This window comes from Lucilia sericata, unplaced genomic scaffold, assembly GCF_015586225.1.
Source record: "Lucilia sericata isolate MDLA Ls3-8-SP2 unplaced genomic scaffold, ASM1558622v1 Contig000774F_arrow, whole genome shotgun sequence".
NCBI classification, from domain to species: domain Eukaryota; kingdom Metazoa; phylum Arthropoda; class Insecta; order Diptera; family Calliphoridae; genus Lucilia; species Lucilia sericata.
The window spans coordinates 122795-194883 of NW_023994769.1; the positions used below are offsets into that span (position 1 = coordinate 122795).

Genomic DNA, 72089 nt, shown 5'->3' on the forward strand with positions numbered 1-72089 from the left:
GAACTGAACTAGAACTGAACTAGAACTGAACTGAACTGAACTGAAACTAGAACTGAACTAGAACTGAACTAGAACTGAACTAGAACTGAACGAACTGAACTAGAAACTGAACTAGAACTGAACTAGAACTGAACTAGAACTGAATTAGAACTGAACTAGAACTGAACTAGAACTGAACTAGAACTGAACTAGAACTGAACTAGAACTGAACTAGAACTGAACTAGAACTGAACTAGAACTGAACTAGAACTGAACTAGAACTGAACTAGAACTGAACTAGAACTGAACTAGAACTGAACTAGAACTGAACTAGAACTGAACTAGAACTGAACTAGAACTGAACTAGAACTGAACTAGAACTGAACTAGAACTGAACTAGAACTGAACTAGAACTGAACTAGAACTGAACTAGAACTGAACTAGAACTGAACTAGAACTGAACTTGAAACTGAACTAGAACTAAACTTGAACTGAACTAGAACTGAACTCGTTCAAAACTAGAATGGAAAATTCACAATTTTCCATCAAAGACATTGATTAGCATTGAAAGCATTGTGTTTGCAATTCCAAGGGTTTTTTATTCACAATGGACTATAAATAAGTTAATTGGAAATACAATTTAAAATAAGTTATATATTACAGACACAGAGACTACATTTAAATCGAACAAAAAACTATACTGTGTTAATAAATACAATTTGTAACTTAATTATGTCCGATCAGGACCACCCATGTTGAATCAATTGCGGCTGCTGATGATTATTTTTCATAATGTATGGGAAATATTCAAGTCAAACTTTTTATACACAAAAAAAAAAAAATAAAAAACAAATGATTGCCTTCCCACCTCTTTGCTGCCAACTGAAGATCAGTAGTAAAAGCTTTGATCGTCTCTATTCATCTACAAAACACTTCGACTCTAGTAAAGCTAAAATTACAAGTACTTGCTGAACAATGTGATGATGGCAGGCAGTTGTAGTAACTCAGTTTTGTGTAAATTACATTGTATTACCAAAAATGGCAATAAAACCTTAAAATACGATTTTTTGTTGCTGCTGTTGTTGGGACTTTTTTAAAGTTTAAAAATCATATTAATGATACAATACAACTTTTTGCGTGTTGTTAATTACATTCACATTACTATACAAAAAACACAACAACATTTGAGAGCGTAAAAAAAGGGCCACACACGTACCAACATTACAAGGCAACACCATCGCACAATGAAGCAACACGTAAATACTTCTACAACATATTACACACATAACTTCAGGTAATGTCGCAAGTGTTGTTTAGCTTGTTAAAAGCTTTTTTCTTATTGCTCCTGCTGTTGTTTTGTCATTGTTCTGTTTTGTACGATTTACAACAATCCGTAACTATAACAGTATCGGCAACAGAGCAACACAGCCATCAATCCAATGAACAGTAAAAGTGTTGTGTTGGAATGATGATTGATTACTTGAAAATCGTTAAGGAATGATTTTTTTATTGAGTTTCATTGTTTTCATATCCCCAAGCTGCACGATTGAACATGTCGTTTTCGGTTACAATTTGATGAAATTAAAAACTAAATTTAGCTTGAAGAGATAAAACTGTAATAAATGCTTTTCGTACGACTGGGAGCTTTTGCTTTTAAATTAGAACATCACTAGATCTGAATTAAAACTAAACTAGAACTGAACTAGAACTGAACTGGAACTGAACTAGAACTGAACTAGAACTGAACTAGAACTGAACTAGAACTGAACTAGAACTGAACTAGAACTGAACTAGAACGAACTAGAACTAAACTAGAACTGAACTAGAACTGACTAGAACTGAATTGAACTAGAACTGAATTGAACTAGAACTGAATTGAACTAGAACTGAATTGAACTAGAACTGAATTGAACTAGAATGAATGAACTAGAACTGAATTGAACTGAACTGAACTAGAACTGAACTAGAACTGAACTAGAACTGAACTAGAACTGAACTAGAACTGAACTAGAACTGAACTAGAACTGAACTAGAACTGAACTAGAACTGAACTAGAACTGAACTAGAACTGAACTAGAACTGAACTAGAACTGAACTAGAACTGAACTAGAACTGAACTAGAACTGAACTAGAACTGAACTAGAACTGAACTAGACAACTGAACTAGAACTGAACTAGAACTGAACTAGAACTGAACTAGAAACTGAACTAGAACTGAACTAGAACTGAACTAGAACTGAACTAGAACTGAACTAGAACTGAACTAGAACTGAACTAGAACTGAACTAGAACTGAACTAGAACTGAACTAGAACTGAACTAGAACTGAACTAGAACTGAACTAGAACTGAACTAGAACTGAACTAGAACTGAACTAGAACTGAACTAGAAACTGAACTAGAACTGAACTAGAACTGAACTAGAACTGAACTAGAACTGAACTAGAACTGAACTAGAACTGAACTAGAACTGAACTAGAACTGAACTAGAACTGAACTAGAACTGAACTAGAACAGAACTAGAACTGAACTAGAACTGAACTAGAACTGAACTAGAACTGAACTAGAACTGAACTAGAACTGAACTAGAACTGAACTAGAACTGAACTAGAACTGAACTAGAACTGAACTAGAACTGAACTAGAACTGAACTAGAACTGAACTAGAACTGAACTAGAACTGAACTAGAACTGAACTAGAAACTAGAACTGAACTAGAACTGAACTAGAACTAACTAGAACTGAAGTAGAACTGAACTAGAACTGATCTAGAACTGATCTAGAACTGAACTAGAACTGAACTAGAACTGAACTAGAACTGAACTAGAACTGAACTAGAACTGAACTAGAACTGAACTGAACTAGAACTTAACTAGAACTTAACTAGAACTTAACTAGAACTTAACTAGAACTGAACTAGAACTGAACTAGAACTGAACTAGAACTGAACTAGAACTGATCTAGAACTGAACTAGAACTGAACTAGAACTGAACTAGAACTGAACTAGAACTGAACTAGAACTTAACTAGAACTTAACTAGAACTTAACTAGAACTGAACTAGAACTGAACTAGAACTGAACTAGAACTGAACTAGAACTGAACTAGAACTGAACTAGAACTGAACTAGAACTGAACTAGAACTGAACTAGAACTGAGCTAGAACTTAACTAGAACTGATCTAGACTGAACTTGAACTTAACTGGAAAATAATGTTACTCAAGTGCTTGATCTCTAAGGCTTTCAGAAGTTGCGACGATCCCGCTTGTATCTTTGCAGCACATTATTACATTTGTGTGATGTTTATCCAAATTTTCAAAAATTTCTAAAAATTTTAATCCATTGAAAGTTTTTTCCTCTCTGTTTTTAAACAGCCACAACACGAAAAAGGATTTCACTTTGTAAACAATCAATACAACAAATGGTCACTTGTATAAGACAAAAGATTGTAAGAATGATTGTGAGCAGTCACCAAGTGATCCTTAGCAAAAAAAAAACACTAAACACAGCTACTCTTAAGAGAACAATGTGCACCATGTAAGCGCAAAATACATGCCATTATTTCGCAACCAACCTCAACTGCTGCAACAGTGGCAGTGCAACCAAGATTCACAAGTATTTGGCGTTCTACAGCCGCAGGAAAGAGCAACCAGGTAAAAACCAAATAAATAAAAAAATATGTTACAAGGTATTGCAGTAATTAGTGCTCAGCTAATTGATATAAAGCATTTCCTTTCATTTGCAAAGAAATGAGCAACAACAAACTGAGATTTCCGTAACAAATAAACAGACAAACGTATGGATGGATGCCTAAAAACCAGAGTCAACCAAACAAACAGATGTTTAATATCGTACAAGTTTGAGAGGGAGCTGGTGGTACAAATGTTCGTCCGACTGACTGACTAAATGGCTGCTTGGATAAATGGTAAAATGTTGAATGTAGAATGTATGTTTAGTTGAATTTGCCACAATCATTTTATGAGATTTTTAAACGTTTTACTTTGACATTTGAGGTATTTGCAATACAAAAAAAAAAAAAACTTATTTAGTTTTTGTTGCTTGATCTTGCTTTCTCACTCTTTCTTTCTGGCTATAAACGATTATAATGTGTGGCTGCTGAAAAGATAATGCCACTTCCAAATACAAACATACAATGTGCAACGTGAAATGCGCAAAAAGCTCAACACTACACCACAAACAACACGGTGACTAAAAAAAAGCACATCTGTTGCAAATACGTTTGTTGTTGCCATTCAGACGTTGTTGTTATTGTTGTACTGATAATACAAATACCGCTGTTTGTGGCTGGATGCTGCTGCTGCTGCCGTTGCTCACAGTGCGGTGTACAAAAGCGGTGCATTTTTAAAATGCCATTCCAAATGAATGATTAAACAAGCGATTGTATGCCCATAATATGTTCCCGTACGTTGGAGACTTGGAAACAGCTCATGCGTGTGTTTTTGTTAGTGTGTGTCTTTATGTGAGTATTTGTTGCAAGTTATTTGTGATCATACTGAGATCTTTAGATCGAACAACATGGTCAGCAATTAAAAAATCCTTTAGCCACTACGTTACATGCCAGTTTAGTTAGCTCAACAATCTACCATCCTTCAATGAGTAAATGTGTGTGTATGTGTGTGTGTATGAGAGTCAATCTTACATCTCAGCCAGCCATCCACAGCTAGTGTCAGGTTTAAAACGATCTTTAAGAGCCATAGTACAAACAAACAAGCAATAACCAACACAATCTCTTAAACACGATCTCTGCAAAATGCAGCAGCATCAGTATTGGCATCAGCCAGGAACTTCCTTTTCATTTATTTAAGTCTTGGCTTATGATCTTCAGCTTCAGTTTTTTTTTCTGTTCTTTTTACAGATTTTCCTATATTTATCTGTGTCTGTCTGTGTGTCTTCCCTCCCTTCCGCTAGTGCATAGCAAGAAGCTGGTGGGGTTTATCATCATCAGGATGTGCAGGCATAACTTTGACTCAAGTATTTAGTTTCAATTTGTTGACCTCACTTTGTTATTGTTTTAATCTTTATAGGAACAACATCAACTTCTATAAAATCAATTGATTTTGCTGTTAAATTCATTTCTTTATTTCATTGTTGGTATCTTCAGCATTTTTTCCACACATTTATGGTCTTCTTCAACATGATTCTGGTATTAGTCACGCGATTTTCTCGTAGATCACCAAAGTTGTTTGCTACATGTAGCTGCTAGAAAGATGCTGTAGCATTAACAGCCGTATGTATGTATTTCTATTAAAGTTGACAAATGATTTTATTAAAGTTGAGTTTATTAACTCAAAACTATTTCTGCTGCCATGTTCTTTCTCCCAGTATGGTAGTAGTTTTATTGTATCTTCTGGCTATGATTACAACGACAACAACAGCATATGCAACATATGATGCACTCAACATCATCGTCGTCAGCAGCAGCCACAACAACAGTGTTGTTTATTAATTATGTTGTAAACGAAAGGATATTAAATATCATGACGTTAACAGGCCAACAACATTAACAACATTCAGGATTGTTGTAGTCAATAAATAAATATTTTTTTTTATTATTATTTATTTATTTAGTAAATGTGTCTTAAGAGGGTTATGTGTGTGGCACAAGAACTGCAACCATATCAAGATAACATAAAGCTGAAAAAAAATGTTGCGTGCAAATTATGAAATTGTTTTTATTTTATTTTTAAATAAATGTTTCATGTTCCTAGGACTTGTTCAATCATGTACTGGTCTAGTACTAGATTTCTGATTAATTTTTTTAAAAAAGCTTTTAGTTTTGTATAATTTCTCGTAATGATTAAGTGCTTTTAGTGTCAAGTCATTACCATATGTCTTACTTAGTAATGAGCTGTAATTATCAGATTAATAGGTACTTCCAAATGTCTATATTATAACTTATTAAGATCGATCTCTCAATTAACTAGATTTTTGTTTTTTAACTACTAAGGATTTATATACTTTCGATTATATATACGTTCACTGTCGTCCATTCTAATCTATTTAGTGATCTTAGAGCTTTCGGGAGTAAAGCTTTCAGTTAATAATTGCTTATATTCAGTTAGTTCATATACTATTTAATAGAATCAATGGATTGGTCCACAAACTACACAATAGACTAGACCATTGATTAGTCTAGCTAGTCTTAGCTAGACTATATATAATAAAGCTTTCATTTTACTCCTCAACTGTTCTCTCTCTCTCAAAGTTTTGCTGTGTTGATTAGTTATCGTTAACATTAATTACGAATGAGCAATCTTACAGCTTTTGTATCTATTTTATACATGAATGATATTACTTACGAGAGAAAACAAGAGTTCATTAGAAAGCTCTTCACCGATCACTGATCTTGTTTGTTAGGATAATAATTTTTAAAACCGATTAGAATCTAATAACTTTTACTATTATCAACGAAATTTTGAGCTTTTTATACAATATTTCAAAAAAGCTCCTTAACCATGATCAAAGATCATTTCAAATAATAAACTCAACATTAAAATTCTTTCACGCAAAATCAAACACTGCTAATTACTATGACATTATATGAATCTAATTGGATATCGATTGACAACTCAGACAAAAATTCTAACAACTTAAAATGATTTTTGTAACGTTGTGCTGGTGACCCAATATTTTTTTTAATCGAGAAAACTTTTATTTCTTTATAATTGTATTAATCGCTTCTTCCGCATAACAAGCAACAACTACAACAACAACACCAATAAATGTTAAATAACAACAACCTTCAGACATGTCAGTGGAAGTATCGCATCATGATCATCAGCAACAGCAGCCGCATCATCAACAGCAACAACAACGAAAAAAAAACAAAAGTGGAAGAGACTTCATGGGAAATTGTCTCACCGATATGGTGTGATGACAAAAGTTTACAAAGTTTTGTGATTCTTGAAATGCACGTGTACTGCATAATTAATGTTGTTTGTTTGTTGTTGGATTGTGTTTGTTTTTGGACAACAAAATTAAAAAAAAAAAACTGAAAAGTTAACAGTAACAGAAGTAATGTCACACTCTTTAATACACAATACTAATAATGTAAGTTAAACCAAAAAACAGAAGACTTAAGTAAAAAGACATCATTAACAACAAACCACCCAGCAAAAACTTATATTACTTAGTTTAGCTCAGTGATGACATTTGAACCAAGTACTTAAGTATCACGCTCGCTTAAAAATAGGGAGTTAAGTTATAATTTACTTAGATCGCCTACAATGACAGAGACCTTCTAAATAATGCAGACGTTCTGTAGTACACATTGAAAAGTAAGTTGTTGGGTAACTACTAATCATTACCATGTTTTTGCTGGGTACATAACAACAGCATCATCTTCATCATTGTGGCTAAATGAATGTGGCTTGTTGTATTTCAAACAATTTTATTTTATTTGTTGTTATTTTAAAATAAACTAACAACAACAACAAAATAAAACGTGTGGCGTCTGCAATTATCTAACCTTTATTGGATTTTTGCTGTTCATTTGTAATTGAAGCAACTATGGAAGATGGTCAAGAGGGAAATGAAGAAGAATGTTAGAGAACTGGAAACATCTAAAAGCAACCAAGCGTCACTAACAGAACATGCTAAAACATGACATGTTACAACAATTGTCTTTTAGCACATCACACAAAACCAACAACATCATAGATAGATCAATTCGGAGATGGAAAATTAAGTATTATTGTATTTTTTGATCTCCCGAATACAAAACGACCTTCGCGAAAAAGTTATTCTTTAATGAAAAATAAAAAAAAAATTAAAAGCTCTTTTGTGTAAAAAGCTCTTTTTTGTGAAACAAACTCTTATGTTGGAATAAGTTTAATTTTTTGACAAATACTTTTTGGTAAAAAGGGTCTTTTTGTTGACAAGCTCTCGAATACAATAAAAGCTTCGCGAAAAAGTTCTTCTTTGATGAAAAAAAATTAAAAAGCTCTTTTGTGTAAAAAGCTCTTTTTTGTGAAACAAACTCTTCTGTTGCAATAAGTTAAATTTTTTGACAAATACTTTTTGCTAAAAAAGCTCTTTTTGCTCAAAAAGTTCTTTTTGCTAAAAAAGCTCTTTTTGCTAAAAAAAAGCTCTTTTTGTTGAAAAAGTTCTTCTTTTATAAAAAAATAAATCTGTTTGCCAAAAGACTCTTTTTGAAATAATTTTTTTTGGAAAAAGCTCTTTTACGTAAAAGTTGTTTCTAGTAAAAAGCTCCTTTTTAAAGCTTATTTATGTAAAAAGGTTTTTTTTTTGTAAAAAGCTCTTTTTGTGAAAAAGCTGTATCTGCCAAAGGTCTTTTTTGTAAAACAAACTCATCTGTTGTAATAAGTTCCATTTTTTGAAAATACTTTTTGGTAGAAAGCTATTTTTGCTGAAAAAGCCCTTTTTGTTAAAAAAGTTCTTCTTTTATGAAAAAACTATTTTGTTTGCCAAAAGACAATTTTTGAAATAACTTTTTTTTTGGAAAAAGCTCTTTTATGTAAAAGTTGTTTCGAGTACAAGGCTCTTTTTTTTAAAGCTCTTTTATGTAAAAATGTTTTTTTGTGTAAAAAGCTCGTTTTTGTGAAAAAGCTGTATCTGCTAAAATCAGTTTTTGTGAATTAATTTTTTCACATTATAAAGTTTTGCTAATAATTCTAGTTAATTGACTAATCAATAGTCCACTCCCTAGACTAGTGTATTTATTGGTCAACAGGTCCCAGACTAATCTAAGGTCAGCTCTATAGACTAGTCCTTAGACAAAGTCCATAGAATAATCCAAACTGTTTATCCTTGAACTATTCAGAGTATAGAACTATAGAAGACCAGTTCATAGAATAGGAGTAAGACATTTCCTTAGACTAATCTTTGGACTAGTTTATTAACTAGTCATTTTACTAGGGCTAATCTTATCCAAAACTGGTCTTAGGATTTGTAAAGGTCTATAGGCTAGCACTGGGATATAGACTAGTCAACATAATAGTCATCATAGGCAGTCCAAACTAGACCAAAGTCTTAGATTAGTCCATGGACTAGTTGACAGATACAACAGTCACAAGTCCATGGAATAGATAATAGAAAAAATTCGAAAATTAATTCCAAAAAAAGTACAATTAAAACAAAAAATTTAAACTTAAATTTTCCATGCCTGAACCAAATAACACACATCAATAAACAAACTGAAATCATTACCACACCAAAGCTCCAAACTACTCTACTCCACTCTAGCATTACCGCCACCGGTGGACAATAAAAATACCAAAAAGTCCAATAAGAATCGATGGACCAGAACAAGCGAACGAACGTACAAATGACTGACTGACTCAGTAAGCGTGTGTTAATGTAAAGAAATATGAGGAAACATGAAGTTTTTCCAAATGACAAAACACTTCCACACACTACACAATGATTTGTTGTTGTTGTTTTTTTTTATTTTTTATAAAAGAATTCATTTGGTTTTGACCATAAAAAGCTACTCTGGTTGTATTTTATTTTTGTTCAGAATGCGCTTGTACGCGTGCGCATCATTCTTGTCCCAAATATGGCAACATTGTTTAAAGTCCAACTAACAATAAATGTTAAACACTAGACACTTCAAGTATGCAACAAACACATGAAAACACACGTACACACACACACACAAATGTTCTATTGCTGCTAAAATTGTTAATCCACATTTCTTCCAAGATTTCGCGTAAGTCTTCCTTTAGGGAGAACACTTTATTTTATGGCTGTTTGTATATTAAGTACATACGCACGTCTAAATTCTAAAACACTGTTAAGATCAATTGAACGATCTATCGTTCGATCGATTGATCCACAACCAACCAACGAACGTACGAGAGATCGTTCTTCATTCTCTTCTGATGCCACTGACGCGACCAAAGTTACAGACGATTATTTTTTGACGCCGTCTATTGTCTACAAAGACAACAATTGTCGCCTTGGTGTGCCATATTTGTTGTAACTGGCATTTGTGTCACATGCTTTTCTTTTCCACCTCAACTGATCTCTCTCTCTGAAATTGCTTCTGTGTGGATGGATAGTTGGTTGGTTACTTGGTTGGTGGTTGGTTGGTGGCATTGTTTTCTTAGGCCCCTCCACTGAATGAATGTTTAGTATGAATGACTGGCGGACCAAAGTGTTGATTTCGTTTTTCCTTGTTTTAGTTTTATTATGAAATCCCCAATGTACAACTCTAGGAAAACTTTATATTGAGCATTTGTTGCTGTTGCTGTTACTGCTGCTGCTGTAGCTTTTACTGTCGTTGTGGTCCATTGTCTGTGGTGGTTTGACAATTTTCAATACTTTCAACACTTATTATGGCATATTGATTATTATGGCTTATTATGGTTTCCCATTCTTTATTTTCTATCCATCTAGCCATTGTCCCCACTCTATGGATTCCTTTGTAAGTTAGTAACTAAGAATGTATGTATGTAAGTGCGTGTGTTTTCTTCCAATTAATTGTTAAAAGTTGTCATAGGTTTGAGAGTATGTTCTTGTATCGGTGTATTGTGTGTGTTAATTAGATTTAAGCTAAACATGAGTGGCCTCATGTTTTATGGCATGTTTTCTATTGATTCTATTGTATCTGGGGAGAAATTAAAAACGGTTTTGTTAATTTATTTAAGCCAACCTTTTCCGGGATGAATAACACCATAATATAATAGAAAAAATAGTAATAATAAAGAATACAATGTTTTAATTATTAATTCCTGATGGTATCTTCATTGATTCATCAGTTTCAAGAACATGATGCTGTATGATCTAATCTACTTTAAGGATGTATATTTGTCTCTAAGGATTTTTGAGTGCTAATGTATAGAAAACAAGTACATACATATCTGCTTTATCTTATCAGTTGAGGAAAACAAACCGTTGTAACAGCAATTTAAAAAAAAATGTAATTATGATTTGTTATAAATTACTTTTTGTTGTTTGTTTTCAAGATTGATTGTATTATATGATTAGTAAGTAATAGTAAAAGCTTTAGAAATATGTTCATCATTGTGCAGTAGGATGCTTTTCTTTTGCAATTCTTAATTTCAAGTTTTTGTAAAAAAATCTATTTTTGATGAAAAAGCTCTCTTTTGGTGAAAAAGCTTTTTATGGTGAAAAAGCTCTTTATGGTGAAAAAACTGTTTTGTTAATATATGTGCTTTTTCATTAATACAATTTTTTCGAATAAAAAAAGCTTTTGGTGAAAAAGCTCTATTTTGTTAAAAAAAGCTCCTTTTGTTAAAATGGTTTTTATGTTGAAAAAACTGTTTTTTTAATATACGTATGTAGCTTTTTCATTAATACAATATTTTCAAATAAAAAAAGCTTTTGGCGAAAAGAGGTTTTTTAATTTTTATGTTAAAAAGCTTTATTGGGCATTTTCGTTTGAAAGCTCTTTTGGAAAAAGTAGCTTTTTAGTGAAAACCTCTTGTTAAAACATTTTTGGGCAAAAGCTCTTTTTGCGAAAAAGCTTTCTTTGCCAACAATCAAAAACAAATTTTACTAAAAATAATTTCTTTGAAAACCTTGTTTTCTTTCATAAAAATTTTTTAGAAAGCTGTTCAGTGAAGAAAGCTCTTTTTCGAAAAAAAGTTTTAGTGAAAGGATCATGTCTGTAAAGCTATGGAAAACTTTTTGTATTAAGTTTTATCAAAACGCCAGAATTTTTTTTTTTAAAAGAGTTCTTCAAAATTTATGTTTTCTTATTATAAAGAAAACTTTCTGTTTTAGTCCTCCAGTATTCAAATTCTACAAAATAAAAGTTTTTTTTTTTAATTCTTCGCTAAAAGATTACAAAAAACCAACAGCTTTGCAATAAATGAAATCTCATAAATTTTTAAATGACTTCTTTGTACAGAGTTAAGAATCTTGAGAATCTAAGTAACATTTTCACTGGTATTTTTCGCCACAATTATCATCAATCATTTTAACTTTCATTATACTAGATCGTTTACAATGATGGCAACTACATACATTCATATTTCTATCTCTACTACTGACACAAAAGCATTTTCCTTTTCAGTATTCTGTAATGCTTCTTTGTAGCACCATCATTGTTGTCTTCTTCTTCTACTACTTCTATTCTGTTGTTTCTTTACGCATTCCACCATTAATTTAACATCACTTCAACATAAGTGACTGTCTTGTACGAATGTCATTTGTATGGTAACGCTTGACAGGACAACGACAAAATGATACTCATTGTCAACACAGACATTTACACAAAAGACTGCAAAAGACACAGAAAATAAAAGCTAAAAATAAGTGTAGAAAAACGCTGAAAAGGAAGAAGAAAAAAAAAAGCTCCAAGAAAAAGGAGCAGGAATTCAATAAAATTAACAAAAAGCTTTAAAACACAACAAATACATGGCACTTTTAAGCAGAAGAATTGTAACAATATCGAACTAAAAATAACAACAACCAGCAAGTTTCACCACCAACAGATCGTGCAACAAACGCAACAACCACTCAGTCACTGCATACCATTGTGCGAGTACTCAACGTCGTCATATTGTAGTTGCTGTCTTAGGACTGTGACGGTGTTGTTGCTGGTAAATCGCAGGAAGAAACAGAAAATTAATTTAACTTAAAGATAGTTTAATCAAAAGCATATTAAACGAGTCATACATTATTATATTTGACAATAACGAAAGGAGCAGACAACAACAGCAGCAGCACAACAACATACATATATATTCATCTTTAAATGTTGTTGTTGTAACAACACACAGCAACATTGAAAGAGCAACAATATTATTTTAAACATGAATATGAGTATGACATGGTATGGAATGGTATAAGTGACAGGACATAAACAGAAGTAAGGGAATACTACATACAAAGTTCGATAAAGGGATCTTGATGATCATGCTGCTGTTGTAGTTGTTGTTGAAAATGATTACCTTCGCAAAACATAAGCGCGATCATCCGCAATGTCAAACAGATTTCAAGTGACATTGTTGACATTTATAGCAGAGCATACAATGATCAAAACTATTCGTACAACTTCTACTGCCAGCAGGAGTAAGGTATGCAGATAACCCTTTACTGGAGAGTTTTGCTCTGTGAGAGCTGCACACTGTTCGTTCGTTCATTCATTTACTTTTCTTTATGGTGATCAGTATTCATTGATCACCACCAAACAAAACTGTCATCATCTTAAGTTGGAATGGTTGTAGTTGTTGTCTTTCTTTCTTTCTTGCCCAGCAGATCATCATTATAATTATCATTATAATTTTATTTTAAAATGATCATTAAGTTTGTTAAGATTTTTAAAGTATTACTTAAAACCTTTAATACTTCTCATACCAACAACGACTGCAATTGTGGACAGTATTTATTGCCTGAAACTTCTTTTTAGTTTTTTTTTTCTCCTTTACAATATTATTGATCATGAGAAAAATATTCAGCAATTGGGAGATCATCACACATACATACACGCCACAATGTTGGAGAAAAGAAACCAAAAGTCATCAGAGGAGTTGAAGAAGAAGATGATGAAAAAAAAAAATACCCAACAATAACGATGCAAAAACTACAGAAAAAATTTTGTCTTCTAGATCAGCTGCTGTCAACATTGTTGAATGCGACTGGAATCTGTAGCAATTGTTGACAGTTTGAATTGTGAATTGTCCATATGAACAATGCAAACACAAACAACGACAGCAAATACAACAACAAAAACTTCCAAAGATTACAGTGACATTAAAAAGGAGATGATTTAACTGACAACCAAATACTTCAATTCAATGAATGAAGAAAAAAAAAAAAAACAACGACTTAAACAGCACTACAGCAAATATCACCACAACACTTTGACAATTTCAAATTGTTGCAAACATTATAATTTCTCAGATTTGGAAGAAGATATTTTTAAAAGGTTTCATTTACTTAAGCCGAGTTTAGAGATTTTATGGCATTTGAACAGAAATATTCTAATCGATTCTAATTGGAATCTTCAAATTGAGTCAATAATCGATATCAAATCAACTTAATTCTAGTTGCTACAAATCGATTCTATTTTGGTCGATCCCCATTCTACTTGATTACAATGGAATCTTTTTAAGTTATTCTTAGGGAATCATTCTCTTCTTCTCTTTTCTGTTCTAGTCGACTCCAATCGTCTTAATACGAATCGATTCAAATCGAGTCTATGCTACATGATGTCAAACAATTGCAATATGTTCGTCCGATTTCAATTGGCATTTAACTAGTCGTTTCCAATCGAATATATTCTAATCGATTACAATCAATTATTGATTCCAATCGATCCATTTATACTGGTAGATTCCAATAGACTATATGCTAATCGATTACAATCAAATGTTCATTCCATCGATTATCTTTGATTCTATTCTAATTGATTTTAATTAGCTCTATTCTAGTCGACTCCATTTCTAGTCGATTCGAATCGACTCTATTCTATGTGATTCCAAACAATTCCTATATGTCAATTACTTACTCCAATCGATCCATTTGAACTGGCCGATTCTAATCAACCATGTTCTAATAGATAACAATTAATTGTTATATTCGATTATATTCGATTACAATTGACTCTATTCTAATCGATTCTAATTGGCTCTGTTCTAGTCGACTCGAATAGATTCTATTCCAACCCTAGTTTACTCTATTGTAATCGAATCCAAGCGGTTTTATTAATGTATATTCTAGTTGATTCCAATCGATTTCAATTCACACTATTTCCAATTAAATCCCATCGGATATATTCCAGTTTCCAATCGTTTATATTCTCGTTTCTTCCAGTCGATTACATTCTCGTCGATTTCTTGAAACAGTGCTCACAAAGACAAAATTCTAAAACCAAAGTAAAGCCGGATTAAGCTTGAATTGAAATGTCAGAAGTATCTATTTATTTAATTTATTTATTTAGCCAACGGTTTCAGTTACAAATCAGCAGCCAGTTTTCAGAAGTAGTAATTTACTTTAAGCTTAAGATTATAATTATTTGTAATTGAACTATTAATATGCCACACACCGATGTAGAAACACACGATTTTATATTTACTTTAATGGTACACAGACAACAGACATGAATTGAAATCAACATTTATTCTTAAATACATTTCTAAATTGTCACTCGAATTGATTTGGTTTTACAGTCATTTATTCAATCATTTCTTCTCATGCAGGTGATGACGGCTGACTGATCTTTTGGCCAACTTCTTTATCATCATTAGTAATTTACGTCTAATGACAATTGGTAACACGACTAAATCATTAATATATTTATATGTATATACATATGTGAGAGGCAACAATACTTGCAAGTAAGTAATAGATTTAATTAAAATTATGCTGTGATGGTTTGAATGCTTAAGGAGCTGTTTTTGTTTGTTTGCAAATGAAATGGAAATTGCTTTCTATAAATGCTGTGTTTAATATATTTGAAATTTACAATTACTCAATGTGCAATCGTCATGAAAATGTTAATTTGAGAATTTTAAAATACAAATGTGTTTTTCTTGTAGTTTTCCTAAGGGAATCATGAAATTGAAAGGAATTATATTAAGAAATGTATTGAACAAAAGTGAAAATAAAGCTATTTTAAATTTCAAATTATTTTATTGATTTTATACTGTTATGCAACAAAAATTTTTCTTAGAAATTGCGTCTATTGAACTCTATTATCGTTGATTTCAGACAACTTTTCTTTATTCGTTTACATTGCATCTAAGGTTTTGATTCCAAAACTGTTCTACTAAAGATTCAATATGAATGAATATAATCAAGTCGGTTTCAATTCGTTTACATCGATTCTATTCGAGTCTATTCGGTCGATCGATATTGATTACAATCGATCCTATTTTTATCGATTGAGTTTTACCCATTGAGTTTATTCTTGCGGATACCATTAGACTCTATTCTGATCTATTGTAAATGACCCTATTTTAGTCCATTTGTCTGTTTCCTAGCCGATTCTGTTCTACTCCTATTTTCCTACTATTTTCTGGTCGATTCCATCGACTATTTTCTAATCTACTCCAATCAACTCTGTTGTAATTAACTAAAATCGACTCTATTCTATTCAATTCCATTCAACTCTAATCTATTCGATTTCAATAGACTCTACATTAGTCGATTCAAGTCGACTCTGTTCTAGTCAATTCCATTCTAATCGATTCGTCTGTATTCGATAGACTCTCTTCTAATCGATTTCAATCGACTTTATACTCGACTTTATTACACTACTGTAATCGATTCCACTCGACTCTATTCTAGTCGATTCCACTCGACTCTATTGTAATCGATTTCAATCAACTCTATATTCGACTCTATTCTACTCGGTTCCAATCGTCTCTACTGTAATCGATTCCAATTAACTCTATTCTGGTCGATTCCATTATTCGATTCCAATCGACTGTGTTCTTGTCTATTGTAATCGACTCTATTCTAGTCGATTCCATTCAACTCTATTCTTCGAATCCAATCAGTTATTCTTGTGGAGTCAATTGACTTATTTTAATCGATTCACATAGACTCTATTCTAGTCGAGACCAATCGACTCTATTCGATTCTATTCAACTCTATTCTTCGACTCTATTTAAAAATTCCATTCGCTATTCTTGTGGATTCTATTTACACTGTTTTAATCGATTCCAATCGACTCTATTCTTGCCTATCCCAATCGACTCTATTGTAGTCGAGTCCAATCGACTCAATTCTATTCGATTCCATTCTAATCTATTCTTCGACTCTATTTTAATAGTCTCCAATCGATTATTCTAGTGGATTCTATTGACTCTACTTTAAACGATTCCAATCGACTCAATTCTAGTTGTTTCCAATTGACTCTTTTCTATTCGATTCCAATCGAAGCTATTCTAGTTGAGTCCAATCGGCTCTATTCTATTTGATTCCATTCGACTGTTTTCTTGTAGCGTCCAATCGATTCTATTCCATTCGACTTATAGTCGATTCCAATCGATTCTACTATAAGCGATCGACCATTCTTGTGGATGCATTTGACTCTATTGACTTTGTTCTAGTCTATTCCAATCGATTCTATTCTTGTCAATACTACTCATCGAATCTATTGTTATCGATTTCATTCAAGTCGATACCAATTGTGCCCTATTCCAGTCGATTCCAACTATTCTTATCGATTATAATAGGTTATATTCTAATTGATTACAATCGACTCGATTTCTAATCGATTACAGTCGACTCTCATGAATGCAATTGGTTCTATTCTAATTGAATTCAATTGACTCGATTTCATTTGAAATACCAGTGATCTTAATCTAATAGATGCTAAACACTCATTCATGTGGATTTCAATAGACTTTAGTCCAGACATTTCCACTTAGCTCAATTGCTGTCAGTTCCATCGACTCCATTTAATCGATTTTGAATTCACCACTCTTTTCTAATGCAGTCAGTCGAATTTTCCTTCGATTCCAATTGCCTCTATTCTAGTTCGATTCCGTTGAATGGCAATCGAACATCTTTTCTGTTACGGTTCATCATTGCCCCCAGCTTTTAGAAGCTTTCTAAAGTTTTTTTATTCTAACCCTAAAAGAAAAACAATTTACTTTTTTTATGTTTTTAATACAAAATTTTATTTTCCATTTTATGTTTTTTTTATGCAATTCTTTTTTAAGTTTTTTATGAGTTTGTTTGTATTTTTGTAAAGATTTCATTTCAAAATTCAACCAATTCAGAAATTCTCTATATATATATATATAAATCGACATGATATTTATGTAAATAAATTAATTATAAATATAAAAAAAAAATTCATCAATAATAATACAAAAAAATAAAAATAAAGATTATTTATATATAAAAATAATAATATTTTAAATGTATATATAATTAACTTAGACATTTACTTAAGTACAATAATTACGTATTAAATTAAGTATTTTAACTTACAAAAAAAATATAAGAACTAAACTAATTATTAAGTAATTACAGCTAATAATTACAAATTAAATTAAATTTTTAGTACATAATAATTATGAATAATATTTACAAAAGTTTTTATGTATATAAAAAAATATATAATTAAACTTAAAAATACTTTTTAACTTCTTACAAACATTTTTCAAAATTCAATACAAAATTAATTTTGCATCCAACCAACAAAATTCAGTCTTTAAAAACAAATTAATTCGTTTAATTAATTTTCGTTTTTTTTTATTATTATTGTGGGAAATGCATTTTGTTTTAGTTTTAATTAAAAATTTTAAACAATTTGTTGCAAAATTGCTTTAAATTTATTTTACTTAATTAGCTAATAAACTGGGCTTTAAGGTTTCTCATGTTAAGATCTCTAGTTTTTAAGGGAGTTATAATGAGAGAGAGAGAGTTAGAGATTTAGCAAGAGTTATAGAGAGCAAATTACTCAGGCTTTTAGGTTTAAATTTAATACTGCTAGAAAAGTTTTTTTGTTTAAACTTTGTTTTTTTTTTTTTAAATTAATTAGTAATTTTGTTTTTTTTATGTTTTTTTATAATTTTTTTTTTTTTTTGTGTAAAGATTTCGAGTTATTTTTTTACAAATGAGAGTTATTTATAGAGAATAGGACGGTTTGCTTGTTTATAAATGTAAATTTTATGTGTTTTTTTTTTCAAAATAAATTATTTAAATCCAGCGCTTAAGTAAAGTCTAAAGCGTTTTTAATTTTTTTTTTTTTTTTTGTATTTTTAAATTTTTTTGTTGTTTTAATAAATTAGACCACACAATTTGCATTTTTTTTTAAATTTTTTTGTTTTGCTTTAAAAATAAATTCTTATTGACATTTACAAAGTATGGCAAATTAATTTTTTGTCAAAATCATTCATTGATTTCATTGTACTCGTGTGGTTGGCAAATTATTAATTTTTTTTCATTATTTACGGCAAGCCAAGGGATTTTTTTTATAAATACATTGTACAAGAAAAATTGTTTATAAAATTAAAAAATTAAAAAAAATATATATATATTCAAACAAATAACAAGCCTTGTTCTAGGACAAGGTCTACTTTTATACTCTGAATACGCTTAAAGAAACGTATATGCTGTGTGTAAATGTGTGTGTGTAAGATGATAATGATGATCATGCAGATGATGATAATGTTGTTGTTGTAGATGATATTATTGCCAGCGCCAGCTGTGCTGTTGCTTTACAGACACGTGTGTATCGTTTTCTTCGTTCGACACAATTTACACTTGACTTCACAACACCAGTGGAATGTGCAGGCACAACGTTCGACTACCACCACTTCTTGGGTACGATAGCCACGGCCACAGCACATCAGATCACAACCATCTACACCAATCGAGGTATCATTACACTGGCGTCCATGTGTACCCTGGATGCCTAGGCGCAAGTTTTTCTCACAGAATGAGGGTGAGGGTTCCAAGTAGACAATGTCTTTGGTGCCTGGTGGCTTATGATCGGGATTGTGGGGTTTCAATTGGAAGGAATATCTAAAAAGATAATAAAATAAAGAGAAGTAACCGTTTAGTAAAGAAGTTTATCAAGGATTTTAGTCAGACATATTTTTTTTCAATAAAATTAACAGTTTTGCTAAACTTACCTATTATTTTTTTTGCCCTGTCTTTGTCTGCCACGCACTGAATTGCGCGATACAGCATTCGAGGAGGTGGGTAAACTATTGGGTGACGGCATATTTGGATGATGTTTCACTACATGTTCATCATTTAACATTCTATCCTCATCGTAAGCATTAGGACTGGCCGCATTTGGGGATATAACCGATGATGAAGAACCCACTGCATTGGGACTGTTGGCAGTACCCACAGCATTAGCACTACCGCTGGGTCTTAAACTATTGCTCATCATGACACGAGAGGCGCCATCGAAACGATCCTTAAGATTATCGCCAATAACACGGAAATTGGCCAAACGCATCCAGCAGGTTTTCACCGTACAGGAACCAGACATACCATGACATTTACATTCTTGACGCATTTCAGCTTGTACATGCTAAAATAAAAGTACAGAAAAGAAATAAAGGAAAATTAGTATTTTTTTAAATTTATTTATTTTCTTAAGCTTAAAATGACTTCATTAGTAAATCTTTTTGCTTTTTCGTTGCCGTGTAAGCTCAAAATATAATTTATGTGCTGCTCATTTTTGACATTTTATGGCGTATTAAGAGCCACCCTTCTGTGCATTAATATGTTTTCCACTTAATTATTTTGGCTTTAAAAGCTATAGGTTTTCTTTCTTGCTGCAGTTTTGTGGCAGCAACTAAGAAAACCACGATCAGGTAGGTTTTTTTTTCAAAAAAAAAAAAAAAAAAGCTTTTACGGATTTGTTATACAAGACGCGTGCAACAGTCTCTGGGGAGTAGAAAGAAGTTTGTAGAAAAAAAACCAAAACATGAGCATGATCTGCACATTTGCAACATTATTAAAAACCAATAAATGTTGTTGTTGTTGTTGTTGCAGTTGCTGTAAAAGAACAATAATCACCAAACTACTTGGTGGGGGGGTCTATGTTGCTGTTTTAACTTCAACAACAAAAAATTGCATATGGCCAAAAAGTATTTACCCAGCATGAGGTCAATTTTTATTATAACTTGCTGTTGTTGTTGATATTATTACAACGCACCATACAACATATTTTAAGCTTTAGTTTAAAACCTTAAGAGGAGGTCGTTTGTATGTTCATGTTGTTGGCTACAACTTAAAAAAAAAAACAAAACGACTTAATTTTTTTTTATTTTTTTCATTTTTTTGGTTTGGTTTAGTTGCCGTGGTTTTCAGGCAATTGCCAATGCAATTTTCTGTAACACAAACTACAAGCTCAATGGCATATTAATTGCTAAACAACAGCAACAGCTTTAACAGGCAGCGAACATAAACGATAACAGCAACAAAATAAAGTCATCGTTGTTGTTAAAGCTTAAAGTTAATGAAACGTTTTAATATGGGGAAAGAGATAACAAAGTTGCTATGTAACAATTAACGGCGTTGAAAAGAAGCTAGAAAAAAGCTTTTGCTCTTTACTAAACTATATAAACAAGTAGTTTTAAACAAAAGCTTTAATATTTAAAAGAAAATTTTACTAAACGCCGTTAACAGATTTTGAAAATGCCAAAGCTTTCATGTTTTAAAGAGAGCTTGAAAGAAGCAACTTCAAAGCAAAAGCTTACATAATGTTTTGAAACTTTTGTTTAATGAAACTAGTTGAAAAGGCTTTATAGCAGAAGTTGATCAAGGACTTCAACTTTAATTTAAACCGGCGGCCTTTAAACGTTAAACTATTTGCTAACTCTGAAGTTTCTTGCCTTAACAACAACTGAGAATGAATATTGCATGCGCCTGATCATGTAATAAAAATTGAAATTTGTGTTTTTTTTAGAGCACAGAGGATTAGTAGAAAAATTTATAGCAATATTAAGGATTTTTTTGTTTGTTTGGCATTATATAGCTTTAAAATTAAAAGCATAAATGTATATTAATTGTAATAAACTCTAGCAACTGTTGAAATGTTGAGAGACAAACACAAAAAAAAGCTGTCAACATTTTTAATATATGATCCTCTCAACAGTAACAACTCCCAATACTTAAACAGCATGTTATATAAAAATTTATCTTAAAACTCAAATAGTAACAACAGTACTTGTTGGTGTTTTTGTTGTAGTTATTGTATTACCCAAAGTACTTAAAGAAGTGTAAGAGGAGTAACTCTTCTACTAGTTTAAAGGGGCGTTTGGTAATATATCGTCAAGTAGTTTAAGAGTTTTTAATGATTAGACGATCACTACTACTACTAGTTCAAATAGTTTAGCAATAGTTTTTTAGTCAGCATGTGGTCTACAGGAGTCTAAGGAAGCTTTTTTTTGTTGGTTAAACATTAAAGTTATGTAGTTGTTGGCACAATTAATGAGCATCACACACACACACGCACGCACACAGTAAGTTGTATAAACAACAATTTGCCAATATATTAGATAGTTTGTTTTATGTTTAAACTTAAAGGGGGTCTCTGGCTTTATTATAAACATAAAATAAATACTTATATATATAGAATACTTACCGCTCTGCCAGCTTCGTTGTTGTGTAAATTCATTTTTTCTCTCAAATTACGGCCACGTTCACCAGTATCAACGAATTCGCGGGAGAATTTGAAACCGAAACCAATATTATCAGAACAGCCACCCCATTCCCAATCTCTAACACCAGCCACACTGCCAGCTTGAGCATTAGCTTGAGGAGATCTCGATTGATGACTGTAGTCACAGGTGCAGGATTCTATGGAACCCTCACTGCAGGCTCTGGCAATGGAGTGTGTAACAGCAGCACTAGTGATGGCATAAATAAAACCAGTCTCACGGCAACCTAAAAAAAGACCAAGAAAATGTTTAATTAATTTGAGGAGTTACTTTAAGGTGGTCGGTCGGTCAGTCGGCTCTTAACCATTTTAAAGCTTTTCTTGTCAAATTTATTTTCAAAATTAAATTTTGACAAGATAACTACTTTTGCCACCCAGCTAGTGGATTTTTCAAAATTTATGAGTTTTATTTCATTTCAGACAAAACAAAAAAAAAAAAAAAAATAATCTTTATCATGTTTATGAATAATAGCACTTGTCTTTAAAATGTTTCTTGTTGTTGTTTTTTTCTTAATTTTATATTTATGATTTACATTGTTGGTCAATTATGACACTTCAAGTAATCACTGCCACCAAATAATGTTTATTCATATTTATTTTTTATGACAATGAATAAGAGAAGATGAGATTGAGATGATCTTGATCATCAAGTGCCTAGCTAGATGTAGTGGTAGTAGTTGTTTATAGTTTGTCTGTCTGTGATGCTGCTGGTCTCTTTAGGTCCCCTAAAGGATTTGTTTCGAACAATGGAAATTGAATTTTTATGTTCATTTCAAGTGTTTTTGTTTTTTTTTTTTGTTTTCTTTATGTTTTTAGTCAGCTACTGCTAGTTTTTGTTAATGTTTATCAGATGTGCTAAACAATATATTTAAAGAAACCAGGAGACACACTAGACATTTATGACAAATGTTGTGTTTTTTTCATTTTTCAGGAATGTAATAAATTTCTTAAAAAGGAAAGAATTATTTGAAAATTTTAAGTAAAATTTTTTGAAATATTGGGTATTATGATAGAATTTTTTTGGAAAATCAATAAAACCACTCAAGGAACTGAAATTTTTTTGAGCTAATAACAAGTTTAGTTAAAAATTTGTAGTTTTGTTAAGCGCTGGTTATGTGGGAATCTAATTTGTTGAACTTAGCTTTGTTTAACTTAAACTTAGTTGAACTAAAGCTTTGTTTAACTTAAACTTCGTTAAACTTAAGCTTTGTTTAACTTAAGCTTTATTAAACTTAGGCTTGGTTAAACTTAAGCTTTGTTAAACTTAAGCTTTGTTAAACTGAAGCTTTGTTAAACTTAAGCTTTGTTAAACCTAAGCTTTATTAAACTTAAGCTTTTTTCAACTTAAGCTTTATTAAATTTAAGCTTTGTTAAACCTAAGCTTTATTAAACTTAAGCTTTGTTAAACTTAAGCTTTATTAAATTTAAGCTTTGTTTAACTTAAGCTTTGTTAAACTTAAGCTTTGTTGAACATAAGCTTTGTTGAACTTAAGCTCTCTTTAACTTAAACTTAGTTAAACTTAAGCTTTGTTTAACTTAAACTTTGTTAAACTTAAGCTTTTTTAAACTTAAGCTTAGTGAAACCTAAGCTTTATTAAACTTAAGCTTTAATTTAGCTTTATTAAACTTTAATTTTATAAAATTCTGCTTTGTGAAAGTCAAGTTTTGTTTAAAACTCTAGTTTTATTGAACTTCGATTTGTTAAAACTCTGCTTATGTTAAAACCTACTTTACTTAAGCTGCTTGCAGACCTACTTAAAGGTTTCTTTTTAAAACTTTAAACCTAATTTTTGTTCAATTTAATACTCATATTGAATATAAAGTCCTTTTTTATACAAATATCATATGCATATATGGTTTTGGATTTATATTATATAAATCCCTGAGAACTAAAACACAAAAACACTCACAACTTAAGTCTTTGTCGAAACCCAAAAAAGGGTCACTTTAAAACACACACACAAACTACAAATGTTTTGTTTAAAACTCAACAGATCAGCAGTCTGTGCAAAGAATTTAAACAAAAAATCAACATGCTTAAAACTCAAGGGTGCTCTGTTTAAAGATTTAAATAGAACAAAAGGATCACTTGGCAATTTTACTACTGCTATTTAAAAAAAAGAAGATCAATTACAATTGCACAATCAAATGAAAACAATTTAAGAGCAATATTAAAAAAAAAAGATTTAAATAAAACTGACCACGCCTCTTGAAATTTCAAAAAAAATCCTTTTTTTTTGGAACGGAAATCCGTTTGGTTTAAAAGCAAAAACTATTTATTTTTTTAACAAAAACATATCAAATTTCCCCCAAAAAGGAAGAGGCGTTTAAATAAAATTCTTTTTTTTATGCCCAAAAAAAAAATTAGTTTTTTGTTAAATAACTTAATTTCAGCAAATTTGTAGCCGTGTGTGTTTTGTTATCAGTTCATGATCTTGTTTAAATTAGTTATTTTGTGTAATATTTTTATTTATTTGAACAACAACCGCGCCCTTTTTCACTACATATTTCAAAGTAAAGCATTTCATTTTCAGTGTTTTTTAGCAATATAACGCCTTTTTTAATAAATTTTTGTTTTATTTAACTAAAAAACACAAAAACATTTAAAAAAAGATAACATGACTCACTTGCTGTTAAACAAGTAATAAGTTTTATGTCATTCATTAAATTGTTGTTGTTTTTATTTTCATATTTGAAATTTTTACTTAAAAAGTGTTTAACTGTTAACGTGCAGGTATTTTTTGTATAAAGGTTTGAGTTGTACCTGTTCAAAAAAAAATATTTAAAAAAATATCACAACTTTAATTTCTTGGGTGTTCTTCCCTACTAAGACTTTAACAACTGATAAATTTTTATATAGTTTTGCTGGAATTTGTGGCTTTATATTACAACCTTTAACTAAATATTTATTTGGGTTTGATTTCTAAAGAAATTTTCTTTCATCTATTTGTATCAATAATCTTGTAATTATATTTGTTTTTTGTAAATTGTTAATATTTGTTTGTGAAATGTTAAGGTAAACATTTAACTGGAATTTGTTACAATTCTATTACATAAAGTACACATAGTTAGAGAATTCCCCGAATTGTGTTTTTGGAGTTCTAAAAATGGTTTTAATTTCCTGTTTTTTTAAAGGGCGTTAATTGACATTAAACTCTTCAAATTAATACAAATTACAAATGACATTTCATCTGTCAACACTTAAAATAAAAAAAAATTTTGTCGTTTAATTTGAAATTTAGGAAGTAGATATTTAAATTTAAAAAAAAATCGAAGAAATTTTCTTTAAAGTGAAAGAAAAATTTGAAAGCTTTATATAATTTTGCTTTAAAAAGCTTTAGAACCAATAAAATTGTTAATAACCTAATCTGTAACAAACAAAATTGTTACAAAAAACTTTGTTTTAAAGTTTGCTGAAAATATAGCTTTAAAAGCTGTAAGGTTTTAAAAAACTCAATTAGCTAAGAAACTAAACAAAAGCTTTAGAAAAAGCTTAATTTTTTTACAACTAAACTGATACCGTGATAAATGTTAACTAAGCGCTACTATTAGCTTTAAATCTTTATATAAATTTTACTTAAAAAGCTTTAAAACTTCAAAAAAATAAGAAACAAAAGAAAAATTTTATAGCTTTATATAATTTTGCTTTAAAAAGCTTTAGAATTAATAAAATTATTAAAAACCTAAGCTGTACAAACAAAATTGTTATAAAAAAGCTTTGTTTGTTTTAAAGTTTGCTAAAAATTTAGCTTTAAAAGCTGTAAGAATTTAAAATATTCAATTAGCTAAGAAACTAAACAAAAGCTTTAGAAAAAGCTTAATTTTTTTTAAGAATAAACTGATAGAGTGATAAATGTTAACTAAAAAGCTTTAAAACTTCAAAGAAGTAAGAAGCTGATTGAAAAGTCACAAAAAGTTTAAACAAAAGCTTAATGTTTGCAGAAACTTGTAAGCAGTTACTTGTTGGCGTGATAAATGTTAACTTAGCGCTACTATTAGCTTAAACTCTTTATAGAAATGTTACTTAAAAAGCTTTAAAACTTCAAACAAATAAGGAGTACTTTGAAATTTCATAAAAAGTTTAAACAAAAGCTAAATGTTTGCAGAAGCTTGTAAGTAGTTACTTATTAGCGTGATAAATGTAAACTATTAGCTTAAAAGCTTTATATAAAATTTATTTAAAAAGCTTTAAAACTTTAAACAAGTAAGAAGCTTATTGAAAAGTTATAATAAGTTTAAACAAAAGCTTAAATTTTGCAAAAGCGTAGAAGTAGTTTCTTGTTAAACATTACAAACTTTTTAACTAAATAGTTTATAAACATATTTGAACAAAAGCTTTAAAAAAGCTGGTTTTTAAGCTAAGTTTAAAAGTTTATATTACAACAAAAGCTTTTAATGTTTTAGGCCAAAGATTTTATAATATTTCAAGGAAATTTTTGTCTACTTTTTTTAATTAATAATAGTTTGTCATATTTTTGGGAAGTTTAAAAATAAGCTTGATTAATTTATTTTTTTTTTTCTTCTTTTTTATAAATTTTTCTAATAGAAAACATCATATATCAAAAAAAAATTTGTTTCCTTAGAACCAAAATTTTCATAAATATCTTAATTTATTGTCTAGGAATTAAAAAACTAAAAATCTTGTGTAATCTTTTAAGCCAATTTGTTCTGCTAACTACATTTTTTTTTAAACCCCTAACAAAACTAAATTTACTACAAAAGTCAACGCCCAAAGGAAATTTACTTCTATTTTTTTGTGGAAATTTTCAAATCTCTAAACCTAATTGATTTAACATAGAAACCCAGATAGAAGAAAGAAAAAACTAACAAGCAATTTGCAAACTGCAAAGTTGGTTTAAAGAGAAAAAAAAGGATGTCAAACAAAAGAATAGTTTAAGTAATCAAGGCGTAACAAATTCAGCTACAAATTCTTACGTTTAAATTTAGTTTAGTTCAGCTGTTAGATAATTTATAGAAAAAAGGTTTAGAATAAAGGGAAAACATATAAATTTTTTTGTTTAATGGCCAGCAGTAGTTTAGGCGGGTGTTAATGGTTCTTTAAAAAGGTGTTAATTATTTTCCTATAAAAAGTAATGTAATTGACATTAAACAGCAAAAAACTATAAAAAAAGAAATCTTACAAAAATGTATCACTTAAGATACTTGACAAATCATAAAATTGTAGTTTATGACTAAAAACAATTTCAATCATTCAACTGTACTACAGTTTTATGGAGTTTTGAAATAACGAAAACAATTCTACAATGAGGCGTTTTGTAATAATAAAATATTGAGTTTATTACTTAATTGTGTTGAAAAGACAGGACACAGGTAATAAATTCTTAGCTCATGCCACATTTGTATAGCCCTAACACACATACTCTTTCATTCTTCTTTTCTCCTCTCCTTTTGCTTTCATTGTGACTTTTTTTAAATGTCATAAATTATAAATATTTCAACAATACCTTAGTAGGTTTTCATTTATAAAGTAGCAAAATTTAATATTTCTCGAAAATTAGCTTTTTCCCGTTTTTTTCCCAAAAATTCATTCTTTTAAACAAATGTTTGAAAAAAATTTTGATTGATTGTCAAGTTGTGTTTATGTCTTTGTTGAGAGAGCCAGCGGAGAAGAGTGTGGGCTTTGTTGCAAAGAAATGCACAAATGTCTTATTTAATTAACATACACTTGACAAGCTGTCATTATGTCAATATGATTTTACAAGAGCAACAACAGCAACAAACACCACAACAATTCTTTAGAGAAACAAAAAAAGAAACAGAATTGAAGAAAACCAGAGTTATTGTTTTCGTTTTGTTTTTATTGGGGTTTTCTTTCACAAAAAAACATTTCAAAACAATAAATGTCATTCATTCGAAATTTTGAAAATTTTTCAAAATTGCAGAAATCCAAAGAAAAGGCTTGAACAATGAAAATTTGGATTAGTGGGAAAAGAATTAAAAATTTTTGGGAAAATTTGAAAGTGTTAAGATCTCGAATATTGAAAAATTTTGGAAAAATTCGAATTTTGAAAAATTTGATTATTGAAAATTTTATAAAAATTCGAATATTGAAAATCTTCGACAAATTCGAATCTTGAAAATTTTAGAAAAAATCGAAAATTAAAAATCTTTGACAAATTCGAATCTTAAAATTTTTTGACAAATTCAAATATTAAAAAATTTCGTAAAAATTCAAATTTTGAAAATTTTTAAAAATTTTCGTTTTTTTAATTTTTGATTCAGATTCAATAATTACAATTTTTTAAAATTTTAATATTAAATATTGCAATTCCTTTTAAAATTTAAAATATTGAAATTTAAAAAAAATCGAATATCGAAATTTGTAAAAAAAATTCGAATTTTGTAAAATTTTTAATGAATTCGAATATTGAAATTTTTCAAACTTGAACATATTAAAAAAATTTGATATTGAAAAATTTTCAATGAATTCGAATATCGAAATTTTTGAAAATTTTTTTAAATTTGAAAATTTGCAAAAAATTTGAATATTGAACATTTTTTAAATTTGTAAATTTTTTAAAGAATTAGAATATTGAAAATATAAAAAAATTCGTATATTGAACATTTTTTAAATTTGAAGAATTTTTAAATATTTCGAATATTAACAATTTTTTAAATTTGAAAAAATTTAAAAATTTTCAAAAAATTTGAATATTCAAAAATTATTTTAAATTTGAAAATTTTTCAAAAAATTCGAATATTAAAAATTTTTTAAATTTGAAAATTTGCAAAAAATTGGAATATTGAAAATTTTTTCGATTGGAAAATTTTCAAAAAAATTAGAATATTGAAAATATTAAAATTTTTTAAATTTGAAAATTTTCAAAAAATTTGAATATTGAAAATTTTTATTAAATTGGAAAATTTTCAAAAACTCGAATATTGCAAATTTTAAAAATTTCGAAAAATTAGAATATTTGAAAGCAATTAATGTTGAAAATTTTGTTGTTGTTTTTGTTGTTAATAATTTTCATTGATTTAAAGTGTTTTTTGTGTTATTTTTGTTGTTGTCTTTTTGAGATTTTAACCAAAAAACCACATAAATTTTCCACAAAAACAAAAATGCTCAACACTCAAGGATTTTGTTAATGTTGTTTTGTTGTTGTTATTTTATATAAAAACCACTTTAAACAAAGATGTAAACTAACATATCAACCTCTTTTTTTAAGGAAAATGATTGTCATTAACATTTTAGTTTGAAGACTTCTTATAAAGAAAAAAAGGGTACCACAACAACAACAACAATAAATATGTAACATATGCAATATTGTTGTTATGATTTTATGAAATATCAAATTACAAAACAAGCTAAAAAGTACTTGACCAGAACAACTACATTTTTTTTTTTTTTTTGAACAAATAAAACTCAAAAGGACAACCCACAAACATAATTTTGGTTTCAAAAACTCAAGCGCCACTTTTATAACTAAGAGCCTCAAATTACCAACTGTGGGAATAATTTAAAAATGTTAGTTTTGTGATTTTCTTACCTCTATCGACAATTTTTCCAAATAGATTTTTGCCTCTTAGAAAATTACGCGTTGAACAATTCCAACGACGATTTCTAAACTGATGTTGACATTCGCTTATAGCCAAATTGGCTCCCTTAACTAAGGCGCCCAAAACACCGGGATTGTCACGCACCAAACGTCTTTGTTTTCTTCTTAAGGTTGTATGTATGGCGGGATCAACATACATAATACCCGAACTAATGGGTGAGATATTATTTGGTTCACCTACTTTGGCAATGCCCCTGTAAGAAGATAATAGTTAGAAAAAAAGAAATAATTAGAAAATGTTTGTATTTAATTAAAGGTTTTCTTAAATAAAATTGTTAAAAAAATTTTAAAGCTTGAGTGATTTTGTTGAGGAATTTTTTGTGGTTTGTTTAAAAATTTAATTAGGGAAAGTTTTTTTTCTTTTTTTGGTCTTGTTTGAAGTAAAAACACCTGATTTGGTTTGATTTTTTTTCTTTTTGGTAAAGAAATGAAAATTTTGTTAATAAAGTCTTTGTTTTTTTTTTAAATAATTGTTATGTTTTTTTTAAGAAGTTAAGTAAGCAATTGTTGGTTTTTTAAACTAGTTTGAAAACCTCACACGTTGTGGTTTAGTTTTTGTTTTAATTGTTAATAATATATGGCCGCCGTTTATAAGTTTTATGGTTTAATTTATTTTAAACATTAAGCTTAAGTTGTTGCAAAATTTAGTTTGAAAATTGCTCTTACAATTATTGAGACAATCAATGTTGGTTTGCTTAGTCTGAACAGAGTAATACTCTAGGGGTTTGTTTTTTTTAATATTTAAGCAGTTACAGTCTCCTAGGCAAGTAGTTATTGTTGTTTTTGCTTAAACTTATAAATATTTAAAAATTTAATTAATTAGAAAAAACCAATAAAGAATTTTTCCTTTTTCCTTTTTATAAATAAAGCAAAAGTTGTTGAAAACTTTTTTACAAAAACTTAAACTTTTATGTTAAATTTTTTTTTGTATATTTCTTCTAACAAATAGTTGTCACAATTTCTTTTGTTTATATGTATTATTTTGTCCAAGAAAACGTTAATAGAATATTTAATTAAAATTCAAGCTTAAGATTTCGTAAGCAACAGCTTCCGTCCAAAATTAAAAGAAAAAAAACTCAAAAAGAAATTTTTTTGTTTAAACTCACACGTTCATAAAACTATGTTACAGAGTTCATGGCATGTGCTGATGATGGCTTACAACTGTTTTGTTTTAAATTTAAAACTTTTTTTTATAGTTAATTTTAGTTTTTACTACTTCAGCTGTTTTTTTCTTCTTTTTTGTTTCATCAGTTAAGCCTCAGTCCCTTGGTCTAGCATGATCAGCTGAATAGTTTTGTTTGTTTTATTAATACTACTTTTTTTTCTTGGCTTTAAGTTAAGTGTCTCAGTTTGTTTTTTTGTCTGTTTGTTTTGTGATCTTAAGTCATTTTAGCGGAAGTGCTAATTTTTAAAGGAAATATAAATCAATTTTTTTTATTTGGAGATGTTTGTTGTTGTTTTTTTTTCTTGTTTTTTGAAATAAACTATATTTTGTTTATATTAAAACAAAAATTTTATGTTTCTAAACAATAAAAAAAGATTTAAGACACCAACTTGCTTTAAAAGCCTCAAAATTTAAATTAAAAAACAAAAGACTTAAGCAACAAGAGTAAATTATCTAAACAACAATTACATCAATAAATGTTTAGGAAAAAACTAATAGAAATGAAAATTTTAAAAGTTTCGAATAGAAATTAGTATAAAATTTATAAAAAATATAAAATTTTTAATTAATTAAAAAAAAATATACAAAAATTTAACAAAATTTTCCAATTTAGAAAAAAAAAATTTTGAAAATTTTTATTAGAAATTAAAACATAAATTTAAAAAGATTTTGAAACAAATTTTTTAAAATTTTTTAAAAACAAACAAAATTTTTTAAAATTTCCCAAAAATTTCAAAATTTTTAATAAAAATTTCTATTAATTTATCCCTCAGCTTTAAAACTTTTCAAAAACTGCTTTTTTGTTAAACTTACCACCACATGGAACCTCTCCCCCGGCCAGGTTTATGTTTAGCCTCGGCTTTGGTTAATGCTAAACTGGCCAATAAAACCGTTAAAAGTCTTAAAATTGTAAATAAATCCATTGTGTGTTGTTGTTAATGTGTTTATTTAATTAATTTAAAAATAAATTTTGAAATTCTTATTTTTTTTTCTACTTAATTTAAAGGCAATTTAATGCCTAACACTTTTTTTTATATATTTGTTGTTGTTTTTCTTTTTTTGCTCAAAACACCAGCTAATTTTAAAAATTAACACTTTTTTTGTAATAAATAATCTTTTTTTAAAAGCAATTTCACGTTCAATTTAAGCCGTTCAATTAGAAAATTAAATAAACTTGCAGTTTATTTCATTTAAAAACATTTTTGTTAAAAATTTGTTTTCTGTTAAAAGCGTCGGGGTTTTTTTATAATATTTAATGTAAAACAACTTTATCTTTTATTTTTTCAAAAACTTATAATCATTTTTCTTTAAATTCGTATATTTTTTATATTAAGATTTTCTTCTAAAACACTTTTATTCATAAGGTTTTATTATTTTATTCAAAATTTTCTTGTTGTTCATTTAGTTTTAGTTTTTTTCTTTATTTCTTGTTAAACCACGAGTAGTTTTAATTCTGTGTTACCCGGTTTAGTGCCAACATTAAACTGATTGTGTTCGAGTTCTTTTGCTACACTTCAATATCTGTCGTTTTTTTTTTCTTCTTCTTGTGTTTTCAATTTCATTTCATGTTTTGTTTTGTTATGTTTCTTACATTGTGTGTTTTCATGATTGTTGTTGTTTGGTTTATTTGTTTTTGTTTTTTTATTTTGTATTTTTCTCATCATCACACACTGTGCGTTCGTTCATCTCTATATGTTTGTTTTTTTGTGTTGATGATCGTCACATTAACTAAAACCAAAAACAAATACTAAACTCTGACACACACAATCAAATACACAAAACAAAACCCATACTCACACTCACACACTTAGTAAAAACAACAATGAGAGTGCAAAAAAACAAACATAAACGCCTTCCGTTTTACTCTCGTCTTATGTGTAAAAGAGTAAACATGTTGTTTTTTCTTCTTCATCTATCTCTTTTTATCGGAGAGCATTGTGTTTAGCAAACAAGTAAATAACGATCTTGTATATAAATTGCTCTCTGTGTTGTTGGCTTAACCAATAAGAATTGTTTATGGCAAGTCTATTCATGTATTAACATGCTTGTTTATATATTTGTTTGGTTTGCTTTGTTGTTTCTTTGCTGTTGAGGAGAAAATTTGCTAAATATTGTTTTTTTTTATTATACAAAAATATATTTTCTCATACAGTTGGGTGCAAAGAAATAGTTGGAGCTTTTTTTGGGTTTCATATTTTACTGGAATAGGATAGATCGATTTATGTATGTATATGGTTTAGGTGTAATAATTTTGAATGATTTAATTTTATTTATCAAACATAATTTTGTCTAATTAATCGCTACCGCAAAGGTACTACCTATGTAACTCAGTTTTTTCGCTAAAAGCTCTCATAGTTTTTTATCTTATAACATAGCTGGTCTGAACTAAATTTTGACACTTTTTTAGTTAGATGCAGTAGAATATTGAGCAACTTAGAAGGTCCCTGCAAAAAATCTTTAAATTTTGGTAATGAGTGATCTAGGTAATGTAGTTATTTAGCACATTACCTAGTAATGAGTAGTAGTTATCAATAACGCCAGCAAAATCTTAAATTACCCGGTAAGTAGGCCAGTAATATTGGAGGAAAGTGTAAGTAGTTACTTTTTGTTTGTCGGTGACCAAAAAATAACTGGTTACAAATATGCTTACCCGACTTTCCCAGATTTTTATTGTTTTTACACAAATGTTATAATCTATTTAAAAAAACTTCTAATATCGACTAGGGTTTTAACCATTCCATATCCCTTATACGCTCTAAACAATTGGCTACAAATTATCTAGAGGTCTGTCCAAAAGAAAAAAAGTTAATGGTTCAAATCCTAGTTGAAATCCTAAAAACTATTCCAAATATTACTATAAAATAACTTCTTCATGTAACACTGAGTAAACGGATAGACTAATAAACATAGAAAATATCTATAGAGCCGGGTTTAAGTTCGGTAAAGTCGGTTAAGCAACCATTAACTTTTTGAACCTCGTCAAACAAAAATAATAAGTTATTCATCCCAAAAGTAAGTGAAACTTCCAATACCTTCCAATATTACTTGACCTGATTACCGGGTAAGTAAAGTTTTTCTTGGGTATTTAATTATCATTGTATGTGGACATCGTAATCGGTGCCGCAAATAAAATTTCATACATTTGCAACGAACATTTTTTTTGTCGAAAATGTATGAATTTTTGTTTAAGGAGTTGATTTCGGATTGCTTTTAGTAGCGAAGCTTTGATATTTTGTTTCAGAAAGGGTATCGTAATGTAAATCGCTATGTAACGTATTAAGAGAATAATTGAAAAATAGGTATTTTCAATATTTTTTCTTAAAATTTATGTTTCTTTTTAAAATATTCTTTCACTTAAATTAAATTTAGCGCAAGAAATTATATTTTCCCAAAAATCCACAGTTCACTTAAAATGAAATGTTTCAATAAAAATTAAATTCTTCTCTAAAAAGTAAATTTTCTACTTAAAATTAATTTATTTTTCATTAAAAATTTATTTTTCAAAATTTTTGTCACTATAAATTTTTTTTCAATTAAATTTAAATTTTCACTAAAAATCCAGCTTTTTACTAAAAATACGATACTGCACTAAAAATTTTAGTTTTAAATACAAATTAAATTTTTCAATAAAAAATTCATTTTTCGCAATTTTTACTAAAAATTAAATTTTCAGCAAAAATTCCAATTGAGATTGAAAGCGAAATAGAAACCGCCTTCACTCTTCGGTGCAAGTATTTGTAATAGAATTCCTATTCTCGAAACTCTGAATATAACACTTTTTGAATAGAAAATTTAGTGTATAACAGTTCTTCTGAATAAAATTTATGTTACAACACTGTCCTTAAAGCTTTTTTGTATGTAAAAGAGTTTTGACTATAGAAAATTATGCGTATAACAGTTTTTAATATTGAAACTTATATTTACAACACTTTACTTCTATAGGAAATTCTGCGTATAACAGTTTTTTAAGGAAAACATGTTTGTATGAAGGTATGTGTAAAACTACGTACCCATAGAATATTATACGTATAACAATTTTATTTATAGAAAATTGTGTGTATAACAGTTTTTTATACGTAAAAATTATGTATGTAATAAATTTTCTATAGAAAATAACGTGTATTGAAGTTTTTTCAAAGATAATTGTGTGTATAACAGTTTTTCCTATGGAAAAATGATGTGTTAAATCCACTTTCTATAGAAAGTTATGTTACTTAAGGTGTATAACCGTTTTTCTTATAGGTAATTTTTTTATAGCATTGTTTTATAGTTAAGTATACATTTAACTTTTTTTGTAGAAAAATATGTGTATAACAGTTTTTTCTATAGAAACTTATTTGTGTAACAGTTTAAAGAAAATTACTTACAACGTTTTTTCCCTACATGATATTGACATTAATATTTATATTAGAGAAACACACAATCTGTTATAGAAAAAGTGTTATATGCTGAGTTTTCTGTAGATTTTTTTCTTATGGAAAAATTTCTATAGAAAGTTATTTCTTTATGGAAAATGTTTGTTGTATAGACAAAATATTGTCTATAACAACTTTCTTTAACAACATTTTTGTATAACAGTTTTTTCAATAGAAAATTATTTGTATAACAGTTCACAGAAAATTGCTTACAACGTTTTTTCTCTACAGAATATTGACGTCATTAGCATTTTTATTAAAGAAAAACACAAGCTGTTATAGAAAAAAGTGTTATATGCTGAATTCTCTGCAGAAAAAGTGTTATAAATAATTTTTCTATAGAAATTTTCTACAGAGAAAGTGTTATTAATCATTTTTTCTGTAGAAAATGCAGCATATAACACTTTTTTCTTTAAATGTTAAAATGTTAATTCTGACAGAATCGTTTGTTTTTTAACATTTTCAAAACTTGAGACTTTAGACATGATAAATTTATCATAAAGCAAACTATTATTGCTATTATTTTACTAGCAACTGTTACATTAAAACATAAATACCTAAATTCCAACATATCTACAAAAGTATTTATTATAACAATTATAAATGTAACTTTTTTAAACTTCAAACAATAAAACTTTTTTATATAAATTCCAAAAGCAAAATTTTCTCATGTAAGAAAAAAATTCGGAGTTCGGTCCAGAAAAATTCGGAGTCTTGCAAGTGCATGTTGCAAGCAGTTGCTCTCACTGCTTATGTACAAAAAAAAAAACATTTTATATACCTAACGATCAATACTCGCTCTTTCTCCTTATTTTGTTTTTTTTTTTGACTACTTTAAGACTTCATTATGTTTTTGTGTTTGTTTGCTACTAAAACTAATTGGATTCTATATTCTTGCTTAAAGTCATCATCCTTCTCTTTTCTTTTCTAACAACCCACTCTTTCTGGCCTTCTAATGGAGTTCTTTCTTTTCTTTATTTCATTAATGAAAAAAATACCTTGATATTTTGTTCACCTTACAGATTTTGACCAAAAATATATAAATAAATATGTAGTAAATAGATACTTGCAACATAGGTACATAACTCTATGGTCAATTAACAATAATTTTAATTGGCTTTTTTTCTCATGATCATTATTATGATCTTTTCTCCTGTTTTTTTTTCTGATATTAAAGTTGTTCCTTTAGTTTGTTTGTTTTATTAACTCTCTTAATCTTTTTAGTTTGATTTAAATTTCTGTTCTTCTTTTTCTAACATTTGTTGCAAGTTATCGATGTGAACCATTAAAAATATTTTTATTGTTTGTCATAATTGTTTTTTAATGTTTTAATTACCTTTTTACAATATTTTTTTGAGATAAATCGTTTCAGAATTTGTTCTTTTTTAACTTTTTTATAATATTTTTTATATTTCTTTTTTAATCACTATTATTAGAGCATTTATGTTGTTAAATCTGTGTTTTATTTTATTAATTGAGAGTAGATCTTAAAAATTCTGTGAAGCAAACATGTCATGTTGGAGTTTTTTTAATGTTCTTAAGTTATCTTAATATTTTTTATTATTAAGATTAGAAAAAATCATAAAATTATGAATAAAATGGGAGCATTTTTAGATTCGGGTTTGTTAAACATTGGTTTAAAATCGTTAAATTCATTTTATTTATTGAATGAAATAATAAAATATGTATTTCTAGCTTCCTTGAACCAACTTACTATTTTTATTAAACTTCTACTAAATTATCAAAAATCTTCTTTATATTTTAATTTAAAGACACTTATCTCAAGGGTAATGCTGAAAATAATGACCTTTCATTACCAAGTCATGCAAAAAGTAATGACTTTGTTTTTTTTTTTTTAAACTAAAAGCATCTGTTAAAAATTAAAAAAAAAAATTCAGCTGCAAAAATTTTTTGGACAAATGGGAAATTCTGTAAAAACAGACTACGAAATATCCCCCTATAAATGCATAAAAAATATACCTGGCAAAAAATCACTAATCTGGAAAAGTCAAAATTCAGATGTTACGCAAACTATTTGCAAGGAAATGAAGTCAAGAGATTAAGAAATTTCTTAGTTTAGGTCAGGCATGGGCGGAGAGTGAGAAAAAGCCTACTAATTGATTTTATTACGATCACACATAGCTCTCTGACTTCTCTATCACACCTCAGAATTTCTCCATCACACCTGGTTTTTCAGATAACGTGGCCTAAAATTTAAAAAACCAATTTGGCCATATTTAAGGCATTATAACAGCGCGAAGACAACTTTATTTATTAAATTCAAAATAAAGATTAAATCTCTTTTATAGCTTCTTCCTTCTTCGAGTTATCTTAACCTTAAGTTAGAACGTGTCTTCTCGCTATTATCACAAATATGGTCAAAAACGGACTTTAGGAAAGCATTCTTTAGTTTTTGGGTTAAAAGTTTCTTTGGTCTGTCTTATTATAATATTGGCTTTGCAATATCAGCCAAAATTGGACAATTAATAACTCGAAACCTTTTCGATATTATGAAACTTTGGAAACAAATTTTAATATGTTGTAGAAGAAATGAACACCGGTCAAAAAAATTTTCAATCCAGAGATCAAAGTATACTTCGCTAAAGAATGGAGTATCGCTTAATCGTAATTAGGCCTCAGCATTTCTTTATCATATTCGGTTTTTGAGATATCGTGCCCTAGAAACGAAAAAATCCTCAGTTTTGGTTATATTGGAAACGTTGTAACGCCCCGGGAAGACTAAATCTGATATCTCCTGTCTATCGACTTAAAAATAAAGATTTAACCTCTTTCATATCTTCCTCCTTCTTCGAGATATCTTAACCTATGGCTGGGAATAACCGATGAAGTTTTTGCCGTAAAATAAAGACAATATCAAAAGTTTTGGAGTTAAAAGTAGTTTCTAGCTTTAAGTTAAGTTATCTAGAAGATTCATGAAGACTAAAACTTTATTTTAAAGTCGACAGATTGGACTTTCAGATGACATAACACATTTTTGAAACTAAGGTATCTTCCTTTTATAATAAAGCCTCAAATATGGTCAAAATTAGATTTTTTACGACACGATATCTTAAAACCTGATGATATGAGAAATTCTGAGGCCAGAATCGCATTCGGTCTTTTAAGAAACAAAGACTTTGGTCTCTGGGTTTCGATCTTTTTTTAAAATTTTGTTGGCATTTGTAAGTCAAACATCTTAAAATTAATTTTTCGTGAAATTCTCTCGAAATGATAGGACCGAGAACTGTGGAATACTTTCTTTTTATTCCAATGTTTTACATGTTAATAATTCTTTGAGAAAATGACATTGCCACGAATCGAAATATAAATAGTTTACATATTAATTACAATATAATATTAATTGAAAATTAACTCCGTTGTCTAAATGTTAACAAACGTGGTAAGCGTGTTAACTTTTAGACAACGGATGTGCATAAAGATTCGATTGTGACAACGAATTGTTGCAATGTTGACAAAGTTGCGTGGTCTACATTACATGTTGTTGTATGTATGTATGTACTTGAGAAAGGATGTTACTGAAAAATTTGTTGTCAACTTGGTAACAGAAGTGTATGTTTTTTTCCTCTGTGTAAGTAATGTTCTTAAAGTAGTGAAAAAAGATACATTAGAAGTTATCTTTGCTGTTTCAAAATGGCGACAATATTTAATGGAAACGAAAAATATTATTTCTTCCACAACATTTGATCACAATTTTGTTCAATGCTACAAAATAAGTAGTAATTTAAGACCAAACTAAAAGATTTGAACATTTTTTCATATATTCCATTAACGAAAGAATCTGGAAATACTCAAGGAAAGATTGTACCTTCAAAATAAATTTATATATGTGAATAAATGTGCATTAGAACATGTTTTTATTGTTTACATAGGTCGAGGTCTTCATCGATGCCACTACCAAGTTTTGTAAGAATTCCAGAAATGAATAACGAATTTATGATTGTAAAAAGTGCCATAAAACTGGACTACTGAATAATAATTATGAACCTTAAAGGTTATTTTGTTATTTTTATTATCTCGTACTTATACGTCTCTTTCTAACCTTAATCCTAAGCGTGTATATATGTAAAATGTTGCAACAACGTACATACATTGAAATATAAAAACAAAAGATGTTTTGTAATAGTATAAATTAGCGGGTTGTTATTAATTTTATTACCATGCGATCGATGATCGACAAACAACAACAAAACTATTTACCGAGCGCGATCAGTGTGATGAGTAGCGTTTGAGTAGTTGTAGTAGTAATAGTAGTTGTTGTTATTTTAACAAATTAAGAGGAGTTTTCCTTTTACAACACATTCATTAGTAGTAGAAAATTGTACAAATAAACCATAAAACCACCGATTGATCGATACTTTTACAACCTATTCGCTGGTTTATTGTTCTATCTTTTCTTTTACACTATAGTCTAAATCCAGATTACTTTAGCGAAGCCTACAACAACAACTATAACGCGGGGCAGCAAAAATAACATAGTTATTTCGTATCAAAAATAAAAGTGTGAGTACACGTAACTTCCTCATAAAATAGTGCGCGTGTGTGTTTTAATGCGTGCGAACGTCGACTAATACACAACAAAATATGGATGTGGTATTAGGACATCGTATGAAAAAGGGCTTTATAATATTTATTTACTATTAGAGATATTAACCAACTCCATAAGTTAGTTTTTGCAAAACAAACTAGTTAATTCCCTTTTTGTAATGACTTACTTAAGTACTTATTTGTAAGCGAGCGACTTTAATATCATCGCCTTTTTAAAATAATGAATTAAAATATCGAGGAGTTAATAGCAGGAAGAACTTTAATAGCTTTTTAACTCATTACTTCTCAATGCAAGTTTTTGCATATCTCAATGCCCTGCAGATATTGGGACTACACACGCATGTAAAGAGTATTTCTCAAAGGACTGGGACTGGTCTAAAACTAATACAAATATATGAAAATAGCTTACTCCATTTAACCATTTAACTTTGTGATATCCCAGGGGTGGACCACATAATCCATTCATGTATTACATCCTAAATTATTGGTAAAATTATGGGACATACATGATCCTCAACATGGTTGTATGTAATGCTGGCTATGGTCCATAGTTGTTTGTAAAATAATAAACATGGTCCATGCCTACATTACATAGGACTACTAAACGGATCATGTACTCCAATAATGTTTACAGGGAAGAAGTTTTGGGTTTACCTAAATGGATAATGTACTTCAATAATTTTTGCAGAATGTAAGCGTGGTACACCTCGAACAGATGGACATTTTCTTAGACAATATGTACCTCATATGAAAGGTCTCCAAAATATCTTTCTTATGATATACATATCTACCAAACATACCTTACAAGAATTAAAATATTTAGGGATTTAGTCATGATTTTTCGGCATTTAAATAGAAATATGTCTGATAGAATGATGCAATATTAGGATCCGGAAGATATCTGAGGCCTTCAAATAAATATCTCTAATGATGATTGCTACATTTAATACAAGTGACCTTTGATTTTTTCGGCATTTAAATAGAAATATGTCTGATAGAATGATGCAATATTAGGATCCGGAAGATATCTGAGGTCTTCAAATAAATATCTCCAATGATGGATTGCCACATTTAATACAAGTGACCTTTGACCCCTCATATAAAGAAACAATGTGCATGAATAATTCATTGAATTTTGTAGCAAATTGTGTGAAATCGGATAATATTAAACCATTCAGCCGGGATTCCGATATACAGTAGCGAGCACAAAATATGCAACGCGTGACGATATGATCTTCGATTTCGTCTGTTTCGAAATAACGGTAATGAATCCATCTCTTCTTTTTGCTGTTTATTCTCTTAACTCTGGGCTTCCAAACAAGCGAAATTTTGTTTCAATTTCTATTACGCAAAGTGAAATATTTTATATTTGCTGAAAAAAGTGAACTTTTTTCGCGAGCACAAAAAATGCAACGCAATAAAATAACAGTAAATTAATGATTTTTATTGCGTTTTGAATGAAAGTTTCTTGAAGAAATTAAACAATACGAATATTATAATAGTAGTAATTATTATCTAATCAAAAAGAACTATTATTAAAGCTCTAGAGAATAAGAATCCATGCTTGAAATTGGTGGCGTAAATCGATATGAATCACGATTTAACTTCAGAAAAAGCATGGAAAGGGAACAGATAGTGGTTGTCTATGGAAAACTTCCACTTTTAAAGACCGTCAGGTGATTAAATTGTTTAAAATCGGCTCACGAAAGAAGATAGTGGACGTTGCTAGTTTCACAAAGGAGCATATGGGTGACTCTATTGGAGTTCACATTGCTCGCGGACGTTTTAATAAAGTGTAATTTGCTTGGAAAACATTTTACTAAGGAACCATTCATCAGTAGAGTCAAGAAAAACAAGCCCCGTTATTTTGCGAAACGTATCAGCATTGGTCAAGTGAACAGCGGGTTAAGGTCTTATGTGACGACGTGAGCAAATAAAATTTATTTGGCTCCGATACCATAAATTTCTTACTAGATGGCCTAGACAAAGACAATATATTCGTCTAATAGTCACATATGTCGAAAAATCCATTTTGGAGTGGTTCAAGAAGCGAGATTTTCGCAATGAAATCACTGATTATATGTCAAGCATTTACAGTACCACCTGACCAATGCTTAACACATTTCTCAAACTCAAAGCGGTACTTTTTATTGACTCTACTAATCTGGGATTTCTTTGTGAATCATTTTCCAAGCAAATTACACTTTAAACCTTCTGCGGGCAATTTGAACTCCAATAGAGTCACCCATATGCTCCTTTGTGAAACCAGCAACGTCCACTGACATCTTTCGTGAGGCGATTTTGAACAATTTAATCATATCACGGTCTCTAAAATTGGTAGTTTTCCAAAAATGACCACTATCTGTTACCTTTCCACGCTTTCTCTCAGGTGAAATCGTAATACAGATCGATTTACGTCAAATTTTTCACTCAAAAAACAAACCAATTTCAAGCATGAATTCTTATCCTATAGAGCTTTAATAATAGTTATTTTTTGATTAGATAATAATTACTACTATTATAATATTCGTATTGTTTAATTTCTTCAAGAAACTTTCATTCAAAACGCAATAAAAATCATAAATTTACGGTTATTTCATTGCATTTTCTTGCTCGCGAAAAAAGTTCACTTTTTCCAGCAAATATAAAATATTTCACTTTGCGTAATAGCAATTGAAATAAAATGTCGCTTATTTGGAAGCTCTGAGTTAAGAGAATAAACAGCAAAAAGAAGAGATGGATTGATTACCGTTGTTTCGAATCAGACAAAATCAAAGATCATATGACCCCGCGTTGCAATTTTTGTGCTCGCTACTGTACATACATATATTATCTTGTATCTTTTAACAAATTTCCTTGTTCTCATTTCTTTGGACAACCCCTTTTTAAAAATTATTTAACAATTTCTTTCATTTTATTGAATTGATTTGTGTTTGTTTTTCTTTTTATAGGCCTGTGAATGGGTTAAATTTCAAAATGTCTAGACCTTTTACTTAAAGTAAAGTAGATTTTTCATTTCTTTCAAACTGCTTACCTATACATACATATTGGAAATGTACAAACATATTCAACTCATTAGTATAAAGGATTGTATAAAGAGGAACCCTCAAAAGTTTACCTAAAGTAAAGTTTGTTTTGGATGTTTATTTCTTTTCCGGGTAATTGAAGCATCAGAATTTTCAACATTAAACAATATAGAGAATCTATGTAAACCTGTGTGTGTGTGTTTTTCATAGGTTTAAATATAAAAATATTTGATTAACAAATAATCAAATAAAGATGCTTTAAAATCAAACCGTAAAATACACCTGAAACACACTAAAAATGTTACTAAAGTCATTTGTTTAAACAAAACCACATCTTTTTTTGGAGTATTAAACCAAAACTAACAGAATTTAGGTTTTAAAACCAAATTTCAATGTCATTAGCAATTATTTGAAATATCTACAAGTTTAAACGGAAAATTCAAAAACAAAACTAAAATTCTGACCTTGGTTCAGTAACAGTGTTAAGGGCAGTTGTCACCTTGTCAAAGTTATAGTAGAAACCTGTCACCACTTTGACCACTTTGCTGACAAAACTTACAACCGTTCAAGTATTGTATAGGATACTGCTGCAGTATACGCACCACAGGAGAGGCTCCACAAATTGCTTATAGTTTTATGGAAAGGTGTGTGTTTTAGGTGTTACGACCTTGAGCATTAAACTCTCAACGGGCTAAGTTTAATATATTCCTTTTATTATACTCTTAATGGCTTTCAAACTGTTAAATGACCTTGTAGCCAGATCTCATCGATCACAAGGCATCTCTTAAACAACTCATTTAGTGAGTTCTTCTAATATTTAATCTTTATTTTACTTGTTCAAAAAAAAATTTCTTTTTATTTCGTTTATTGTTGTAGCTTTGTTCTCTTCTATTTATATTTTTCGTGTGTTTCTGTTTCCGTTGTTGATCCGCTGTGTGTCGTATACAATCTATTTCGTTTATATTGGGCCGCTCACTGTGTTTGTTGTCTTGTTTTACGTGTTTCCGTGTATACCTCGATTTGGCCAAACATTTTGCTTCTGCTTGTATACCGCTGAATGGCCTTTGGTGTTAGTTTCATATATTTTGTGACAATTACTTTGACATCTATATTTTTATTTGAGTTTTTTTGTTATTGATTCTTAAATAAATTTTTGGCTGGATGACCTTCAAATTGATCTATATGGCAGTAGAAAGTTTGGGTGTTTTAACATTGCGCGCGGTCAACCAAGGCAATATTTCTTCTCTTTTTCTTTTTTTACATTGTGGATGCTTGTTTTGTTATGGTTCATCCACTTTGACCTTGAGTTGAAGGAAATATGTCAAATTGTTTTAAACTTATAGGAATATAAATTAGTTGTGGTGTGTTTCTTTTACGATTTTATGGTTTGGTTAATAAGTTTTTGCCATATACCAATTTAAATTGCTGAATCAAATTGTAGAAGTTTGTGGTTCTTCAAGGTCCTATCTCTATTGATATCAAATAACTTTGTTAAAGAATCTGCACTATTAATAAAAACTTTTAGCGCTACTGACTGTTTGTCTGCCTTTCTTCCTCTCAAAGTTAAGAGAAAATTATCTAAAAACCGAAGGTCAAAAGTCAACTTGTAAGGTCCCAAGTTTGTTTCTGGCCCCTCTCTTTTCGTTACAAAGTTATGGAGAAAAAGTCTCGATCTAAAGCTTTTTTCTGGCTTTTTCTCTCTGCTTTTCTGTATTTCAAAGAAAACAAGAATGTCAAGGGTCAATTTATAATAACTATCTAAAGCAGTAATTCGCAGAGAGTAAAAAACCGCTCTCTTAGATTAATGCTTCTCTTTTATTGTTTTGAAGTTATGGAGAAATTTGGTGCAACCAATTCTGTCAACACGAAGAATGCTCCCGTGAGTAATAAGAACATTCCTTTTGAAGTATAGGGAAATACATTGATGTTTTTGGACCTAGAGAGTATTCCCAATTATGTATAAAATTTGGAATAGCTGGTAAGATCACTCGATTGGTTCTCTCCAAACTACTTTCTCTGAAGTTGTTTTTATGTCACGAATCATGGCGTAAATTAGCCAAAAACGTAAAAGCTTAAAGAAGACTAAACGAGCTTAATTTGGTTTCATTGTATACATCAGTCAACCAGTTTTGATTGCATCAAATGGTATCAAAATGTCTGTCAAGATTCTGTCATTGAGTATCAAAAAAGAAAACTCTATCATGAAATTTTATGCGTCTATTCGGACCCAGATATTTTCTCTTAACAATTAAACTAAATTGTATTCGTCTGCGAATGCGGAGATTTGATCCCCAGGTCCATCCATAAAAACACGACCGATTTCAATACCGGTTTCAGTATCAAAAAGGAAAATTCGATCATGCAATTATACTTGATCATGAATGCGTTTACTCGAACCCAGATATTTTCTCTTAACAAATAAGATAAATTGTACTCGGCTGGGAACGCAGGTTTCCCCAACGAACTCAAACGGTTTCAAAATCGATTTCAGTATCGGTTTCTAATTGTTGAAAAATTCATTGAATATCAAAAAGGAAATCTCGATCATGAATGCATCTATTCGGCCCCCTTAACTCTAATGTCTTATCCGATTTTGTTGGTACTATTGCCGTAGTTCCCAAAATTTTCAGATACCAAATATTCATTATTAAAGAATTTCAATAAACTACATTTTCAAAATATTTGCAACGCTCAGCGCGAAATATTCTCATTTATTTTTCTGGCGTGTTAAAAGAATAACGCTTAAAAATAAACCGTGAAAATACCTACTAAATAAGCTAAAAGAAACAAATTAAAAATTGAAAAAGAAAGAAAAGGAATAAATAGGAAAATCTCTCAGTCTCAGCAGACGACTGGCTGACTAACTAAAAATGATAAAACATGACGATCCTCATGATGTTTAACAACGACAACGATGATTGTCGTCTTGCGACTCGATGTACTACTACAAAACACAAGCACACGTAGAGCAATGCTAAGCGAGTAAAAATGAGCAAAAATCAAGCAAACAATGATGATAGCAAATGAGCGAGCAAACGAGTGAACGAAAGTCATACCTTAGCGAATGCTAGAAAATGTGCAATGATCACAAATAATGAAGAGCACAAGACACGAAAACAACAAATATTTAACTATTCTATTGCTAGAGCGAGAGAATTTGAATGTATGAACATTTTAAGGCACCCCAACAGCGGAACTGGATGAATTTTTGCACGGCGTATTAGCAGTTATAGCATAAACATTTACAGCAACAACTAAATGTATATTATTAGCATTAACATCGACTATCGTCATCGTCTTCAGCTTCGTCATATTGATCGTGTTGAGTTATTTGGAAGCAAATGTTAACACCCTGTGACATTTATGACCTCTACATACAACACACATTGAAATCCTGCTGACCCCGTGTAATTCAAGGGTCAGCGTAACGAACTGATGAACAAATAATTCGTATTCACTCATCCTTTTCGTTTTTGTAGCGAACAGTGAATGTGTTTAGTTTATTTCACAATTAAAGGTATATTTTTGGTTTTTGTTTTCAAAATTTTCATAAACTCACACACAAACACTAACACACATTCTCATACAAATGACGTTGACATCTTGATTTAAAGGATTTTTGCAGAAACAGAAAAGTATACTGATGGGTATCTCATCAGTCCGCTACAAATGTATATTTTTACGAGTTAGAATTTTTAGATAGATTTCTTCACGCTATCTCTATCTATTTTGTGCATGTGAAAATGTATTGGTAGTGTTGCAAGTTAGTAGTAGTAGTAGTAGCACACGTTGCAAATGATTTCACATAATTGCTGACCATATAAATTTCGATTGACTATTGTTCTGCTATTGTTTCCATTGTTTTGTACCCCGAAAAAAAGTACAAAAATAAAATGATCATCTTCGTTTTGCCAGAGAACAAACAAATAGTTTTATCGCCTGAGATTCTTGGGCTGATTTGATGTTGCATTTTAGTTACGCTTTTAGTTTAGTTTATCACCAGATTATTTGTCATAATGAGTTTGACTTTATATCCCTGTAATATTGTATTGTAAAGTATATTAGTCTTGCTATATTGCGTTTCCTTTTTTCGTAGGCGTTTTCCAAAAGGTGGTGTTCAATTGCTCCCCCCAGGAATGTAAATTTCAACGAATTGCTTTGTTGTGAAGTAATAAAATATAAAGGAATTTTTGCTGAGTTGACTTTTTAACTTTTCAACATTAGCTAGTGTTTGATGGGTAATTTGTAGGTATTTATGGGGATTTTCTATAATTTTCGAACAAAAAAAATCCATTTAAAAACAGGTATAATTTAAGGACAATTGGGATTTCCATTTTCTGGGAAATACCGAAATTTTATTGGTTATCATAGCGTTAATTTTTGAACATGTTTAGTCCTAAAAGCTCTGTACCGCAATTCAGTAACTTTTTAACTACAAAATTTTGTCGTTAAATAGTAAGAATTCGTAAGTTATCAATAATTGTCGTTATGTGGTATTCTGAATTATATTTCACCGATTTGTTCGTTAAACATAACGAAAAGTATCGGCAATGTAACGACAAATAAAAAGTTCACGTTAATAATTTTATATTTTAAAGATATTTTAATACAAAACTTTTGACATTCTCATATTTTTCCGATCTTTGTCGTTAAAATATTCTAAGGTCGTTAAAAATTCGTTAACGCAACCTATATTTATCGGTAGCTAAAATTGAAAAATTACAGAATTGCGGTACTGATCCTGTTCCGTTATAGTTTTGAGTAGATCAAAGCTGGATTATATTGCTAAGTAGTTTCTTTCGAGATTTATGTCTTCTTCGAGGATTTTATTACATTTTGTTCCAAGCTTCTTTCTTAAATCATTAGAAAGGCTATAGTTTGGGGTAAAACTTCGATCTTTGTTGTATCAGTTACACAGTTGACAAGAGTTATATTTTTGAGAAAAACGTTCGGTTGATTCAAATATCTCTGAGTTACCGAGCATTGTATGAGTAATCCTCTGTACGTTTTGGTGTAAAGATCTAGTTGTTGTTGTAAGAATACAATCAATGTCAGTTGATCTTTTTTGAACATCTAAGTTATATCATGATTTCGATAAATGATCATTATAGAGATCATTGTTTGTTCATTTTACTTCCAGCGGACTTTTTGATTGATCTAAATCTAAATATATTCTAGCTCTGATTTAGACTGGGTAATTTTACGTGCGTTATGAGAAAGAAGAAGACAGTAATCTCTTTCTTCTCTTCTCTCTCTCTGTCACAAACTCAAAAACGTGCGCAAGTAAAATTGTGTACATTCTCTAGAATGATCGATATTTGGTGGTTGAGTGATCACAGTTGATCCTTATAAAAGATGATCAAGTAATCGTTCGGACTTAACGAAATAGCGGATGACACTAGTTCCTATTACAATTAAGTGAAGTGCAGTTAACTGTAAACTCTTCCTACCCAAATGAAGTAATCTTACTATATAATAATTTAAATAAACACTGCCTCGTGATTGTTCTTTGATAAACATATTATATTCATATTTCAAAATTAGCTTAACATCAATTTTTCATCACGCACTTTGTACTTCACTTTGACATATGCAGTTAAGATGATCTCAGACACCATCATTCTAAAGTTTTCTGAACATTGATAGATTTGCGTCTCTTTGGTGGCAGTATCGAACATGATCGATAAGGTGGAACTCGATTAGACCTTTTTAGAGATCTCAATAGATGGCTGGTTACTTACTCTAAAAAGCTGGGATAAGTATATCTCACTGTCTTTCCAACAACTGTAGTGTTTTTCAAGCTGAAATATTGGCGATACTATCAGCCTTTAGGCTTCTATATGATCTCAATATTCGTTGCAACACAGACATTTTTATCGATGGTCACTTCTTTCACTTAACTATTATACTACCACTGCTCTATTAGTCAGACAATGTAAGAAAGATCTGTCAAGGTTGGGTGGCCTAATTGACATTACCCTTCCATTAAAAACTCCTTTAGGTTTTATCAAAAGATCAGATTCTTTCTTCGAGTTATTGAGTCCTCCTTTCGATGAACAACTCACAAGACATCTTATAATCCGAAATAGGCAGGATATATTGAGGTTGATAGCAGTAATAACTGGACTGATTTGGGCTCTTCTTCCATGAATACTATCGCAGTTCCAAAGACAAGGAAAAGGAAGAGACGCTCTTCCATATTCTTTGCGATTTCCCTGCTCTAGCGGCCAAGAGATAAAGTTTCCTTGGCAGTTACTTCATATCCAATTTTGGTAAAATATGTGAGAGTAAACTTAATGACTTTCTGAGATTTCTCACGTATACAAGCTGGGTCTAATACTATACAATACTATATTTAACGAGTCTATTGGACTGTTCTCGCGCGGTAAACTACGACAATAACAAACCAACCAACTAAAATCTACTTTATAAATGATGATGAATCGTGGTAAATATATCCGAAAATTTGAAAAGGACTTCAAGTTCTAAATATTTAACCGGATCAGAGTGACCGAAAGAAATCAATGTTTACACAGAGGGAAAAGGAAATATACACTCCTGGTACCAAATTGACACCAAATAGTTTATAATTTCTCAATAACATCCGTTGTCAAAGTATATACATACGTACTACAACACTATGTAATGTTGACAACGCAACGTTGTCAACATTGCAACAATTCGTTGTCTAAATGTTAACAAACGTGGTAGGCTTACTATTGGCAACGGATTGTTTGTCAATAGTGAGCTTACCACGTTTAGATTTCGACAATGAATTGTTGCAATGTTGTTTACATTTCATAGTGTTGTCGTACGTATGTATATACTTTGACAACGAATGGTATTGAAAAATTATGAACAGTTTGGTGTCAATTTGGTATCAGGCGTGTATATTTCTTTTTCCCTCTGTGTAATACAAAATTTTTAGTTTTTTTATTTGAAAACCGTAAACAGGACCTTAATGTTGAATGACAAGCTTCGGGTTGATTAGAGAATAAATTTTAAGTTTTATTTTTTAAATTAGTGAAATATTGAATTCCTTATATACATTTTTGAACAATCCTATATAAATTTTGACTAATAATAACTTTTCTTTACAACCAAAAGTTCATTTTTATTATGAGGAACTAAATGAAAACCGTAACAATTATTTTCCAATTAAAAAAAGTCTTATCTCTTACCTTTTCTTATATTAAAACGAAAGTAAATTTCCATGTTTTTATAAAAATTTTATTACAAAATTATTGGCATATATAATACAATGTATACAAATTAGAAAATAAACACATCTGTCCCCACCGAAACAAAAATATTCAAAACATTTTGTTATCAATTTTAAATAGTTCAACTGCAACGTCATTTAGCCATTAGATATGGTACGTGTAACGTGTATGTTGCTTGTATGTATGTACGTAACACCTTTCCAAGTTTTTAACTGTTTTTTTTTCCTTTTAACAACATTCGTAGGCCATCTGTCAAACTCTAGATTGAGTGTCCTAACAATTTGTTTGGGTCTCTTGCTCTTATAATATACTTGTAACACTTTGACACTTTATTTTTTGTCACTTAATCAATGAATTGTGTTTCAATATTTTTTCTTATAAATATTTGTTTTTTTTCCCTAAAAATTCCTAGAAAATAAAAACAAGAAAATAGAAATGTTGTAATGTGTGCCAATATTTCTTATTCTCCTAGGAATCGTTTGAATTTTTATACTGATGTGTGTGAAAAGTGTAAAAAGGTTTTTACTATTCCTGGCATTGTTTTAAGCACAATGGTCTGCTATGTAATTTGTAACAATTGTGGCTAAAAACATAAATTAATTAACCATGAAAATTACCATTAATATTTTTAGTTTATAGTTTATTCCTGGAAATTATTTTTTTGATTTTCTTAAGCAGAACAAATTTTCTAGTAAAGGTGAAAATTTGGGAAAAATCTCTAAAAAAGAGAAATTGTTTGTGGTGTGGTCCAGTTTTGATAAATTTCAAGGATATAAATCAATTTATATTTTCTATTTTTGATGAAATCATGTAATGTATGTTATTACAAGGTTTTGTTAATATTGTTTTATTTTAAAATTAAACTGTTTAATTTTCTAACAATTAATGGCTGAAAATAGTTTGGCGCCATTTATGTTTTATATATTTTATGCTTTAAACAATTTCCTAATGCAGACAAAAACTATTAGAATAAATTTGTACAACTTATAGATTTTTGGCACTTAATAAACTACTAAAACTTACAAAATAGCGGAAATATTTAGACGAATAAATTCCCTACACTACCAACCACCCAAATTACAGACATGATCACACACACTCATGGTCTTTCTTACTCACCTACACCAGCCAGCCAATAAAGATCACAAGGGAATAACGAAAAACCCCGACTTAAGGCGTTAATTATGGGAAATTCTTGATTACTCAGTCAGTCGCTGGTTCGTTCGTAAATTTTCAGTCTGGCACAATAATTAAGTAATATTTTTATTGCTGCCAGTGCCTCTTGCTGCAAACGATGGCACACGGTGTTGCAGCGTGTTTGTAACAAATTGTAATTGTTGTTCGTTAAAATATTGTAGTGTTACAAACACTCTCTCTCTCACACCAACACCAGCGCCACCATCAGTGATCATCACGATCATATACATACGTATTGCACATGTCACAAGCTCTTTTTAAAGTATAAAAAATCCGAAATAAAAATCTTAAAATAACAAACACACAACAACAAATTTTCATTCATATAAATTTTGAAATTTTCTTTTTTATTTTCCCTAAAGAGGCGGCCGTTTTCTTTTTCTTCTTTCGTTTTCGTAAAACATGTCAAAGTAGGAAAATTGTTTAAAAAATATTCAAACCAAACAAAATACAGTCTCATATATTAAATAAATACATACCTTTATTTTAGTATTTTTATTACGAGTTTGTATTATTTTTATAATTTTTTTCGTCTTCAATAATCTTTTGCGTGTTTAAATATGTTTGTGGTTTCTCCTTTATTTGTTTTTAAACGTTTTTAGAGTTTTTTTTATTATTTTCTCATGTATACAGGTTGTTTGTTTAGACAATTTATTAATCCGAAAGTGTTGAATAAATAAAAACGCCATATACCGCCAAATACTTCTCTCCTTGCCGCAAAGGCAACAACAACAGAAACAACATATTATTACCACAAATGACATGTGTTGCATTGAAAGTGTGTGTGAGTGTTTTGAAATGCAATTGCAAAGAATGCAATCTTTAATGGGAAAAGTTTCAATAGATAAGTAGTATGCTCATAGATCCTTTCTGAACTCTCGAAAATCATGATCTCCATATTTGATTCAGCTGGAGGGCGGCCCACATCACACTTACTTAACTCACTCACTACTTTGGTCTATATATGCCGATCTATAAACTCTATTGATATCTAAATCAAATCACCGTTAAGTTGGCTCTAATCCCCAGATATAGATTGATCTATTGTGATATTGTTTATTAGGAATTCTAGAACATATTTGTTGACCCAGGAGGGAAGTATAGATTTTCCTCAATATCCACATTAAGTGCTTCTCTGCTAAGTCATCACTAAGAATCAGGAGGAAGAAATTTGCTTACGGCTCCAATGTTCCGAAAGAAGGATCATAGCTATATTATATGAGATCAGAGTTAAGACAAGAGCCAATAAGGTTGAGAACTCTATAATTAATGACATGACTACGCAGATTGAGACGGATATTGGCTCCAAAGTTAGTTATCTTTTCTTTGCTTGACCGAACCGTACCGATTTTCTAGAGAATAAACAACTGGGAAAACTCACTTCGATCCTTCCTCCCAGCTTGAACAATAATTTTACCATTTTCGATGAAAATAAAGTCTCAAAATGTTAACTGATGAATTTTGACTCTTCACTATTCTCAGCTTCACCAATATCTGTACCGTTTTTCTAGAGAAATTTTACTTTTTCGATACAGTCGAAACTAAAACCGAAGGCAGTCGAACCTTTAGCATAGATGTATTATTAAAGATCTGAGTTTCGATTACAACTGTCCGAATTGGGAATTTTGTCTGAGATGGATACTGGCTCGAAGTTCATATATTTTCTCTGCTTTCCCAATCCGTGCCGTTCTAGAAATAAACGACTCGAAAAATATTACTTCTGGGATGACACAATCTCAACTATCCTCCTAGCTTGAACAATAATTGTACCGTTTTCGATAAAGTTACGCTATAATGTTGCGAATTTATTCTCTAGATGTTGCACAGTGGTATAGGAAAAAAAAAAGAGGGAAATAATTCGGTAACTTCTAAACGGTTAATCCGATTTTAATGAAATTTGGTGTGCACAAAGAGGAGGTGTTGTCGAGTTTAGGTTTTGAATTTGGACCTTATAGGCCAACCAGGGGCCCGGCGGGGGGTCCTCAAATTAGGACACCTCGGCTATGTTAAATTTTTAAAACGATCCTATTTCTTCATTTGAGTTCCGATTTAAAAAAAATTTCGTATATAGAATCTCCTCATCGAGCACTATAAAAAATGTCGTCGTAGCAGTAAATTATCTCTTATAGTTTAGGAGATATTCGCATTTGAATATTAAAATTTTAAAATTTTTACCGTCCTTACTTTAGTTTTTTTGATAATAGCAGGTCCAAATATTTCCGATTTTCGCCATTTTTTACCTAGCACTATTATTTTCATCCATATATGTAACAAATTTAAGAGTTAACCTTATGGATGAAAATAATAGTGCTAGGTAAATTTTCTAAAAGATGTTGAGTTTTCCCTAATTAATTTGTCACTTAAAAAACATTAGGTAGGCATGTTATATATCAATGGAAAGGTAATTTTGTCTATTTTTCAAAACTGTATATAATTTTTGAAAATTAAAAAATTCGCGGAATACTTTTTTTAAAAAAAATTAAAAAATGTTTTTTATTCAGTTTTTGCGAAGATACAAATTTTTCAAATTGCAATAAAAATTTTATTTATGAATATTTTTTGATGAAATTTTACAGTTAGGTAGATTTTTTTACTTAAAATCCAAAATTAAATCAAAATTTCGAATTTTCTTATTAGAAATCCCGGAATTCCCAAAAAAGTTTTAAAAAATCCCAAAAATGGGATTTTTTAGTTTTTTGCCTATTATATCCATACCAGGGGCGGGGTTATCGAAACCCGTTACAAAATGATTAAGAACTTATTGGGTCATATAAAACAGGTCACTATAATTTGATATCGACTATGCGATTTGAGAATTTTTGCTCAAAATTTAATTTTCCATAAAAAATAGGTTTTTTTTGGATGGACCTGGTCCCCTCGGTATCAAAAATTTTTATGTTTTGTTTCATTTATCGTATTTTATGTAAAGTCAGCTTTCCAAAAAGTATAAATTCTATATACATCTTCTTAGAAACTTTTTAGATAACTTAAAAAGAAAAAGATACTTTTTTCCCAAAAAAATGACAAAAAATCGCCTTTTTTTAATTTTTTAAATTTAAATGCCTATAACTTTGGACTCAGTCATGATTTTTACATAATTCTTTCACTGCTTGGTATATAAACTTGTTGTTAAGCAAATAAAAAAAAATGGCGAAAATCGGAAATATTTGGACCTGCTATTATCAAAAAAACTAAAGTAAGGACGGTAAAAATTTTAAAATTTTAATATTCAAATGCGAATATCTCCTAAACTATAAGAGATAATTTACTGCTACGACGACATTTTTTATAGTGCTCGATGAGGAGATTCTATATATCGGAACTCAAATGAAGAAATAGGATCGTTTTAAAAATTTAACATAGCCGAGGTGTCCTAATTTGAGGACCTCCCGCCGGGCCCCTGGTTGGCCTATAAGGTCCAAATTCAAAACCTAAACTCGACAACACCTCCTCTTTGTGCATACCAAATTTCATTAAAATCGGATTAACCGTTTAGAAGTTACCGAATTATTTCCCTCTTTTTTTTTTCCTATACCACTGTGTGTTGTCTGATGAATGTTGTTCCTTCACTATTCTCAGCTTCCCCAATATCTGTATCGTTTTTCTAGAGAAAATTTACTTAATCGATGCAGTCGAAACGGAATCCGAAGGCAGCTCGTAACTCTGGAAAGAGAGTTACGATAAGAGCTGACCCAGTTATGAGACGTTTGCTAGTTCTGATGTTAGTGTCTTATCACTTCTTTGCTTGTTCAATCCGTAACTGTTTTCTAAAGAATAAAAGTCTGGGAAATCGGATTTCTGTGATGACGCGATCTCAATTTATACTCTTAGATTAACCATTTCGATGAAATCGCGTGACAGTGTTAAGTCTCAGTATGGGCTTTTTGGGACCTCGAAGGAACTCAACGGATGATGCGATCTTAGTCTTTGCTGTTTTGAAACGATCGCTTTTCTGTGAAGAACTTTGTCTTTATTATTATTCTAAGCTTCCCCAATATCTGCACCATATATTACTTATAATAAAGGATTTCAGAAAAGTTCTTTTGTAAGAGCTGGAAACTATATTTTCTGGAATAAGACTGTCTCGTCATATTCTCTCAGCTTAACCAATACTTGCACCGTTTTCTAGCTAGAAATGGATATCATCGATTCAGCCGAGCTAAAAATTCGAGTTATCCAAGGCTCTCAAGTCTAACATAAAGGTGGCATTATGTTCTTAATTCTATTTACATTTTGCGGTATCGATTCTGGGATTTAAAAGAGATGGAACGTAGATGAACAACTATTGCAAATTTTGAAATATTCAAAAAGCTCTAGTTATTTCTGGAATGAAAATGGATATAGACCCTATTGGCATTTGAAGAAAACTGGATTGCACTTCTAACAAGCTCGAATCGGTAAGATATACATATGTATGTCGATCATACTAGACGAAGAGTATAAAGAACAGCAATTATCACTTTATAGTAATTGGCGTGCTTAACAAGACGCTTAGTAGGTTTTCATTTTAAGAGTCCATGTATCTAACACAGCAAAAAGAACAACTTCCTTTAATACTCTGTCTCTTTACATAAATATGCATTTTTGAAATAGTCTCACTATTTGAACATTTGTTGCAACTTACTAGTAAGTATTCAAGTACATGAATCATTCATATTCATGTTATTTTATCGATTATTAAAAAGGATTTAAATTAATATTTTGTTAAGATTTTCTTTGACTTTGACCAAGTAAATAACGCTCACATGCTTAAATGAAAATGAGGTGTTTTCCCACTCCACAACAAACGCACTTGTGTATTTTTCTTTTTACTTTGAGGAAAAGTTAAAAGGTTTATTTAGTTTTCAATATTTTATGTGTTTTTATTTACTTTTGGTCTTTATATTTTAAAAAGAAAACTGAGAAAAAGTCAAGTCTTGACAATTTCAATAACCAATAATATTTTAACAATTTTTATGCAAGTGTTGGGAAAATTTTCTATTATAGACTAAACATAATAAATTTGTATAATGGTGTAAATGAGTTGACGATGTTTTGAATAGAAATTAAATGAGTTGTTTAAGGAATTGTTAAAATTGTTAAACAAACAAAACGACACGTTAAATGATATAATAATTGCCACACAAAGTGATGTTTTTTCCCCTAGACTGACTTTAGTTTTTAATAGTGTTACGACTTATGATGATGATGTTGGTGGGATTGTCACAAACACAAGTGATTTTAGTAGTTAAGCATGTAAATTACTATTAATTACCTGAGTTAAATCCTATTGGGAAATTTTGTTTATATATGTATGTATGTGAGATTTATGGATGACAAGTTTTATCTTGAATAATTTCAAAAACAATTTATTATCGAAATATGTCTCTTTTCCATATTAGTTTTGAGCAGAAGTTTGCATCATAAGCTTATCTATCGGTTTTCGAAATGTATACATAAATCCCGTTTATAAATCATGTTTAATTTTATCTTTTTCAAATCAAGTTTAGCAAAAAATTGCAAAAATTTGGTCCTTTTTGATTTTCGTTAAATAAAATGTTTATTAAAGTTATTATTTTTCTAAGTTTTTTATAAAAATTCTTGAATTTTGATTTTAATAAGCTTTTGGAGCTTTGGCTGTAAAACTTATTGAAAAAAAGTTGAAACATTTTTTTGTCCCAAGAATTTGTAGATGTACAAAAAATGTGTGGGACACATTTCAACATCCTTTCCCGTGTAGTTTTTTCTGTGTGTGATAAACTTTTTGTCCTCAAAGAATGTACGACCCCTCACACACATCAATCTTGGGATTTAAAGCTGTCTCTTCTTGATTTGGATTTTTTGTGATAATCATGTATAAAGCTATAGTACACATAGAGAAAAATATGATTGTGGTAACCATATTCTAAGAACGACATATTATGATAAAGTAAAAATAAAGTGATAGTATTTTATCATACTATTTTGCTATTGATTATGATATGATCTTAATATGTTCTGAAGTTCAAGTAATCATATTATGGTTTAAAATAATCATATTATGATTCAAAGTAATCATATTATGATTAAACATTCTTCTACTGCAGCAATTATATTATGGTTTAAAGTAATTTTCTTATAGTTTAAAGTAAAACTATGTATCATGGTTTAAAATAATCATTATGATTTAAAGTTATTATATGATCTGATAGTCAACAAAATAAATTCATTATATGCGACCATAATACGATTGTTTTGCACCATAATATGATAAATTTAAACCATAATATATTCATTTCAAACCCTAATATGATTACTTCGGGTCATAATATGAAAAGTCAGTTATCGTCATTAACGATGACTACGTACGACGTAGCTAATTTCTTTAGTTCCGTGTTGCTGATATTTTGATCTGAAATGTTGTATCAAAACGTTATTAAGTTTATCGGCTTTCCCAAGTTAAACCGATCTACTTTTCGCAGGATATTTCAGTGATCAATATGATCATACTTCAGTCCCCTAGGATCTTAAAATTTTAGACCTAAGTTATTAGATATCTACATATCTTCTATCTTTTCCGAGATGATCTAAATATCGCTAATTTATACATTTCTACAAAAATAATAATTCGGTCGTCATAGAACCGAAGTTAAGGCATCAAACTTATCCTTTCCCCATAAAACTATTTCAATCGTTTACTTAAAAATCGGCCACGGTTGTATCAACCTAAAAAAACAGGTTCGCTTTTATGCAAAAGAAGTTAAACCGAGTAATCGTAAAATATCTAATAAAATGATAATTTCGCTAAACTTTTAAATAGATTCGAAAAAAGTGAAGAAATTAGAGTCAAACGTTGTTGCCTTGAATTTATACTCCTTAATCAACATCTTCATCTTGCACTGTATACCACCTTCACTTATTGTTTTTAAACAACATTCTAACAAAGTTGATTTGCAATAAATTTATTTTAGTTTGTTGTTGTTAAATATTTTTTTTACAGTGAATTCGTGCTTAATTGTAGTTGTGCGAATTTAACGCATTTTTCTTGCTGTTTTACAAAACTTTAGTGAAGAAACCCACAACAAATGTCAACTGTTATTCACAAGTTAGTTAAACAAAATCTTAACCAAAGATGAGAGACCAAATAAACGAAATGATCAGTTGTTGCACACATAAACATACAAAACATAAGGATTCCTCAATATGATCATATAAACGATCGTACCATAAATTGTCATGATGATGTAGCATGGTTTTGTATGCCACTCCAGCGTATCGTAGCGTAGAGATATTCGTCATCCGCTTGTCTTCAACTCATCATAGTTTTTATAGGCCTTCACAGATTTGGACAGTTTTTAAGCAGTTTTTTTCATTTAGCAAAAAGCGTTGATGGATTTTTTTGTTGGTACATATTTTCTTGAGCAGAGATTTTTTTGTAAGAGGCCATTCATTCTATTTTAATTTAATGTTTTAAATAGCTTTAAGCCTTTTTTTCTTGACCACTTTGTGGTCATTGTCGTTCCCAAAAAACACACAACAGACTTTTTGTGACAGTAAGAATTCACATTTTTTTAAGTTGTTTAAGGTTTTCTTTGCTTAAAGAAATTACAGTTTTTTCATATGAAATTCTTTATTTTAGAGTTTTTGTATGTCTGCCCTTTAGTTTTTTATCCAAAGTTCTGTGAAACTCTCCGGAGACACAATCAGCAGTGAACAAAAACTAAAACCCACTATTTATTTATAAAAAAAAATTGACAGAAATTTTGCTCATCTTTTAAATCAAGGATTAGTTTTTGCTCGTTCGCTGGTGAGTGGATGGATCCTTCACAAAAAAACTTGCACCTTAGTTTGTTTAACATTCACCAACTCTGCCCATAATCATAAAAGATTTATTTATGTTTCTTTCTTGTGACTTTTTTTTAACTGTTTTTTTTTTTTCTTTAAATGCATTGCAAACTGTAAATTTTGCATTGCAGATTGAAACTGTCAAAAGTTTTGCAATTTGAAAGATTTCTAACCCATGAATGGTAGAAGAAAAGGAACTAACAGAGAATAAGTTCCCTGATTGATCGGTAGCATGGTCGAATTCTAGTTCCAACTTTCCGTATAAGGATACTTTAACTTTATATAAAGAAAGGTCTATTTCATTGAATACCTTTCTTCATCCAATTTTTGTACCCTACACCACTATAGTGGGGAGGGTATTATGCGTTTGTGCTGATGTTTGTAAAGCACAAAAATATTGGTCCTACACCCACCTTAAAGTATTCCTATCGACTCAGAATTACTTTCTGAGTCGATTATGACATGTCCGTTTAAACCTTGTCCACAGGCCGCAATTTTCAAGATATTTTGATAAAATTTGTACCACATAAGTTTTTTGGCACAAGGACGATAACTAACAAATTTTTGAAATCGGTCCATTATTTCACCCAGTCCCCATACAACCTGACCTTCCGATTTGGGGTTTTTAACTCATAACTACGACAAATGTCCTACTATCTTTCCGAAAATTGGCACAACTAAATAGGCATAATTGTCGATTTCATTTGACCTTAGCCCCCATGAAAACTCCCCCCAAAAAATTTCTTAAACGTCCAAAAATTGATTAGTATCGCGATGAAATTCAGCAAACCTAACCTTTATATACAAATACATCCCTCCTACCAATTTGTTGAGGATATTTGATCCAAACTCCCACAAAAAGCATCTTTTAAAATTCAACATAAAAGTTTCTTTATGAAAAATAAATAATTTTTAAAATAAAATTATGGTGTAGGGTATCATATAGTCTGTCATATCCAACTATATGATACTTGTTTTCATTATAAAAGCTTTATTAATTAAAAAATGGCTTTTTTAGTAATGGACATTTTCATAAAAAGCTTTCTTTCTCCTCTGTAAAAGAAAAAGCTTTTTTGCTATAAGACATTTTTCAGTAAAATGTTTTTTTTACTTTAAGAGCTTTTTAATTCGAAAGCTTTCTTTCCTATAAGAAATTTTTCAATAGAAATATTATCTATCTATTCAAAATAGCTTTTTCATTAGATTTTTTTTTTACTATAAGAGCTTTTGTATTAAAAAAGCTTAAAAAAATTAATGAAAAAGCTTTTTTATTTTTTTTTTTTTTTTAGCTATAAGAGCTTTTTTGTCTCAAACTCAAAGTTTGTAGCCCTTTACTTCAGCTTCAGTTTGATTGATCGTCATCCTTCTTTTAAATTATTTACAAACAAAAATTAAACAATAAAATTAGCTTCGATTGGTTATTAACAGACATCCATCCATACATTCATATTTTTAACACAAAATATATTAAACTGACCGGCCATCAAACCAGGAGAGGGCAGGCTTTCAAGATGGCGTTTTAGCTAAAAACATGACTTAACAGAAAAATACTAAACATATGTACATATACAATATTTATTGTTTTCCAAGAATGAATGGAAAATAAGCCATAATCATCATCACCATCAAAACTGTTAAGAGAGAAAGATACTGCAGACTAACTGACAGACGGACGGCTGGATGGACAGACAGACAAATATACCGACATGGAGTTAAATGGCCCGATCACAGCTAACATGGTGGCCAAATTATTAAAAAAAAAACAACAACAACAACTAGCACATTAAGAAATATTGAAAAAAGTAACACATACCTCAGAAAAAAAGGCACAATTTAGACACCACCAACCAACATTTAAGCCAAGTTGAAACTCTACTTATTACCAATACTAAAAAAACAACAACATACACACACTCATACATACCCCCGATAAAAAAGAAAGAAAGAGATATTATATTAATAACCAAAAAATAATAAACACATAACGCTTCAAGCGTTTTTATAACCATTAACAACAACACAGAACACGGCAAATTACCAAAAAAAAAAACAAATCCAACAGATACCAACAGGCGAATATCTGAATAAGTGTTACATAGGAGGTCCATTTTTTCGGCTAACGCGTCAAGGTTCACGCACTCAAAAAAAAAATTATTTTTTCCATTTTTAATTCACAATAAAAAGGGAAGTAACGAGAAGAATGAGAAAAAAAACGGTTTCTTTTCGTTGTTGTTGTAGTTATTATTATTACTGTATCTTTCAGTTAATAACTGCAGCCAGTCGATACATTAAAATTAAGTAGAAAATAAAAGCAACCTGGCTTATTTAGTTACGCTTAGATGACAAAGTAGAATAAAAATTATTAACTTCAAGTCATACTTTAAACACACATACACACATACATACACATATACAATTTATTAATTTATGTTTCCTGGTGTAAAATACCCCAAAGATAAGTGTATGTATGTGTCTTACAATAAAAAAAATGCATTAAATATATTTTACCAGTTCATAAATGATTGTTAAAAACCCAAAATTAAGAAATTATTATTTCTCAAACTACCAACAACTGGGCTTGGCTTGGTTACAGTTTAATCTATAGATCATTAGTTAATAATAGGTGTTAAACCTTTTTGCTTTTTTTCAACTTTATTCTCCCACTCTCTCCTGCTATCTTTCAGTTTTTTTTACAAAATTATAGATAATCTTTATTGAAGATTTTAAAATTATGTTAGGAAATCTATTACCCATGTTGGCTATTTCATTTAGCAAACACAATTACTAAGCACTTTTTTTCCAACCACTAGAGCCGCCAACAAACACCAACACGCCACTTACTACTATTGCTAGCCATGTTTTTGATATCAGACTATAAGATCAAAATTTCAAAATGGCTTAATTTTTTTATATTATATTCACTGTAATCATAATAATGTAGAATAATAATGTTATTGTAATGAAAATATGCTTTTAAATTTATATAATTTAAATTATTCATTATTTTCTTAAGAGAAATTTTAACTGTTATTTTTGTTGTTGAAAATAAAGTTATAATTTTATTTATGCAGCTAGTCTTTTAATTAAACCGTTATAATAGTAATGCTTTTATTTAAAACCGTTATAATGGAAATGCTTTTATAACTCATTACCGCGTTATGTACTTTAATACCAATTTATCGGAACCATTTTCTGATGGGTATTTTGTATGGGGGCTAGAGTGAGAAAGATGTGTGTGCCAAATTTCATCAAGTTATCTCAATGGACAGACTCAGAAACTGATTCTGAGCAGTTGCTTTAACCACCAATATTTGTGGACATTACAACAGGAGCAGAAACACTCACCACTGTGGTTTATGTTAGGTAGTTAGTTAGTTATTTAGTTAGTTAGTTAGTTAGTTAGTTAGTTAGGAAGTTAGTTAGTTAGTAGTTAGTTAGTAGTTAGTTAGTAAGTTAGTTAGTTAGTTAGTTAGTTAGTTAGTTAGTTAGTTAGTTAGTTAGTTAGTTAGTTAGTTAGTTAGTTAGTTAGTAGTTAGTTAGTTAGTTAGTTAGTTAGTTAGTTAGTAGTAGTTAGTTAGTTAGTTAGTTAGTAGTTAGTTAGTTAGTTAGTAGTTAGTTAGTTAGTTAGTTAGTTAGTTAGTTAGTTAGTTAGTTAGTTAGTTAGTTAGTTAGTTAGTTAGTTAGTTAGTTAGTAGTTAGTAGTTAGTTAGTTAGTTAGTTAGTTAGTAGTTAGTTAGTTAGTTAGTTAGTTAGTTAGTTAGTTAGTTAGTTAGTTAGTAGTTAGTTAGTAGTTAGTTAGTTAGTTAGTTAGTTAGTTAGTTAGTTAGTTAGTTAGTTAGTTAGTTAGTTAGTTAGTAGTTAGTAGTTAGTTAGTTAGTTAGTTAGTTAGTTAGTAGTTAAGTTAGTTAGTTAGTAGTTAGTTAGTAGTAGTTAGTTAGTTAGTTAGTTAGTTAGTTAGTTAGTAGTTAGTTAGTAGTTAGTAGTTAGTAGTTAGTTAGTTAGTTAGTAGTTAGTTAGTTAGTTAGTTAGTTAGTAGTTAGTTAGTTAGTTAGTTAGTAGTAGTGTTAGTTAGTTAGTTAGTTAGTTAGTTAGTTAGTTAGTTAGTTAGTTAGTAGTAGTTAGTTAGTTAGTTAGTTAGTTAGTTAGTAGTTAGTTAGTTAGTTAGTTAGTAGTTAGTTAGTTAGTTAGTTAGTTAGTTAGTTAGTTAGTTAGTTAGTTAGTTAGTAGTTAGTTAGTTAGTTAGTAGTTAGTAGTTAGTTAGTAGTAGTAGTTAGTTAGTTAGTTAGTTAGTTAGTTAGTTAGTTAGTAGTAGTTAGTTAGTTAGTTAGTTAGTTAGTTAGTAGTAGTTAGAGGGTTGGAGGTATATAGATTAATCACACCTCTACCAGTGCCTCGATTGAGAATCGAACCTACGACCTCCGGTGTACAAACTACAACGCAAAATTACCAGAGGCCACACTCTTCTTTCAGTAAAATTTAAAAGTTTATCAATAAACCAATCTCAAACCTAAATTAAAAGCTAAAGCAACACAAAGCTCCAAGTAGTTATTGGCTGATAACAGAAACATTATCTCTTACCATATTACCCACTTTTACTCCCAAACTTCCATACATAGAAAGAACTTTAAATTAAGCATCTGAAATTGATGTTTTAAATTTTCTTAACAAAATGGAATGCCATTATCTAGGTCCATAAATATTTTAACTGTGCCAGTAAATAGATGCTTTCAAAATAAATAATCGTAAGGAAAATGCTCTTGTAAAATGACCACATAAAATATAGAATTTAATGTTGTTGCATGTATGTTTGTGTGTGTTTTTAGGAGTGTTTCCATGAGTGTTTTAAGTGTGTGGCGATGTGTATGTTGCTGCTGCATATTTGTGGCTTTTACTTTTTCCGGTCATCACAAATTATATAATTATCACCTGAATTTTTGTGTGTTCGTTTCTTATTTAGTTATTTAGCTTATCAACGATTAAAATCTTTCCCAGCCAACCTGCTTTTCTACAAATTCCACCACAACACTCGTTGGTGAGTGAATGAGTGCCAATGTATATACCACCTCTTTTCAAGTTGATCTTTATTTTTTAATGTTTTTTTTTTTCAGTTCTTTCTTGTAAATTTTAATACAAACGAACAACAAATACAAATGCCATCATCATCATCCATAGAGTAAAATGTATAAAAAAGAAACAAATAAAAAACTAAACTGAAAAGCGAGCGGGTTTTACGGTTCAAAAGGGGCGCTGACGTTCAAATTTTCAATTTGTTACACTTTATGTCTTAATTTAATATCTTTGCATCCTTATCTGCACTCTGTGCCGCTTAGCTTAGTTCAGCTCTTGCTCCTCTCTGTGTTTGTAGGCAAGACAAAAATTCAGGTGAATAGTAAATAAAATTTTAAATTAAATATACGAATGTGTGTGAAAATATATTTTGTATGTGTGTCTTTATTAAATACCATTTGGAATGGCCATTATGGGATTGCTATCATCCGTGGCACTCCAGCAGTGTATGTGTGTTCTAGTTTTTATTTCTTTAGAATTTAATACCACCCAACATGTCTTTGCTACTAAACTTCTTTGGTAGCATTTGCTTTTGTTTTTATTTATTTAGTTTTTGGTATTTAATAAAATAATTTTTTAAAAGTTAAATAAATATTTGGTTTTATTAGGAAAATAAACTATTTGTAGGTGTTTTATAGTTTAATTCCACGCTTGCGTGACTCATTTTATCGTGTTAGAAGTGGGGTTAAATATGTATTTGGTGCACCCCTAACAGCGGAGTTTAATGTTTATACTTTTGTTTAGCCTTTTGTGTCATGTTTCCAAAAATTTTATGGAACATATAGGCTTCTACAGAAATATGTGTTATATAATAAAAACTCTATATCTCAAGTTATGCAAATATCTTGTTTACGGCTTTTTGAAATCTCTGTACTTAACTCTATATAGTGTCAGTTTTTCATAAGGATCGGATCAGAAGTTTTGAAAATATTGGTATTAAATTGTGGTAATATTAGTAATATTGCTGTATAATCGACTAGATTATAGGCTAGACTGCAGACTAGACTATAGATTAGACTATAGATTAGACTATGGACAAGACTAAAAACCAGACTATAGACTAGACAATAGACTAGACTATAGACTAGACTATAGACTAGACTATAGACTGGACTATAGACTAGACTATAGACTAGACAATAGACTAGACTATAGACTAGACTATAGACTAGACTATAGACTAGACTATAGACTAGACTATAGACTAGACCTATAGACTAGACTATAGCTATACTATAGACTAGACTAGACTATAGACTAGACTATAGACTAGACTATAGACTAGACTATAGACTAGACTATAGACTAGACTATAGACTAGACTATAGACTAGACTATAGACTAGACTATAGACTAGACTATAGACTAGACTATAGACTAGACTATAGACTAGACTATAGACTAGACTATAGACTAGACTATAGACTAGACTATAGACTAGACTATAGACTAGACTATAGACTAGACTATAGACTAGACTATAGACTAGACTATAGACTAGACTATAGACTAGACTATAGACTAGACTATAGAGTAGACTATAGACTAGACTATAGACTAGACTATAGACTAGACTATAGACTAGACTATAGACTAGACTATAGACTAGACTATAGACTAGACTATAGACTAGACTAGACTATAGACTAGACTATAGACTAGACTATAGACTATAGACTAGACTAGACTAGACTAGACTAGACTAGACTAGACTACTAGACTAGACTAGACTAGGCTAGACTATAGACTAGACTAGACTACTAGACTAGACTAGACTAGACTAGACTAGACTATAGACTAGACTATAACTAGACTATAGACCTAGACTATAGACTAGACTTATAGACTAGACTATAGACTAGACTATAGACTAGACTATAGACTAGACTATAGACTAGACTATAGACTAGAACTATAGACTAAACTATAACTAGACTATAGACTAGACTATAGACTAGACTATAGACTAGACTATAGACTAGACTATAGACTAGACTATAGACTAGACTATAGACTAGACTATAGACTAGACTATAGACTAGACTATAGACTAGACTATAGACTAGACTATAGACTAGACTATAGACTAGACTATAGACTAGACTATAGACTAGACTATAGACTAGACTATAGACTAGACTATAGACTAGACTATAGACTAGACTATAGACTAGACTATAGACTAGACTATAGACTAGACTATAGACTAGACATAGACTAGACTATAGACTAGACTATAGACTAGACTATAGACTAGACTATAGACTAGACTATAGACTAGACTTAGACTAGACTATAGACTAGACTATAGACTAGACTATAGACTAGACTATAGACTAGACTATAGACTAACTATAGACTAGACTATAGACTAGACTATAGACTAGACTATAGGACTAGACTATAGACTAGACTATAGGACTAGACTATAGACTAGACTATAGACTAGACTAATAGACTAGACTAATAGACTAGACTATAGACTAGACTAGACTAGGACTAGACTATAGACTAGACTATAGACTAGACTATAGACTAGACTATAGACTAGACTATAGACTAGACTATAGACTAGACTATAGACTAGACTATAGACTAGACTATAGACTAGACATATAGACTAGACTATAGACTAGACTATAGACTAGACTATAGACTAGACTAGACTAGACATAGACAACTAGACTAGACTATAGACTAGACTATAGACTAGACTATAGACTAGACTATAGACTAGACTATAGACTAGACTATAGACTAGACGATAGATAGACTATAGACTAGACTATAGACTAGACTATAGACTAGACTATAGACTAGACTATAGACTAGACTAAGACTAGACTATAGACTAGACTATAGACTAGACTATAGACTAGACTATAGACTAGACTATAGACTAGACTATAGACTAGACTATAGACTAGACTATAGACTAGACTAGACTATAGACTAGACTATAGACTAGACTATAGACTAGACTATAGACTAGACTATAGACTAGACTATAGACTAGACTATAGACTAGACAATAGACTAGACTATAGACTAGACTATAGACTAGACTATAGACTAGACTATAGACTAGACTATAGACTAGACTATAGACTAGACTATAGACTAGACTATAGACTAGACTATAGACTAGACTATAGACTAGACTATAGACTAGACTATAGACTAGACTATAGACTAGACTATAGACTAGACTATAGACTAGACTATAGACTAGACTATAGACTAGACTATAGACTAGACTATAGACTAGACTATAGACTAGACTATAGACTAGACTATAGACTAGACTATAGACTAGACTATAGACTAGACTATAGACTAGACTAAACTATAGACTAGACTATAGACTAGACTATAGACTAGACTATAGACTAGACTATAGACTAGACTATAGACTAGACTATAGACTAGACTATAGACTAGACTATAGACTAGACTATAGACTAGACTATAGACTAGACTATAGACTAGACTATAGACTAGACTATAGACTAGACTATAGACTAGACTAAACTATAGACTAGACTATAGACTAGACTATAGACTAGACTATAGACTAGACTATAGACTAGACTATAGACTAGACTATAGACTAGACTATAGACTAGACTATAGACTAGACTATAGACTAGACTATAGACTAGACTATAGACTAGACTATAGACTAGACTATAGACTAGACTATAGACTAGACTATAGACTAGACTATAGACTAGACTATAGACTAGACTATAGACTAGACTATAGACTAGACTGTAGACTAGACTATAGACTAGACTATAGACTAGACTATAGACTAGACTATAGACTAGACTATAGACTAGACTATAGACTAGACTATAGACTAGACTATAGACTAGACTATAGACTAGACTATAGACTAGACTATAGACTAGACTATAGACTAGACTATAACCTAGACTATAGACTAGACTATAGACTGGACTATATACTAGACTATAGACTAGACTAAGACTAACTAGACCTAGACGATAGACTAGACTATAGACTAGACTTAGACCTAAGACTATAACTAGACTATAGACTAGACCTATAGACTATAGACTAGACTAAGACGACTAGACTATACGATTGACTAGACTATAAACTAGACCTTATAGACTAGACTATAGATACGCTCGAAAGTAGATTCAGAAGTTTGAACTTATATAAAGACAAAAATTTGTCTCTCTAAAATCGAAGCTTCTGAAATGATTTCACAACATTTTGAAATAAAACCGTTCTAACCATTATTGGTTTTCGATAATGGAGTTTCGTGATTTAGAAAAAAAAACTTTATCAAACATTCAGATATGACAATTAATATAATGACAAGATATTTAATTCTAATCTAGCATTATATGAAGTTTATTGTTTTAATATGTTGGTGGTAAAAGGGACAACAATTTTGACGTCTTAATTTTTTTCACAATTCCAAGAATAATAATGTCAACGCCTTTTAAATACGCCTATTGGCAACATACAACCAATATGAACATTCTTGAGCTCAATTAAGCCCATGAAAAAAAAAAAACAACAAAATATCAAGCAGGGTGGTCCATGTTATGAAATTCTCAGGTACAAATTGCATTCAGAAACTGTAATTGCAACTGAAACTACTACTGCTGCCATTATGGTCATAAATATAATAAAAACTCATTAATACATATTAAAGGCAAAAAAACACAAAAAGAGAAAATTTAAAGATACAATAAGAAAACGGTAAATTGCAATAAAAATCACCTCACACACAACATACAGAAGTCATCATCATCATGATCTCATCATTATCAGACGACACACAGGAAAAAAATACACATGCAGGCACAGTGTAACTCTTAAATCATACGAGGCAATAGACCCATAGACCACCCTCATGCATTGTTTTTTTCTTAACAATTTTATTTCAGTGTTTTTTTTTTTGGTAAGAAAACATGTCATTTATAGAAAATTAAGAAAGAACACAACAAAAACTACAACCATCAGAAGATTGCAAAAGATTTTTGCCAATTGAACTAACCGACAAAGACAACCTGAAGTGTTCTCTCGCACAAGAGGCGTTTATCTCTTAAACTGAACTAAAAACTACTTTCATATGATCATGCCAATGAAGATGATGATGATCATGATGGGTGATGATTGGAACAGTAGTTCATTCGATCTCTGATCTCTTGTAGTTGGTAGCAATAACAGCCCTAACCTCACAATTGCATGATATTGAGAGTTTAGTTTAGAGATAGAGAGAGTTGTTTTCCTTTTTTGTGTTGTGCGCCTGCATCTCTAGCAACCCCATGTTCCTGCTGTCATCATCTTAACCAAAATTGTTTACTGAAATACAATAAAAACAATAATAAACTACATACGATTACAAGATTCCTCTTTCTTTATTTATTTCTTGCTTTCAACTCTTAAGAATGAAGTTGGTTCCAAATGGGAAAAAAATATTTCACAATTTCACAAAATCAAAAGGAGACATGATTTCAAGCTGTGCTGCTATTGAACAGGAAACAACGACAACAAATTGATGGGAATTATTATTGTAACTAAAAAAAATCAAAAAACCTATACACACACTAATACGTAAATGATATAAGTAGTACGAACCGAGTACGATCACTGGGAGAGAGTCAATAGGAAAGAAAAAAGAAGTACAAAACTAAATAAGTTAATAATGTCTTCATTATTGTTTTGAAGCGTATCTAATGTGGTTTACACATATTAGCCACCTTGGAGTTTAAAAACAACAACTATTCCATACACTTACAACATATTTACTTACTACTAATAATATCAGCATCATTTAGAGTATAGAAAAAAACTAGCAGTTGGTTCTCAGATCATGCCAGTAGAGAAGATGATTTTCGAAAAAAAAGAAACAACAAATTCTATAGTTTAGTGGAGAAAGATAAAAATGGAAAGAAAATGAATGTGTATTAAAAAGATAAGTTACGCCAAGTTGGTGGCCTAATATGGGTTACCGTTTAATAAACATTTACCCAGCAACAATATCTTAATAGAGAATTATAAAATGGAGTTGGATTTAAAGAGAAAAAAGGTGTTATAAACTAAATTCAACAAGTCATTCTTTAGTATGACGCTTTTTAAGAATTCTAGTTGTTTTTTTTAATAATTCCCACGTTTGTTGTTTAAGTCTAAGTTGGCCAATAAGGTATTGTTTGACGAACTAGGTGTATTATATGATTTTACATTTTAAAGAAATAATATTTTTTATAAATTTATTCTACTTAGCGAAGACTATAAATTAAATTATGAGTATTTGAGTATTACAATATCTTTTAAAGGCATCCTCCGAAATTTATACAATCTAGACGACTCCCAGTTAGTGATCTAAACTTTACTCCAATTATAGAATAAAGTCTAATCTATTTTGTAGTATATAATACAGTCTATGTTATATTCTAGGATTAAGTCTAGTTCATGGTCTAGCCTATAGTATAGCTTATAGTTTAGTCTATAGTCTAGCCTATAGTTTAGTTTATAGACTAGTCTAGTCTATAGTCTAGTAAGTAGACTAGTCTATAGTCTAGCCTGTAGTATATTTCATAGACTAGTCTATAGTCTAGCCTATAGTCTATTTCATAGACTAGTCTATAGTTTAACCTATAGACTAGTCTATAGTCTAGTCTATAGTTTAGTCTAGCCTATAGCTTAGCTTATAGTCTAGTCTATATTCTAGTCTATAGTCTAGTCTATAGTCTAGTCTATAGTCTAGTCTATAGTCTAGTCTATAGTCTAGTCTATAGTCTAGTCTATATTCTAGTCTATAGTCTAGTCTATAGTCTAGTCTATAGTCTAGTCTATAGTCTAGTCTATAGTCTAGTCTATAGTCTAGTCTATAGTCTAGTCTATAGTCTAGTCTATAGTCTAGTCTATAGTATAGTCTGTAGTCTAGTCTATAGTCTAGTCTATAGTCTAGTCTATAGTTTAGTCTAGCCTATAGCTTAGCTTATAGTCTCGTCTTTGGTCTAGCTTACAGACTAGTCTAGTCTATAGTCTAGTCTATAGTCTAGTCTATAGTCTAGTCTATAGTCTAGTCTATAGTCTAGTCTATAGTCTAGTCTATAGTCTAGTCTATAGTCTAGTCTATAGTCTAGTCTATAGTCTAGTCTATAGTCTAGTCTATAGTCTAGTCTATAGTCTAGTCTATAGTCTAGTCTATAGTCTAGTCTATAGTCTAGTCTATAGTCTAGTCTATAGTCTAGTCTATAGTCTAGTCTATAGTCTAGTCTATAGTCTAGTCTATAGTCTAGTCTATAGTCTAGTCTATAGTCTAGTCTATAGTCTAGTCTATAGTCTAGCCTATAGTCTAGTCTATAGTATAGTCTATAGCCTAGTTTATAGTCTAGTCTATAGTCTAGTCAATCGTCTAGTTTATAGTCTAATCTATAGTCTAGTCTATAGTCTAGTCTATAGTCTAGTCTATAGTCTAGTCTATCTAGTCTATAGTTCTGTCTATAGTCTAGTCTATAGTCTAGTCTATAGTCTAGTCTATAGTCCTAGTCTATAGTCTAGTCTATAGTCTAGTCTATAGTCTAGTCTATAGTCTAGTTTATAGTCTAGTCTATAGTCTAGTCTATAGTTAGTATATAGTGTAGTCTATAGTCTAGTCTATAGTCTAGTCTATAGTCTAGTCTATAGTTCTAGTCTATAGTCTAGTCTATAGTCTAGTCTATAGTCTAGTCTATAGTCTAGTCTATAGTCTAGTCTATAGTCTAGTCTATAGTCTAGTCTATAGTCTAGTCTATAGTCTATTCTATAGTCTTGTCTATAGTCTAGTCTATAGTCTAGTCTATAGTCTAGTCTATAGTCTAGTCTATAGTCTAGTCTATAGTCTAGTCTATAGTCTAGTCTATAGTCTAGTCTATAGTCTAGTCTATAGTCTAGTCTATAGTCTAGTCTATAGTCTAGTCTATAGTCTAGTCTATAGTCTAGTCTATAGT

General features: G+C 30.0%; 1 protein-coding gene across 2 annotated transcripts; it reads right to left on the bottom strand.

The window, feature by feature from the left end:
• Window positions 1-18081: 18081 nt before the first annotated feature.
• LOC119608002 (protein wingless) lies at window positions 18082-32300 on the bottom strand. 2 transcript variants are annotated; one of them, XM_037962205.1, is made up of 5 exons: window positions 31627-32300; window positions 29580-29842; window positions 21994-22295; window positions 19523-19932; window positions 18082-19412 (listed from the first exon to the last, which is right to left on the bottom strand). In XM_037962205.1, exons 1-5 carry the CDS (start codon window positions 31734-31736, stop codon window positions 19106-19108), a joined length of 1392 nt encoding a protein of 463 aa, XP_037818133.1. In that variant the 5' UTR covers window positions 31737-32300; the 3' UTR covers window positions 18082-19105. The 2 variants fall into 2 exon arrangements, with proteins under 2 accessions (XP_037818133.1, XP_037818134.1); XM_037962206.1 differs by lacking the exon at window positions 31627-32300 and adding an exon at window positions 30755-30795.
• Window positions 32301-72089: the final 39789 nt, after the last annotated feature.

Excerpts from the sequence above, each read along its gene's own strand:
- LOC119608002 (XM_037962205.1), bottom strand. The coding sequence starts at position 31,736 with ATGGATTTATTTACAATTTTAAGACTTTTAACGGTTTTATTGGCCAGT. Across the intron at positions 29,843-31,626 it reads GGGAGAGGTTCCATGTGGTG|GGGCATTGCCAAAGTAGGTG; the intron begins GTAAGTTTAACA and ends ATCTTCTTACAG. Across the intron at positions 19,413-19,522 it reads CAGGGCAAAAAAAATAATAG|ATATTCCTTCCAATTGAAAC; the intron begins GTAAGTTTAGCA and ends TTATCTTTTTAG.